Below are 72,089 nucleotides of genomic sequence, written 5' to 3'. Positions count from 1 at the left end.
TCCAGGGACTAAGCCACTACCTAAAGACTATACATGGACTGACCCTGGACTCTGACCCCATAGGTAGCAATGAATATCCTAGTAATAGCACCAGTGGAAGGGGAAGCCCTGGGTCCTGCTAAGACTGAACCCCCAGTGAACTAGTCTATGGGGGGAGGGCGGCAATGGGGGGAGGGTTGGGAGGGGAACACCCATAAGGAAGGGGAGGGGGGAGAGGGATGTTTGCCCGGAAACCGGGAAAGGGAATAACACTCGAAATGTATATAAGAAATACTCAAGTTAATAAAAAAAAATCACAAAAAAAAAAGAAAACCTGTCTAGATACTCCCATTAACTTTAAGTATTCAACCACATTTTCCTCCTTCCCTCTCCTTTTCTAACCATTGTCTAATAAAAAAAAAATGTACCTGGTGATACTCTATTAATGTTGCCCCTGTGAAGTATATTGTCCCTCTTTTCCTAGAATTCTTGAATAAATCACCTTGGTTTACTCATCCTTCCTTTAGCAAATTACATAAGAACTCTGTGTTTCCTGACCATTGGATGTTGGTGCTTCTGGGTTTGGATCTGTGAGAGTTAGAGACTTTCACTAGAGCCCCCGTTCTTTAGTCTTCAGGACGCTAAACTTGTTTTATATCTCCAGCATCTCTTCTTCTCCAACTTCTAAACGGAAAACTCTAGAACTTTCCTTCTATAATATCATTAACCATTTCAAATACTTTATGTAGAGTTCATGTGTATGGGAATGTTTATAGAACATTTGATGCATGTATATAATCCTTCCCCATTTGAAATCTTTGAGTTTCTAAATCTGAGTCAGGGTATCAATGTTGTGTTTTATAAAAATAAAGAGACCAGAGGTATGTTTGGTGAAGGCATACTATAGTGTGGGGAAGGGAGTGCCTCAGCCTGCTCCTGATGAAGCATTTCTTCCCCATGATAGATCAGCCACACAAGGGTATAATTCAGAACAGAGTTTGTTCGGGGCTTTGGGAGGGGAGTTGAAAGAAAGACTGGTGTCATTGAAAGGCAGAGAGAGAAGAGGCAGGAGGGCCAGCCATGAGCACATGGAGAGAGAGGGTGAGGGGAGTGTGGAGGGGGCAGGAGCAAGAGGACAGAACAGGAACAAAAGAGTAAGAGCAAGACAGCAAGAGAGTAAGAAGGGGACAAACAGCCCCTTTTATAGTGAGTCACTCATACCTGGCTGTTGGCAGGTAACTGTGGATCAGAACCTAGACTAAATGCCAAAAATAGTGAAACTTTTTATAATTGCTTTTTAAATTTTTCATATGATAAAATTACATTATTTTCTACCCTTTCCTCCCTCCAAAATTCAAGGACTCCTTTCACCCTCTCTAGTTGTGAGAAATAAAACTTTGTGGTTTGTCGTCATGTCTTGTACACTTTGTATAATGTGTTGATGTACTACTGTAGTTGAAATAAGTAAAGACAATCCCAAGCCACCATGATGTCTTATCATTATTCCACGGAAGAGTAAATATTAAAGGACATGGAAGGACAGAAGGCAGATAATGGACACGGGCCATGGGAACAAGAAGGTGCAGAGCTTTTCCTAGTTTTAACTCTCTCATGGACTTTTCTTTCAGTTTTGCATGTAGATAACCACATAAGACATATAAGATAGTGAACCACAGCACACAATGCGAAGGTCCATAGCATCAGAATGGCTTTTCTAATTGTATAGAAGTTGAGTGATTCATACAGACTTTGGGATAATTTCACTTTGTGATATTTTCTTACTTATCAGTTCTTTATAATAAAGTTTTAGTGAATTAAAAGCTGAGGGCTAGTAAGATATTTCTTCCATAAATAGAGATGCTTTCCTGAAGGTTTGATGACCTGTGGCCAGCCCTCAAATCCCATAAGGTAGAAGTAAATAAATGACCCCCAAGAGCTGTTCTCAGACTCCAAACACATATAATAAGCACATATACATATGCAAGCATACACACATGCATATACATGAATGTATAAACACAAATGCATACATAAAAGTATAAAAGTCTTACAAAATTAAAATTCTATCATGTATATTTGTTTTAAGATAATGAATCTATGTCTGATCAAGCCACTTGTTTCCTCTTGATAATTAATGAATATGAAAAGAGAAGAACATGGGAATTTGCCAAAGAACCATCTAATAGCAAGTCCTAGTAACTTCATAGGCCAAACTTAAAGTTTGATTACCAGAGAAGACAGTCCAACCAGAAGAACACAGCCAAATAACGGCAACAGCTTTTATTATAGCTTTGGCTCCAGTTGTTTGGGACACACATGATGACCAAGGTGCACATCTGTTATATATGTTCAGGACCCTAGTTCCAGTCCATGAATGTCCATTGGTTGGTGGTTCAGTCTCTGAGAACACCAAGGGTCCAGGTTAGTTTACTCTTGATGGTTGGTCTTCTTGTGGAGTTTCTATCCCACTCTGGGTCACAACCCTTCCCCCAACTCTTCCACAAGAGTCCTCAGCACCACCCACTGTTTGCTTTGGGTCTCTGTATCTGTCTGATGATGGAGCACCTCTAAGGACAGCTATGCTAAATTCTTGTCTATAAACATAATAGAATAATAGTAATATTGTTTGCTCTCTATTTCTTTATCATAGAATAAAATTGGGGTCATACATATTGAGGGTGGGTGGCATCCATATCACTCCATTGGGGATCCTGCCTTGCTATAGGATGTGGTCTCTTCAGGTTCCATATCACCAATTTTGTGAGTCATAGCCAAGGTTACCCCCATTGATCCTTGGGCACACCCCCCTATTCCAGGCTTCAAACACATCCTTAAGATGCAACCAGATACACCTTTGCCAGTTACCGATTTCATTCCATATTCATCACAACCTCACCAGGACTTTGGTATTTTCAATATTCTAAATTCTCCCATCAGGAAGAAATAATGACTTCACTTGAATTTCTCCTGACTGATAATGTTCAACAGATTTTTTTTCTATGCCAGTTGGTCATTGTGCCTCTTCTATGAGAAAAGTCTATTCTAGACATTTACTCCTTTGCAAAAATCAAATTATTTATTTTATTTTCTAGGGTTGTTTATACTAGGTATATTTTGGGAACTAACTGCATCTAAAATAAGCTCTCTGTTCACTGACTATAGACTTGTACAACACCCTCAAGACTAAAAGCCCAGTCACAAAATCAGCTACATGAAACAGACAAGTCACAAGGAAGTCAGCTCTCTTATCTCAGGAAATCAAGTTACAACTTTACATGCCCACTTGCAGTGCAAGTGAAGGACTCCAAAAAACAACCTTCCATGTTACTATTCAGTAAGAAACCATGTGTTCTGGGCCAAAGCATTGAAGGACCTGACACTTATAAGGAGGACTACAAAAGAGCAACCCTGCTTCAGCCAGCTACACACATCTCAAAATGTTCCAGCCCAGCACATTTTGAAGTTACGTTTGAGAATTTCAAGGAAGCAAGATGAAGACAGCTGTGGTTGTAGCTCAGTGGTTGATTGCCTGGTTTTCATGAAGTGCTAGAGTCAATTTGCAATATCACAATGAATAAATGTATAAGTATGTACATATACATACATACATAAATACATACATACTTGATGTGGGGGACAGAAGTGGGCCAAATTAACATGGATAGTTGTTATGAATTAAATCCTCTTACATATGTCCAATTTTTCCTGATTTATATGTGAAATATTTCCACATTAGTTTGGTATACCACTTGAACTGAAACAATGCCTGTGAAACATGATCAGACTATTACCAAATTACATTTCAATAAACCTGAAGCATCTATTTCTGCAAGAATGCTGATCAGGCTTGCCTATGGCAGTGACTTAATTCAAGATCCCAGGAATCTATGTAAGTAGTTGCCAGAAAGGTCAAAGTAGCTTCTTAAGATGGTTCCACTATGCAGCTATTAGGCCTGACTCCAGATCACCTCTACCAGAGTTTTGAAAATGCCCTATGATACTTATCCAGGGGTATCAGGAGATTTATCAACAACAGAACACAGGCACTCATTGGCAAAAACAATGTTGAGAACAATTCTTTTTCTGGAAATAACATCTATGCGAGCCACAAGGAATGTTTATGGGTTGCCAAAGTAGTAGAAATTATGCAAGCACCATCTGTTATAGTCATGTGTGGGTTTCTTAGTATTTTTCACAAATATTGATGCTCCTGTATGGAGTCAGAGATTAGGAAGGATTCAAACTCCACATCAATTTTATATCCAGAAAAGACTAATGAGCCTAGTAAACAGCTTAAGACTCCTGATCCAGGCAACTGACCTTATCCCCAGGGATAGCCAGGTACCCACAATGTGAATATCCTAAATCAAAAAATTAAAATCTAACCATGTATATCTTTCCAACATCACCTTTTCATTCCTATATCTGAGTTGATTCTGAACACAGTTAAAGATGTAGCTTCTAGAAGGCCCCTGTGCATCTTTCTCAGTGGTTTTTAGTCATGGAGTCATGAATATAGTGGTATTGGTAATTGACACTTACAATTCAAATCTGTTAAGTGACATTGGTATTGCTACCATAATATTGTTGGTTAATTTGCTATGAGGCTGACAAGTTCTTTTTGTGATCATTGTTGCTTGTATAATTCACAAAATATCCTTTAGCATTTTTGTTTCAATACACCAGCCCACCAAGTTTTTTGTTCTTTGTTTATTTGTTTCTAACTTTATCATAATTTATATGAGCTGCTTAAATTAGAAAGGTCCCTTTGAGGTGCCTCCTGTGAAGTCACTGACAGATCCTCCTGGTAATCCAAATGTCACTATCTGTTATATAACTGTAGTATAAGTAAGATTTGTTGTTGACCACTGTCAGAATGAGAGAATCTCTGTGAGCTGTGTCAGAATGAAGTCTGGGATAGTAGTTCCTGGTTAGGATGTCAACAGGAGCCACAGGTAAGACTGTGGAGGGTGCAGTGCCTTCATTCTTATTGCCACGTGCTTGTAAACAGCATGGCATCTTAGTGACCTATCTAAAGTCGTAGATATTGTCCATCTATTGATAAAATTCACAGTGGGTTGTTTTAGTTACCTCACCATTTTGCCCCAGTCATGACAACTCTATCTGTGAGTACTTATTGTCCTTTTATCTTTGTGAGTTCAGTCATATGCTGCAGAGCAAGGCCATTCTAATAACAATGACCACCAAAAAAGAAGCATGAGATATCCCTAGTATCATTAGAAGAACCTCATTGTTGTGGTACTCACTGGTCTCATTCCTTCCTTCTGTTGGATTAAAAGTAGGGGAAAATTAGAATCAGCATCAGCATATTTATCATAAGCAATTGCAGATTAGAAGTCTAAAATAGAACCATAAAGCATATAAAAATATTTTAGAGAAACTGAGATGGGTTTATAAGGACACCATATTTAGCTCTCTCTCTCTCTCTCTCTCTCTCTCTCTCTCTCTCTCTCTCTTTATATTTTCTTTGTTTACATTTCAAATAATGTTATTCCCTTTCGAGGTTTCCCCTCTGGAAAACCCCCCTCTCATATCCCCAACCTTTCCTCCATGAGGGTGTTCCCCCACCAACCTACCCACTCCCTTTAGACTCCCTGCCCTGGCATTCCCCTACACTGGGGTATCAAGCCTTTACAGGACCAAGGGCCACTCCTCCCAACAATGCCCATCCTCTGCTACAGGCGCAGCTGAGGCCATGGGTCCCTTCATGTATATTCTTCGGTTGGTGGTTTAGTCCCTGGGAACTCTTGGGGGTCTGGTTGGTTGTTATTGTTCTTCCTATGGGGTTGCAAACCCCCCCTCAGTTACCTCAGACCTTTTTCTAGCTCCTCCATTGGGGACCCCATTCTCAGTCCAATGGTTAACAGGTTCTGACAGAGCCTCTCAGTATACAGCTATATCAGGCTCCTGTCCGCATGTACCTCTTGGCATCCCCAACACTGACAGGATTTGGTAACTGCATGTGGGATGGAACCTCTTGTAAGGTAGTCTCTGGATGGCTTTTTTTTTTCAGTCTCTGCTCCACACTTTGTCTCTGAATTTCCTCCTGTGAATATTTTGTTCCCCCTTCGAAGAAGGACTGAAGCATCCACCTTTTGGTCTTCCTTCTTCTTGCTTCATATGGTCTATAAATTGTATCTTGAGTATTCTGAGCTTTTGTGCTAATAATATTGACTTATCAGTGAGTACGTATCATGTATGTTCTTTGGTGATTGAGTTATATCACTCAAGATGATATTTTCTAATTACATCCACTTGCCTATGAATTTCATGAAGTCATTGTTTTTGATAGCTGAGTAGTACTCCATTGTGTAAATGTACCACATTTTCTGTATCGATTCTTCTGTTGAAGGACATCTGGGTTCTTTCCAGCTTCTGCCTTTTATAAAAAAGGCTACTATGTACATAGTGGAGCATGTGTCCTTGTTATATGTTGAAGCGTCTTTGGAGTATATACCCAGGAGAAGTATAGCTGGGTCCTCCGGTAGTACTAAGTCCAATTTTTTGAGGAACCATCAGACTGATTTCCAGAATGGTTGCACCGTCTTGCAACCCCACCAACAATGAAGGAGTGTTCCTCTTTCTCCACATCCTCGCCAGCATCTGTTGTCCCCTGAGTTTTTGATCTTAGCCATTCTGAATGGTGTGAGGGGGAATCTCAGGGTTGTTTTGATTTGCATTTCCCTGATGACTAAGGATGTTGAATATTTCTTTAGTTTCTTCTCAGCCATTTTATATTCCTCAGTTGAGAATTCTTTCTTTAGCTCTGTACCACATTTTTAATAGGGTTGTTTACTCTCTGGAGTCTAACCTCTTGAGTTCTTTGTATATTTTGGATATTAGCCCTCTATCAAATATAGGATTGGTAAAGATCTTTTCCTAATCTGTTGGTTGCCATTTTGTCCTATTGACAGTGCCCTTTGCCTTTCAAAAGCTTTGCAGTTTTATAAGGTCCCATTTGTTGATGCTTGATCTTAGAGCATAAGCCATTGGTGTTCTTTTCAGGAAATTTTCCCCTGTGCCCATGCGTTAGAGGCTCTTCCCTACTTTCTCTTCTATTAGTTTAAGTGTATCTGGTTTTATGTGGAGGTCCTTGAGCCACTTGGACTTGATCTTTGTACAGGGTGATAAGCATGGGTTGATTTGCATTCTTCTACATGCTGACCTCCAGCTGAACCAGCACCATTTGTTGAAAATGCTCTCTTCTTTAGGTGGCTCTCTAGTCCACTTATACAATCAAAAATTCAGAGGTCCTATGCCATTCCAAATTTCCCTTGTATGTGAGTTGTGTTAAAAGACAGAAATGGGTGCCATACCAATTCTGGCTTGTTACTCTATCCTCATTTTCTGTGTATGTCAGCTGTCCCAATCTTGTACAAGTGACTGCTTACGGTGTTGCATGCTCTTGCCACTGCTGACAGACAGCTACGATAACTCGTTTGAGAAATTCACAAGGTAAAGTTCATTAACATACCTGTAGAGTGCCAGAAATGTTCAGGGTTTATTATTAACACATTGACAGTACATTGCTGGGGACAACATACGATGACAGGGACTGCTGGCAATAGGCCAGGATGGAGAAACCTCAGAAACCCTGTGGCAGCTCCCTGTAAAGTAGGGTGGCATCTGGGACTCTGAGAAGCAGGAGACACATCCCTCCAGGGGAACCACCATTTGAAATAAGAGGCTGCCTGCAGGCTGGGATGGAGACATCTCAGTAGCCTGCAGCAGCTCTTTGTAAAAACTGGTTGTTCCCATTTCTCCTAACCTTAGCTCTGGACAACGGCTGCATAGATTTCATTTGTGCGTGACTGCCTTTCAGTTGGCCTTAGTGTACATAATTATTCTATTATATCTGACTTTCCTACTTCTTTCTCCTTCTGCTCTGGTGAATTCTGTGAAACTAGATGTTCCTTGACATTATGATTCTTACACAATTGGAAATTGAGGCATAGCGGCACAGCACAGCACAGCCCGCATGCTGTGTGTTCTCATTTTGGAAACAATGTACTAACTGCACAATAGTAGTTCCAGATTAATGCTTGACTTGCAAGGAAAGTTTAAAGAAATTATTAGAAAATTAATTAGAGCCAATCCTGGGACCCAAGAAAGGAAAAAATTATTGAAGTTAGGAATTAAGTTTTATATACATTTGAAAGTGGTTCCTGGATAAGGAAGTATAGAATATATAAAATTATATACTAGTGAACTAAGTCAAAATACTGGGACTCTTACGAGAGTCATTGTGTGCAAGGAACAGAAAGCTAGAGGAACCACTGAGTTAAGGGTTAACTTGATTCTTTCTGGCCACTGCCTGGCAGCTTTGCCTATGTCATTTATCATTAGAGCTTCACAGGAAACTGCAAGTAGCTGACTTCGGAGCTTTGAGCTCTGAAAGTTAAAGTTTAAATAATAATACGTTTACAATTATTATTATTTTGGCCACAAGCCTGGGAATAGGGGAAGCTTGAAACTTTGGGGAACAATTGTAATTTTTAGTTCTTTGTGGGATTTGGTTATTCTTTTGAATTTGATTTGGCAATGATTATACAATGTCTTTTTTCTACCTACTTTTGAATTATCAGTAAAAGACTGGGGCAAGAGAAAGGCTAGAGAGCATGAGAAGAGCATGTGAAGAGTGAGTGAAGAGAAAATGTGAGTGTGTGTGAAGATTGTGTGTGTGAGTTAAAGGAGAGTGCATGTGGTATGTGTGAGATATATGTGTGAGGTGTGTCTGAAGATTTTGTGTGTGAGAATGAAAGGGTAATGAACAGAGGTGTGCATGAGTGAGAAAAAAAAACCACAATTAAAAAGCAGAGTGCACAAAAGAATGCAGAATGTGTGCAGCCTGAAGCTGCGAGAGAGAGAGAGAGAGAGAGAGAGAGAGAGAGAGAGAGAGAGAGACTGACTTTAAGCCTTGAAATTGCCTGTTAATTTGTACCCAAAGAGTAGTCTGTGTATATTTATTATGCGCCTTCCAGATATCCCTGCTTCCAGTTGAGAACCCTGATCTTGTGTTGAGGCTGGACCCCCGGCAGTAAGTGGCACCCAGGTCCTGGGACTCAGAACTGGAAGATTTGGGTAAGCCCCCATCCCCTTCCCTGTTGTTTTTGATCTGGAAAGGACCCTACCTGGGGAGCCGCGGTCTCCTCGGCCAGAGAAGAGTGCCTAGAAAGCCTAGGTAGGAAGTGGTAGTGTGATAGTTTTATAGTTTTATTATGGGTCAAACTGAATCCACTGAGAGATCTATGTATAAAAAGATTCTTCGTAAGTTATTGCTTAAAAAGGGAATTCACTTTGAAAAACAGCAGCTCTCTGATTTTCTCCTTTGTTCGTTCTGTGAGCCCTTGGTTACCTGATAAAGGGACCTTGGATGAGGCAGCATGGAAAAGGGTAGGAAAGGATATAAAAACCTGTATTCTGGAACATAAGGATGAGGAGGATGAAGGACAGGTTCCAGAGAATGAGGTTATGTTCCGGTTTGTGGTAAAACAGGCACTTTCCCAGGCTGAAATAACAGACCCGCCCAGTTCATCAGCAGGTTGTTTGTAGTACACACAATGCCTTGGAGTAAGGTCTTCCTCTACTGTCCAAACAAACTGCTAAGAAACAAACTGGTAAGAAATCAAAAACACCTCCTTCCCAGTATATTGTAGATTTAGTAGAGACTTCCTCCGCCTCTGATGAGGAGGAGGAGGGAGAGCCTTTAGATCCTGGAGATGAAACTGAATTAGAGCATGAAGCAGCTAAATATCATAATCCTGACTGGACCCCTCTTAAGCCTAAGAAAAGGAATAAGAAAAGAAGACCCCTCCCTCAGTCCCATATTCTGCAAGCAGTACAGAAGGCTAGGGAACAAGGGGCAATTTTGATGCTGTTTCCAATGGTAAGCATGGATGATGGAGAATGGGAACCCATTCCCTTCAAACTTGTTAAGGAATTAAACGAAGTACTTCTAAATATGGCCCTACTTCACCTCATGTCCTTTCCCTTGTGGAAAACCTGGCAGGCACTTGGCTCACTCCTGCAGACTGGTTTATCCTGGCCAGGTCCTGTCTCACAGGGGGACAATTTCTCTTGTTTAAAGCTAATTATGAGGATGAGGTTAGACTTCTTTTAGGTAGAAAATGTATCTCTGTGGTCACTGAATTAACTGCTGATAAGATAATCTGGACCACTGATCAAAGCGTTTAGGTCGACCAGTGGCCCCTTTGTCAAGAAAAGATCCAGGCAGCTACTCAGCTTGTACAAGAACAACTGGATAAGGGTCATATTGAACCATCCACTAGTCCTTGGAATACACCTATCTTTGTAATTAAGAAAAAATCTGGCAAATGGAGACTGTTACAAGATTTAAAGAAGGTGAATACAACCATGGAGGCTATGGGGGCTCTGCAACCAGGACTGCCCTCTCCCACAATGACTCCCAAAGGATATTCTGTTTTTGCTATAGATTTGAAAGATTGTTTCTTTACTATCCCTTTGCATCTAGATGACAAGAAGCGCTTTGATTTTAGTTACCCTCAATAAATTTACAAAGACCATGCCAGCATTTTCAATGGAAAGTGCTCCCACAGGGAATAAAAATAGTCCTATTTTGTGTCAAAAATTTGTGGATATGGCTTTGTCTCCCATTCGTCAACCGTTTCCTGAATTGTTGCCTTTTCATTATATGGATAATATTTTGATTGCTCATTCTTCCCTGACTTTTTTGAATCAAGCTTTGGATAATCTTATACAAAGTTTACATAAGTATGAGTTAATAGTGGCTCCTGAAAAAAATCAAAAGGATCTCCCAAATAATTATTTGGGGAGAACTATTCATTCTGATGCTATTTCACATGCAATCTTAAGATTTAGGATGGATAAATTGAAAACCTTAAGTAATTTCCAAAAACTGCTGAGAGAAATCAACTGGATGAGACCTTATTTAAAGCTTACCACCGGCCAATTATAGCCACTTTTTGGTATTTTAAAGGGAGATTGTAGTCCCAAATCTTCCTGAGTGTTAACTCCAGAGGGACAAAAGGCTCTGCAGTTGGTTGAGGAGGCCATGCAGGCACAACTCATTCCAAGAATTGATTTATATAAGACCTGTGAATTTGTTATCCTACATACTTCCCTAACACCCACTGGGATTATCTGGCAAGAACAAGGACCTTTAGAATGGGTCCATTTGCCCAAAAGTTTTGATTCCTTATTATTTAGTAGCTCAGCTAATTATGAAGGGTAGAAAAAGGATTAGGGAGATACTGGGTAAAGATTTTGAAGTAGTTAGAATACCCTAGACAACAATCAATTTGAGTGGTTTTTAAATTTTTCTGATTCCTTTGCATTATTAGCCTTTGTCTCCTTTATGGGGCACGTGTTATATCATCTTCCAAAAGATCCTCTGTTACATTTTCTGAATTTACAACAAGTCATATTTCCTTCTGCCTTCTCTATGGAGCCTTTAGATCAAGGAAGAATATTCTTTACTGAAGTCTCTTCAAATGGAAAGGCCGTTATAGTTTCTGAAACTGACACTAGGACCTTTAAGACCTCCTTTACCTCATCTCAAAAGACAGAGTGTATGCAGTTATTCAAGTTTTGTTCTCACTATTCCTTGATTCCTTTTAACCTCTATACTGACTCTTAATATGTGTATAGACTCTACCCTGTTATTGAGACAGCTGTGATCAACACAGACAAAACAATTAATACCTTATTACAAAAATTACAATTGTTGCATCAATGCTCAATTCCTTATTTTGTGGGACATATTCGGGCTCATGCTAGTCTTCCTGGACCTTTAGTCACAGGAAACTCATATGCAGATTTATTGACCCATGTTACTCTTTTAGATGATGCTAGTAGAGCAATTGCCTCCCATGTTATTCACCATCAAAATGCTCAGGCACTGAGATATCAATTTTCTTTGACAAGAGAGGCAGTTCCTCAGATTGTAAAAAATTGTTCTGTTTGTCCTACAACACTTCCAGCTTCTCTGCCTGGAGTTAACCCTCAAGGACTCAAGCCTTGAAGTCCTATGGAAATGGATGTAACTCATATTTCATCTTTTGGAAAATTATCCTTTGTTCATGTTACTGTTGACACCTTTTCTGGAGTTACTTTTGCCACAGCCAGGATGGGAGAAGCATTCAAGGATGTAGAGCAGCATTTGTTTGCTTCTTTTACATTTCTTGGCATGCACTACATCTGAAAACTGATAATAGTCCTGCTTATCAATCTAAAGCCTTTGCAAACTTTTGTATGAAATTTAATATTAGACATACTACAGGCATTCCATATAATCCTCAAGGACAGGCTTGATCTAACCAATTGTTAAAGACACAATTGGCTAAGTTACAGGGAGGAGAATTAAAATATGCCTCCCCAACTCATTTATTGAATCATGCTCTTTTTGTACTTAATTATTTAAATAAAGATTCTCAAGGTAGATCTGCAATACAGTGCCATTGGGATCTTATGGAACATCACCATCCATTAGTTCTGTGGAAAGCTGTTCTTTCATCTACATGGAAGGAACCAGATGTTCTTCTCTCCTCCAGAAGGGGAGTGTATGCTTTAAGTCCCTCCACTGTCCTGGTATGTAAATAGTGATTATCAGGGATAGAGACTTTTCTTAGATGGTGTTGCTTCCCATCTCTCTTGCCTATACTTCAGTAAGTAACTAAAATTAAGCTCACTAGATCATAAATTAAACTTGGATGAAATAGACATGGATTTGATCTATTGTAGCTGTCCTATCTGAATAGATAGAACCTTGTTAAAAACTCTGCAGACATGATGGACACCTAGAAGGTACTGTCTCTGGAAGGGCTTTCCTTTAGTTTCTGTTCCACTCTTTGTTCCTGCATTTCTTTTTGACAGGGGGAATTCTGGGTTAATATTTTGGGGTGGGTTGGTGGTCCTATTTCTTAAACAGGATATGTTCTCCTCAGGTTCTATCTCCCCTTTGTTGGGAATATTGGCTAATGTCCTCCCTGTTGAGTCCTGGAACCTGTTGGATCCCTAGCATCTGGACTTTCTAGTGGTTACTCTGAGTGCCCCCTTACCGACTGCTAGACACCTACTTTCAATTTTCTGACCTACTGTTCTCCTCCCCCATTGCCTCCCATATCTGAATTGGCTAATTTTTCCCTTCCCCTCCTCTCTAGCTCTGAGATTCCTCCATCTTCAGACACCAAACCCAGACACTATTTGCTGATTCCAAGAAGTACTTGCTGATAAGGGCCCAGCATAATTGCCCCTTGAGAGGCTCTGCCAAAGTTTGACCATTACAGATGCATATGTACACAGCCAAGCATCAGACTGAGCAGGGGACCACAATTGAGGACTTAGAGCAAGGAATGTAGAAGCTGTAGGCGTTTTCAACCCCATAGGAAGAACAATATATACCAACCAGATCCCCCAAAGCTTCCAGGGTCTTAACTACCAAACAAAAAGTACACAGGGGGAGACCCATGAATCCAGCTGAATATGTAGCAGAGGTTTGCCTTATCTCTGGGAGGAGAGTCCCTTGGTCATGTGGAGGCTTGATGACCCAGGATAGAGCACTAAGACAGGAGTGGGTGGTTGGGTAGGTAGGGGATTACCCTCCTAGAGGCAGGGAGAGGGGATAGGGGACTTGTGGAGGGAAAACTCAGAAGGGAAATAACATTGGAAATTAAATAGATAAAATAACCAATAAAAATGGAAAAAAGTCTCTACAGACTTAGTTAGAAAGTCATCAAAAGATTCCTATGATAAATCCTAGGCATAGATAAAGTACTTCAGCAGAACCATGAGGACCCAGGTTTAGATATCTAGCAATCACATAAAACTCCAGATGTATTGCATGTTTGTAATCATAGCTCTTATGAGACAGAGACAAGCTTATACATATGGCTTCCTGGATAGTCAGTGAAGACTAAATGGTCAAATGCAGGATTAATGAGAGACCTTCTCTCAAAAAATACCAGAGAGAACATAGAGAACATTTCAGGAAGTTCGGTGCCTGCCTCTATATTCAAATGCAAGGATAAGTACATCTACACTTTCACAACATATGACATGTATACACACACACACACACACACACACACACACACACACACACACACACACATACACAACACCATGACCACCATCACCACAACTACCACTACAACCACTACTCATACACATGAACACACATCTCAGGAAACACTGGAGACATGCTCTTGGCATCTTGGCAAATGAGGGGGCGTGTTGTTTGAGAGACTGAGGGTTAAATTTTGCCCAGTGTTTGAGTAGGTATCTGTGTAGCAGCTTTGCAGGAATCTTTGAACAAGTTTGTCCTATTTTCGAGAAAGGCAGAAGAGAGAGGAATGTTGGGTCTTGTTTGCTTTATCCCCCCACTCTCCATAGGTTATTTAGGGGCATCTTCAACTTGTCAGTTACTGACAGCAGGAGCAGTCTATTCTGTATGATGAGAGGCCAGAAAAAGTAGTGGAATTTTCTCATCGGCCATTGGTTTCAATCCTCTTCCATTTTCCAGTTCCTTTTTTGGTTTTTCTTAGGTCATTTCACCTTCATACCACTCCCTTCGGGATCCTTTTTTTACCATATCCCTTTTTTACCATAGCTCCATTTGCATTCAAGATATTTGATGCTGCTAACACTAGATTAGTCATCTGATTTGTCGATATAGGCATTGTAGATCCCAAAGGGAAGAGGTGTAAAGCCATACCTGGTAAGGCCAAGGGTACCTAATTAGGAGGAAACATTGCTATAGCCTAGGGAACCATGAAGATAGAAGGGTCCCTAGCACAACTGGTAGATATTTATGAGAACATTCTTTTCCATGAAGATAACAGTATCTTCAAACCTCCAGAGATCCCTTAGTCAGTAAAGAAAAGATTAGGGTCAGGCTAAGGGAGGCAGTGTCTAAAGTAGAAAATTAGAATCCAGTTTAGAGCATGTAATAAAACTAGATGCTATAGTTGCCTCTTAGATATTGGAAATATGAACCAAGGAGAAGAAAAAACAAAAACAAAACTCATAGCTCTCAGAACATGCAATCTGACTCTAGAACCCCAGTATTTGACCCCTTTTTTCTACTACCTATGCCGGAGTGGGTGGTTTAAACTACACCTAATGTGTTCCTTTGGATATCCAGAGGCTTCCCTGAAACTGCTTTCTTCATTGATAACATCTGTTAGAAAATGCTAAATTTGGGGGAAACACAGAGTCCTGCAATAGGCTCATAATCTTCATAGAGCTACATCTCAATTTATGCCGGACTATGCTCCCAGCTGTGGAAATCTTAGCTATGGTTTATTTTTCAGAGCTTGTGATAGAATCCAAGGCCTCCTATATATCAAGCAAGCGCTTTCCCTCTGAATCCCAACCCTGCCATACAGGTAGTGTTTATGGTACATTATTCTGGACTCATTATTCTCAGAACTCAGGGACTTTTAAGTTCAGCAGAGAACATTCCAGACACTACAGGGACATGAGAAAGCCTAAAGTAAAGAATTAGAATGGTAGAAAAATGTCCATTGTTAAGGTGAGAGTCTGTTATTAGAGAGTCAGCACAGAAGATGCTGCTCCTCTCCCAGCTCAAATACCACATACCTCAAGCAGTACATAGCAAGTAGAGGTACAGGGCAAGTGAGGACTTTGTTGGTAGAGATTTAAGGCAGGACACATACATCTCTTAATAAGACCTCTTAGGGAGAATGATGGCAGGCTTGTGGTGGTCATGTAAGTTCCACCTAAACAATTAAAGCCATCCCTGCCCCAAGCTATCAGGACCCAGTGAACTTTTCTGCATACAGAACTTATGCTCTGTCTCACTCAAAGCCCTTTGCCTTTGAAATTCAGGCCCTCCTCACATTAAACTCAAGCAAGTTTGGAGTGACTTTCATGTCTTCCAGAAACTTCAGCTTCGTTTCAATGGAATGGCTCAAGACAGAGAGAGGAAGTCTAGAAACTCTTCATTTATACACCAGGCCTACCATGGGATACCTATGCTTAGCTAAACACACTGCAAAGGTTGAAGAGCTAAGCACAAGATTAGTGATCAAACACAGAGAGGACCTTCCCCACGGGCCTTTCCCATGCGTACTGAACAAGGAATCTACCCTCTCCTATCTTTTCTTCCTGGATAATAATTGGTTCTTTGGGGTCCAGTTTGCAGGGCTGCTTGACTGAAAGTGACTGTAAAACCCCATTCTTGTTCTTTAAGAGAGATCTTAACTTTTGGATCAAAGTCCATCATGCCATCAGCTCCGTTCTTCGATTCTCTTTACTCCTACTATAAAGTATATGACTATGGTACTAATGCTTGTGTGAGTGAGGTCCTTTGGGAGTACCAGACTACTCTAGCCACTTCTGATTCCTTCTTAGCAATTTTCAGTTTGTTATACCAATCCAGAGTAAAATTACTCTCGAATGCTGACTAAAATTCTAATATTGTAACAAGTATGCATATGGCTTCTATGGAATTGCCAAAACCTATTTCATGGAGAGAACAAAGAATTGAACATCCAGCAATGACATAACACCAAGCCATGGAGAAAGAGAAGTAAAAGGTTTACTTCAAATTTTCTTCTTATTTTGTTTCTAAGTGGAGAGTCTACCAATGAGGGTCTGTGTTGGTGGTTATGGGACTCTAGGTCCTCACTTTCCTCTATTGGTTATGTTTAAATACCTTCTTCTGGCCCAAGTATCTTCCTCAAATATCTTCTGGAACAAAAAACTGTCAAATGAGGGAACCTGCATTCACCTTCCATGTCTTCCTTCTAGCCCTCCCCCCAACTTGTGATTAATGCTTAATGAGAACAATCAATTTTCATCAAGTCTGATTTCATATCTTGAACAATATTGTTTCTCTCCCACAAATAAATCAATCAAAGTGATTTTACTTACAATGTTACAAATTCACAGAGAACAGCAAAGAAAACTCCTAGTCAACCTCTCCTAATGTTCTTGCCAAAGTTTAGTCTGAACGCCAAGATGAAGGATCCTATGGTGAACACTAAGACATTAATGAAGTAATCATACTCAAAATGAAAAAAGGTTCTCGGCTGCAGAAAAATATTAATGAAAATATGTTAAGAGATGAGGATTAGATTACCAACTAAATTCACAAGACACAATTTCCCTTTCAATAGTTTATTCAGCATTAAGAAAAAACACGGAACATGTCAAACAACCAGACAGAAGCAGCATAATCCCCAGGACATCAGGAAACTAATTATTACTTTTAATGCTTCTGAGTGAAAATTACAGCTATTTATGAGTCGATTTGTGCTTACAGGAGTATGTGTTCTATCATCACAGGGAAACATGTCTGGAAATAACCAACTCTCATAAACTCTGAATATACAGTCTCTGTGTGCACAATGCTTCTTTACAAAAATTCAAAAGGATACTATAAAGAATTCTGCCTATACTTTATAGTTGGATGGGTACCATCATGCATTAAGAGATGTTGTCCCACAATAAATACAATCCAAAAACGTTTCCATCAAGTCTGATCTTACAAAAGTGTAAATAAGGCACAAATGTTCAAACTTTAGGAAAAGTACATGATCAAGAAAACTCCCTCAAATATGCAAACTGTTATTATGAAAAGCAGAATATAAATTTTATTGGGAATGAGTAAAAAGAAGAACTAATTAATTCACCTTGAACAGATTATAGTAATGTAGAGCGAGCACATGATTGGAAAAACTATAGCAGAAGTGCAGTCCAATGCTTAGTCCATAGAAACGTCATTAAACTTCTAGCTATCACACTTTCTCCTCATTCATGGTTTCTGTTCTTTACTCTTCTTTTTTATTCTTCTTTTTAAAATAATGTGCCATTCAACAGCAGTAGCTGTCCTAGAACTAGATACATACATCAACCTGGTCTTGAACTCACAGAGATCTGTCTTCCTGACTGACTCTCTGCCACTGGTCCCCTGCACAGTAATGTGACAACCCATTCACTCCTCATGACTCCATTCCATTTTTATTGGAAATTATTTTTCATGAAATATATCCCAAATTTGGTTTATCACTGCCATGAATCTCAAAACTGTTGGCATCCGAACACACATTCTCCTGCCATTCTGCCATTTTTGAATACTCAAAGTACATTCTTTACAACAAATTGTAATTAAAGCAGATAATGAAATGTTGCCTCATTTTAGCAATATTTCTAAGATGGAATAATGAAGTAACTTTCACAAACATATACAGTAACTTTTACTCAAATTGAAATGTAGCTTTATCCACTAGCCAATTAATATTGTGCCCATTCATCATACAACAGTTCAAAGTTTATCAGTCAGATTTCTTTATTGATTACCCAGCTACATGCTTCACTTATAGATTTTCTTCTAACCAATTAATATACTTATCTCTTAATTTTAATCCTAAATTTAAAAACACTGGAGCGCTGGTGAATGATAGGGCTCCATGTACTCCTTTCTCTACATGCTCATGAGTAACTTGAACCCCAACATTTCTAAGCCGTGAGATGTAAATGAGACCGTCATCTCTAAAGATATCATGTTCACAGGTGACAATGTATGTCAATGGCAAACTCTGTAACTGTGAGTCATTGACTAGCAAAGGCGACAACCTGCTGTCCACAAGTACTGGATAGGAAGCATTCAATTTTCCAAGAACTGGTTCAGTGTAAACATGGTTCTTTTTATACTTCTCAGGAAGGAATTCACTCCAGTTAACAAACTTGAATAGGTGTCTCGATTCTTCAGGCATGTGCTCGTTCCTCAGTGCAGCCTGAGGTAGAACTTGGTCTTCAGTCACATATAGGCAAAGCAACTTAATTATCATCTCCCTGGTCAGAACTGGACCATGTTGATACTCTTGATGGGATGGTAGAAAAGTATCAAGTGACTGTAGGCCTGGATACATCAAGGCTTGTGCTTTAATTCTACCTTTGAAATTTGGATCATTCTGTAGCTAGAAAGATAATGAAGTCTAATGAATTAATAGGTTTACAACAGAAGGACCAACAATTTCATTTTAGTAGCTAGAAGTAAGTAAAATCATCTGAATATCTAGTGAATTTTCCTATGCAATTAGTCACTACTTTAGAGACAAGAGAGTGCCATTGCACTCCCATCCATACAGAAACAAAAACACAGTCTGTTGCACACACATTTATTCATACATGGAAATCAAACAGGAAGATGATCGGTAGCATCTTAATGAGGATGACAAGATTTTTACTTATGATGTTGGAATTTTTCACGTTTGTTTTTTAGAAATTCAGCTATTGTGGCTTTCTTTAATAAAGTCATGTTGAACATCTCAGGATTGTTCTGGAACACATGTCCACTTGTTTTTGTCTCCCAATTACTAATAACAACCATGTATTAGATATGGTGCCTCTGTTTCTTATCAGATACAAGAGGTATCATGATTATGCAGCTATGTTCTTCTCTTCTTGTATACTCTACAACAGTGAAGCTAAAATTTACCTGTAAGCATGAGTACTTAAATAGTACCCACTTCTATAGCATTTATGCAACAGTGACAGCATCTGTTGCCAATCTTTGGGAAATTTCAAGCTATGAACAGCGCTCACATGGCCATGATCTCACAAAACACTTACAAAATATAACAGAATTCCAGGAATTCTAATTAGCTCATTACAAGGCTAACTATCTGACCAAATCCATTTTGGAGCTCAATAGAAGGGAGATATTACAAGTTCAGGATGGAAAAAATCCCTAAGAGTTTTTTAGGCAAAAACATATTATAGCTCCTTCATATGTAGTAGAAGTGCTGTCCCCAATTGTTCGCACACAATTGTATTGGGAAACAAGAAGGTTAAACCTTAATTTAACCTTTTAATTTTATATTGAAAATTATATTTTATATTTATATTTATATATTGAAATTTATATTTTATACAGAAGAAAAATGAGAAACTAATAAGAGCAAGGATTGAAATGATAGCTTAGTCAGTAAAGGATTTGTTGACTTGAGTACAGAGGGCCAGACCAAAAAAAAAAAAAAAACTTGGACATGTAGCATATACCTGTTACCTCATCACTGGGTGGGTAAGGTTGACACCAGGGGATCCTTGAAATTAACTAGGCAGTCAATCTAGATTACTCAGTGTTCTCCAGGCTCTATGAGAGACCCCAATTTCAAAACTGAGGTAGAGAAAGATGTTGACACCCAGTGTTACCTTCTGGCTTCTACATTCATGAGCACATACTTGAAAATGCACATTCTTGTACAAGCACTCATGGAAACATGTGAACCCCAAAATGCAAACATTAAATGAAGATTGTGACAATCAAAGTAGTAAGAACAATAATTCTCAGTAGTAGTTAAAAACTTTGTTAACTTTATGCTTTTAGCACTAAGTAATCATTCTTAAACTTTATTATTAAAGCTTTTCGAATAAAGACAGCACAAATATCATTAATATCTATATGTTTATTATAAACTCCAAAATAGTAGCTCTCGGTGCACTAACGAAATTAGACTATGACTGTTTTTAAGGGATGGGTGTGTACAGGATTTTGTGCTGTCTAGATGGGCAAAATATATTTTATCAGTTGGACCAGCAAAAAAAAAATCGTATGCCAAATCACCTATAGAGATAATGGTGACAATTAAAGGTCCATTTTCACTGAAGAAGACAATTGCTGATGAATTGTCAGTGTCCACATTTATCCAGGACACTGAACTCCTGATGAAAGACAGCAATACATGTTTTAACCATGGCAAGTCAGATGGGTCACAGGGTCTAACCTGACCCAAAACATCTCATCCTTGAAGCACAGAAAGGATACTTGGTGGCCTCATTTCAATTCTTATAATCTTTACAAGTGACAGCTTCCAGTGACACCACCCTGGACTTTGTGGGAATTGTGTCACCCTTCCTACAGAAAAGAATATGGTTTTACACTTTGTGCATATGTCAGAGCTTATGTCCTGATACCACAACAGTGAATGGAAAAACAGTATACATGTAAAGCTGACTCCTGTCTACTCAACTAGAAAAATTATGACCTTATAAAGAGATTGACAAAAATAAAATGAGTTAAATTTCTTGGCTTAGTTCTAGACTTTTGGATATAACACTTCTTAGACAAAGAGGAGAAGCAAGAAGAATTTTATCTCTTATCCTCTTTTTTCCATTCACAATCACTATTCCTTAATGTCTCTGAACATCAATGGACTCACTTCCCCAACAAAAAGACATAGAATAACAGACTGGATACATAAAGAGGACCCAGCATTTTGCTGCATACAGGAAATACACCTCAGTGACAAAGACAGATGCTACCTCAGAGTAAAAGGTTGGAAAACAATTTTCCAAGCAAATGGTCCCAAGAAATAAGCTGGAGTAGACATTCTAATACCCAATAAAGTTGGCTTTCAACCAAAAGTTATCAAAAAAGATAAGGAAAGACACTTCATATTCATCAAAGAAGAATCTACCAAAATTAGCTCTCAATCCTGAATATCTGTGCTCCAAATGCAAGGGCACCAACATTCATAAAAGAAACCACACTAAAGGTCAAGGCACACATTGCACCTCACAAAATAATAGTAGGAGATTTCAACACCCCACTCTCATCAATGGACAGATCATGAAAACAAAAACTAAACGTAGACATAGAGAAACTACCAGAAGTTTCTTTTAGTAACTGCTTCTATTTAACAGATTTTTATAGATCATTTCATCCTAAAACAAAAGAATATACCTTCTTCTCAGCACCAAATGGTACCTTTTCCAAAATTGACCATATAATTAGTCACAGAACGCCACTCAACAGATACAAGAAGCTAAAAAAAAATCATATGAATCTTATCAGATCACCACAGACTAAAGCTGGTTTTCAATAACAACAAAAACAACAGAATGCCCATATAAACATGGAAATTGCACAATGCTCAACTCAATGATAACTTGATAAAGGAAGAAATAAAGAATGACATTAAAGACTTTTTAGAATTTAATGAAAATGAAGACACAACATACTCAAACTTATGAAACACAAGGAAAGCAGTGCTAAAAGGAAAACACAGCTCCGAGTGCCTCCAAAAAGAAACTGGAGAGAGCATACATTAGCATCTTGACAGCACACCTAAAAAATCTAGAAGAAAAATAAGCAAATGCACCCAAGAGGAGTAGAATACAGGAAATAATCAAATTCAGGACTGAAATCAACCAAGTAGAAACAAAAAGAACTATACAAAGAAACAACAAAATCCGGAGCTGGTTCTTTGAGAAAATCAACAAGATAGATAAAGCCTTAGCCAGTCTAACCAGAGGCACAGTATATCCAAATAAATGAAATAAGAAATGAAAAGTGAAACATAACAAAAGAATCTGAGGAAATTAAAAAAAATCAGATCCTACTACAAAGACTATATTCAACAAAACTGAAAAATCTGGATGAAATGGACAATTTCTGAGACAGATACTACATACCAAAATTAAATCAGAATCAGATAAACCTCTAGCCAGTCCCATAACTCCTAAAGAAATAGAAGCAGTTACTAAAAGTTTCCCAAACAAAAACATCCCAAGACCAGATGGGTTTAGTGCAGAATTCTATCAGACCTTCACAGAAGACCTTATATTAATGTTGTCCAAATTATTCTACAAAATAGAAATAGAAGGAACACTACCCAATTCCTTTTATGATCCACAATTAGACTTATACCTAACCATACAAAGACCCAACAAAGAAAAAGAACTTCAGATCAATTTTCCTTATGCATATCAATGCAAAAATACTCAACAAAATTCTTGCAAACCTAATACAAGAACACATCAAAATGATCATCCATCAGGATCAAGTAGGCTTCATCCCAGGCATACAGGGTTGGTTTAATACACAGAAATCCATTAATGCAATCTACTATGTAAACAAACTCAAAGAAAAAAAGACACATGATCATCTCATTAGATGTTGAGAAAGCATTTGACAAAATTCAATACCCCTTCATGTTAAAAGTCCTGAAAGTATCAGGAATTCAAGGTTCATACCTAAACAGAGTAAAAGGAATATACAGCAAACCTAATAGCCAATATCAAACTAAATGGAGAGAAAATTGAAGCAATCCCACTAAAATCAGGGACTAGACAAAGCTGCCCACTCTCTCCCTACTTATTCAATATAGTACTCAAAGTCCTAGCCAGAGCAATAAGGCAACAAAAGGTAGTCAAAGGAGTACAAATTGGAAAGGAAGAAGTCAAAATATCACTATTTGCAGATGATATGATAGTATATTTAAGTGACTCCAAAAGTTCCACCAGAGAACTATTTAACCTGATAAACAACTTCAGCAAAGTGGCTGGGAATAAAACAAACTCAAAAAAATCAGTAGTCTTCCTCTATTCAAAGGATAAACAGGCTGAGAAAAAAATTAGGAAAATGATACCCTTAACAATAGTCACAAGCAAGTGAAAGTTCTGTATGACAAGAACTTCAAGTCTCTGAAGAAAAAATTTGCAAAGGATCTCAGAAGATTGAAGGACCTCCCATGCTCAGGAATTGGCAGGATTACCATAGTAAAAATGGCCATCCTTCCAAAATCAGACTACAGATGCAATACAATCCCCATCAAAATTCCAACTCATTCCTTTATAGATTTAGGAAAAGCAATTTGCAAATTCATTTGGAATAACAAAAAACCCAGGATAGCAAAAACTATCCTCAACAATAAAAGAACTTCTGGGGGAATCACTATCCTTGACCTCAAGCACTATTACAGAGCAATAGTGATTAAAAAAAACTGTACTGTATTTATACAGAGACAAACAGGCAGATCAATGGAATAGAATTTAAGACCCAGAATGAAACCACACACCTACAGTCACTTGATCTTGGACAAAAGAGCTAAAACCATCCAGTGCAGAAAAGAACATTTTCAACAAATGGTGCTAGTTCAACTGGAAGTCAGCATGTAGAGGAATGCAAACTTACCCATTCTTATTGACCTGTACAAAGCTTAAGTCCAAGTGGATCAAGGACCTCTTTATCAAACCAAATACACTCAAACTAATAGAAGAAAAAGTTGAGAAGAGCAGAGAAAGAGAGAGAAAGAGAGAGAAAGAGAGAGAGAGAGAGAGAGAGAGAGAGAGAGAGAGAGAGAGAGAGAATATATATATTTCTAGCTGTCTAGGATTTTGCTTTGTATTTCAAGATTATCTTGAACTCAAGGTTTTCCTGCCTCTGACTCCTGAGTGCTGAGATGTGAATCATCACCACCCAGCTAAATACTGTGTATATTATACCTAAAAGCTTATTCCATTAAGTACATGGTGGTCTCTTTTATTCAAAACTCTATTTTTTTCTTACTCTTTTTTATCTCTGACACTTTCAGATTCCTCAAAATATATAACTACCCTTCTGTCTAATTTAACTAACCCATTCAGCTTACTTTCATCTCTCTAAATGACTTATTGTACTTGCTGTAACCTTGCAAATTTAGGGGTACACAGTGATGCTCCCTATTAAAGTGTCCCATTTTTAATATATAACTCATTATATTAGTTTTCAATGACCCAGTTTAGAATATTGCCATTCAGTCTTTGTAGTACATTAGAGAATAATTTATAAGTAAAACAGTCAAGGTTTTGTTGCAAGCTTCCAGATGGACCTCAGACTTGGTTACAAGTGCAGCCACTGTAATCTTAGTAATTTCTATATAGTCTATGATGAATATTAAACAATGTTTCTCCATAATTTAACATCATTGTTTTCCACTGGTGAAAATTTTTCTTTACACAGTAAGACTAAATATGAAAGGAATTGGATTCCTAGCAAACTCTTTGCGCTTAATAAATAAAATAGTTTTGTTATGTTTATTTACACAAAACATATATCTTATGTATTCTAGTACATCAAATTTCTATTAGAGGGCCAAGACCTACTTCAGAGCCTTTTTGTACACAGATGATCAGAGCAATCAAAACATTAAAATTATTAAAGAACATTTTTGAGTATTTTTAGATTATACATGATGAGATTTCATGGGACTTTTATAATGGTTTGATAAAGAGATAGTTTTATTAAAATAAGTTAATTGGTCTTGAAGAAGGAAACGTATGACTGGTTGGATAGTAAGATTAAAGAAAAGTTAAAATATTCAATAAAATCAATTAACACAAACATTGAGACTACATCTACTTTATAAAAAGAAGTCAGTCTACATAATAAAAAGGGAACAGACTATTCATTTCATTCTACAAAAGTATTTGTGGGATTTTGAATCATCTATTGAATTGATATTGCCTTTCAAAATATCACCAATTGATAATGATTATTTAGCTATATTCAGCAAGAATCTATTATGTGGTGACTTAATTTTGTTACAGTAGGAATTCTTCTAAGCATGATATGTCATCTGATGTTATCTATAAAAATCTACATGTGTCAGTTTACACATTGTCATCGTTACTCATAAATATCCACTGGCCTAGATTTAGAATCATGTAGGAGATAGAGATTGAAGCCCATCTCTGGGAGTGTCTATGATGGTATTTCACAGGGAATTAAGGGATAAATTTCATCTTGAATTTGGAGGTGCCTCCATATTGGTTGAGGCTGAATACAAGAAATCATGTCACCAGACTTCTTGACTTGGGAGATAATGGCAAGCAGCCTCACACTCCCACTGCCACAGCTATAATCAACTACCACTGCCATGCCTTTGCTGCTATGATGCACTTAACGTTCCAGGAGCCAGTATAAGTTTGTCCCTGTATTTGCTTCTTGCTGAATGTTTAGTTTCAGAGGAGAAAAAGTACTAATATGCTCTTCAGCTATAGTTACAAAAAACATTGAGAAACTATAGTTTTTCTACTTAAATTCAGTAAGTATGAACAACCTCAACAACAACAACAAATTCTGCATTGAAATTGATAGAGCAATTCAAAGCAATTGGTGAACTTTTAACTAGCATTGTTAGCGTAAGCCTGAGTTATCATTACAGCTTTCTAATATTTGGTTCTTGAGTTCCTGGGGTGGGAAGCTCACAAGTTCAAGACTTGCACAAAATGCAGACCAGTTCATGGAATCTAATCAAAAGATTGTTTTGAAACAATAAGTTTAAAGAGAGATTGATAGTTCTTGGTAGAGTATTTGCCTGGCAAACACACAGCCCTGGCTTCAATGTCTTGAAACTTCCTTTAAACACCTAAAAACAGGATTTTAAAAGCTGTCCTTAGCATTAGGCATTAAAGCCAATTCTAAAGTAGTAATTTACAAAATGGATAATCACGCTGGTTTAATTTAAATTTCAAAGATAACGTTATAAAAATAATTCAAACACAGCTTCTTTTGCATTAAGATTAAAACATATATACACATACAACATACCAGTTGAGTCACTGTGGCTGCCAAGGTACCCCCAGAGCTGTCTCCCATAATGCAGATGCGTGAGGGATCCACTCTGTATTTTGCAAGAACTTTCTCCTGGAGAAAGAACTTGGTCACATAAACACAGTCTTCAAGGGCAGCTGGGAAAGGATACTTGGGAGCAAGTCTGTAGCTTTAAAGGTAAATCAAGCAAAACCACAACAAAACCCTTGTTAAAGTTATGCAAGGAAATATCTCACTCTTACCACCAGATACACTGATATGTTGACCCTACTTTGAAGCCTGTTTCACCAATTAACTAGAGCTGACTAGTAATGCCTGTCTTAGATTCTTGTTAAGGGTTTCAAGTAGTGGTTGTAAGTTTATTTCTGCACTAGGGAATAGTAATATACACAGCAATTTTTTTTCATTCCTATTAATGAGAATTTCAGTAGCAGAGTGGACAGAAATAAAGTTCTGAGGTAATAAGTATTTGCTCATAGTTTTTATATATTATTGTAAATGTTGGCAAAACTTTGTTGAGAATATTAAGAATTTTCATTTGAATAATGTCTTGAAATGTTCAAGTTATTGAAACATTTTTACCTACTAGAATTATAACCAAGAATAACTCCAACTCCAGTCTTTAGAAACAGGTCAAAGAAAATCTAGTTTTTCAAGAATATAATGAGTATATCTTTCTGTGTATACGTGAGAATTTTTAATTTTACTTGCAGATAAAATGAGATGCTTATGAATCCTGGAGTTCATATTCTAAGAGATGTTATAACTGTGATAATAAATGTGTTTATTCCTCTGGCTTCACTCTTGTATCTAAAATGGCAGAAATCAAAATAAATATGGATGCCTTTGAGGATGCCTTGACATTAAAATTATGGAAAAAACAATATAAACAAAAACCCATAGTATACGTGTATTTATTGATTGGGTCACAGCTCTGAATAGACCAAGTTATGTTGTGAGTGCACGGACTGTGGCTAGAAGAATCGGTTTTATCTTACTCTATTGCCACAACAACAGCTTCAAGCTTGTTTGCTGTCAGTCTGTTCAGATCATCATAGGCTGACATCTCTGAAATGAAAAAAATAAACACAAAATGGTTCACTGTAAGTAGCAAATAATGGAAACGCAGAAGCAGTCATGTATGTGCTTAAAATGTGAAATTTGATTGTTTGGTTGACTGATTGATTGATTGACAGTAAGTTATCCCTTTTATGGTCACAGGAAACATTCTTTCAGAGTTCATGAAGAAGATTGTCTGCAATTCATTACTGATATACTCCTTAAAAATCTTGGGAGAAGTATTAGAAAATATGAAATTGAGTTGAAGATAACACTGTAGGCAGCATTATAATTTGCATAAATTTAGAGATTCCCCACAGTTATTATTTACTGAAGGAAGTTTTCAATGATGGGACATCAACTGAAGTATAAGACCAGGTGTACTATTTGGTGCAATTAGAACTAATAAGTTTTTCTTTTGCTAGAGGCTTACATATTTATTTGTTCATGCAACTTAATAAATTTACAATTACACTTTAGGTTATCTCTCTATATGTAAGTTAGAATTTTAATTCTCACTAAAATGAAATAAGAATGTGTTCTTGTGATTGTTGGGGGGAGGGCAGTAATGGGGGGAGGATGGGGAGGGGAACACCCACAGAGAGGGGAGGGGGAGGAGTTAGGGAGATGTTGGCCCTGAAACTGGAAAAGGGAATGACAATCGAAATGTAAATAAGAAATACCCAAGTTAATAAAGATGAAAAAAAAAAAAGAATGTGTTCTTACATTTCTAATTCCTAACAAAACTTAACTGTACATAAATAGTTAATAAACTTAAAGGAGATAGAAAAAGAAAATACTTTTCTAAAAGTTTTAACAGAACTTAACGTCAATTATTATTTTAATTAGCAATTTATACTCATTCACCTACAAAGCATAAATTGTCATCCATCATGTTAAACATAAAAATAATAATAGGCAGAAAATGAACAAGAAAAAATGAAGTGTGATTTTATTAAAATTTACACCAATTTCCTGAGAATTCGCAGAGCTTGGGAAAACATATAGATAAATGTGATAAAGGGAGCAGAAAGCAGGGAGCAGATGAGGTAACCGGAAGAGAATACACCTGACTACACTCCAAAGTTTGTCAGAAGATTCATAAACAAATGGATGCTATTTCTGGGATGTTTATTGATGAGCAGTGTGACCATATTTTCACATCACAATAGGCTGAAATAGAAGGTCACAGAAATAACAAAATGGTGATGAGCCACCAGAGAGGTAAGAATTGGAATAAAACTAAATGATAATTTACACAGTGTGTGTAGAAACAAGAGGATGCTCAGAGTTTGTGCCCAGAGTATGTTATAAAGTATACGAGACTGAAAGACTGTAAAAAAAAGAGCATGATGGTCGCTATGCTTTTCTTGTGTTCTTGGGTGTTTTATTTATTTTTTCTGTTTACTCCTTGAGAAAGTAATATGGTGGTATCTGCTAAGGAATTCATATGATACACTAAGGATGAAGTAATGCAGACCAATCTGCAGCTGAGTTGACTGAACTTAAGTCCAGCAACAAAGTTAGAGATAGGAAAGAGCCGATATCAATAGGATGGGCATGGGGGCTAGAGTGGAAAGAAATAAGGAATAAAGTATAGAAAAAAGTGGAACCAACAACCAAAGAATAAAATACTGGAATGTGAGAAATATTAATATTGGTTAAGTACAATTAACTTATTTCAGCATGGTTTTAGCTTTTCTCTTGTTTTAATGTTGCAGTTGCAAATGAAAGATGAAATAAAGGAGGAAAAAGGAAGGATATAGAAATTCCTTTCATACAAGCTCACTGTGTAGCAAAGACCAGTGGTTTCTCTCAGATTACACTGTATTAAGGAAGAATCAAAAGGCAAGAAGGAGACAAACATGCAAACAAGTCTCAGAAAATGAAAAATGATAAGATAAGAATTAGAAGGAACAGCCAGGGACTGACAGAGATAGAGGCAGTAAAACAGTGCATACTTGAGAATCAACCAAGGGGGTACAATTGCAGGTAGAAGAAATATAAATCAGGTGATGATTTGGAAAAAATATAATTCCTAGGAAAGTAGAGACTCATCTTGAACAAAATAAAAACATGTCTTATCCCAGGATGTAAGTAGAGTAATGAAGACAGGATCAACAAGATGCCAGTAAGCTTCAGACATTGTAGACAGGTAAGGAGAGAGGTAGACTGGGAGAAACCAAACATACGCACTTATGACCCAGAAGGAGCAGATGAGGTTGGAAACAGGATGGCAAATTAGAAATGTCACTGAAGCAAAACTGAGGGCAGCAACACTGAGAACATGCATGGGCTGCTCGGTAGGAGCCTTAATCCTCTGGGTTCTGCTCCAAGGTCCTGTCCTTCCTCTCTTTTCTATACTGGACCTTAGCCAAAAGCCTGGGAAGTGATCTCCCTTTTCTAAATGTAGGTCTTTGAAAACATTTCTTATTCTATTTGCTTCCTCACCACTAAAACATGATGGTAATACCTACCTGAAACTTGCTCACTCAGTTGTGTGCCCAGCTTTCCACAGTAGCCTTTTTGCTTATCTTAAAATGTTCACAAATTATGTAGACAAAATACTGGATATGAGAATTAAGTACAGATTCATTGAGGACAGGAGTGCTACCACCTGTTTGTTACATCTGTGAAGTGCAATATCCCAAACTTTTCTGTGTAGTGACTCCATAAGTCATCAAACGTCTAAAATGGTATGTGTTTAAGATTCCATCAGTCTGTCTGTCTTAGCTACTCCACTCACTTTCAGGCAAGAACTGACCCCTCAGCTCCATATCACTTCTATAATTGTAGTACAAAGTTATGCTCTGTTTTCTAATCCTCGATATTGTTGTATCACACGGCACCCCTGGAACAAAGTTAAGCTATGGCATGGAAGCATGTATTATTTCATATCTAACAATCAAATACCTGGTTCATGTCATACTAAATATTTATTTAATTGATGCAACTGGGTGATTTGACTCTAAATTCCAAGTTTATTATATACTTTCAAGTTTAAGATATCATTATGTTAATTTAAGACTCTATTTCCCAACACAACCATCTTGTTTCTACTTGGTTGGTTTACTAACAAATTACATATAAAGGAGAATGTGAACTATGACCCCCATACCTTCCAGTATAACTCTGTTAAGATGCACACGTCAACATTGTATGAAGAAATGTCTGTCAACTCATTGGTAGCCAGCAATTATTTCAGTATGAATATATGAATAACACAAAATATACTTACTGTAACTTCCCAAGACAAAGGCACCACCATGAATGAAAATCACAGCTGGTCTCTGTCTTTCAGACTTCCTCTTTGGCAAGTAAAAACGAACAGGGATGTTACTGAAGTCTGTGTCAATCACTGTAACGTTTTCATCTGAAACTGGTTTTGTAAAGTGAACTAACGATAAAGTTGTTATTACATCTTCATGTTTCATAAGACCCATATTTTCACATAATGTGCCCTATAAATACAAAACAAACATTTAAACATTATACATTTTATTTTAATTACAACAATGTAAATGGTGGTGATGATAATAAAATAAACAATGTGATAAAACTCTAGATTTTTATATCCTAACTTCATTTTAGTACCATGAAAATCTCAATGTAGATGTTTGTATGAGGCCTTCATAAGGTTTAGTCTATCAACCGTTCATCATGGATAAGGAATGTGTCAATAAATCTTGCATCCCTTTCTGAGAAAATATTGATAGCCATTTGTTAATTAGGATGGAGTAGTCATTTTTCCCCATAGCTGTTAATGTGTTACCTTTGGTATAGTAAATAATCTCCTTCCAATGCTTAAGCAAGAAACTAATTAAAATCATTGGATTGCACAATAGAATGAAGGTGTGGAAATGTTGAGAATATGGATTGTAGAAGGCAGAGGAAGATGTGGGGAAAGTGTATTTATCAGGTAAATGCATAAAACTGTCAAACAAAAAATTACAAACTTTAAGTATTAATCTGTTACATACCTGGAAACTTCATCCCTTCTTGCTAACTTTCATAGAGCTAGAAGTAACTATGCTGTCTACCAGAGGAGGACAGTAATCACCAATTTTACCCGACATGAACCCTGAGAATGACAATAGTCACTGGACTGGCAAGGCTTACCCATTGTTACAACAGTGCTTTCAATAAATGAGCACATTCTTATTGGATTTAAGTCCAATTTCACAAGACAAAGTCATGCGTGGCACCTCTGTTAGTTCATGGATATTTGACTAGCGGGTCCTATGCCATAAAGGAAGAAGCTACTACTGCTACACTAGTATACACTATTCAATATGTTCTTATTGACTTATTATGATAGCCACAGATTAATGCATCTCTCAATCCTCCCTCACCAGAGATACTTCTGCTTGTAGTGGATTGTGGTTAACACAGAGATGCGAAATGGACCAACATGAGAATGAGAGAATACTGAATACTCAACTCTAAATGGAATATCTATACTGCCTTCTCTTCTGCTAAACCTCAGAGATCATTCCAGAAGAGATCAAAAGACTATATAAGCCAGAGATATTGAAGGAATACAAAGAAAGAGTGTCCTTCCGACATAGCATGACATATAAATCTCAGTGATTGTGACAGCATGCACAAGAACTGTACAAGGCCAAACCAAGTCAATGCTTCTCACAGAGAAGGAAGATGGTCCCAAAAATGCCACCCCTAACCAAGGATCTGCTGACAATCAATAGCCAGTGGGGGAGGAGGGTCAGTGTTCTTTAATGATGTATCCTCTGGTACATCCAGTGGATGGTCACAACCTGAAGAGTTGTGTGTATCTCATCCCCAGCTCTGCAAGAGAACATCTTCCCTTTTACTCCAATCATGAACACCTGCAAAATACACCTGGTGGAATAGAAGAACTGACCCTTATATAATATACTGAGACCTCTACATATGCCTTGGCCTGAACCTTCCCTCCAGCACACACATACACACACACATACACACACACACACACACACACACACACACACACAAACATACACACACAAACACAAACACATACACATAAACTAATTAATTGGTTAATTGATTAATTTTAAAATATAATAAGAGTTCTTGAGTATTTTTAATTTAAATATAAACAAATATATGACCTGTTAATAATAGTGCTTAAACTACCAATGTATTCAGATAATTTTTCATTCAATAAATTTGCTATTGAAAATAAGAAAGCTATTAGCTATTAGCAAATAGCTTTCTTTTATGACAATATTTTCTGGTTATAAATTGATACTCAAGCATTTTAACACTGTAACAAAAACTACCAATGTAAAGATTATCACATGTTCTTATAGTATACCTCATCTTTAATATATCAAACAATCCAGACATATATTTAAAATTAGTATCCTAACCTATAGGTTAATTGATACAATGCACAGTCAAGGAAGTTTCTCGAGATTATGTGTGGATATTTTATAAAGCTTTTTCTAAACAACATCTGTAATAACATAATATAGTAATAACATAGTAATGCACACACTTCTTTTAGGGCTATATAAAATAGAACATGAATATTCACTTTTATATGTGAAAAGTCAAAGTTTTATTTCTTTGCAATGTAAATTGTAGGTTTCAGTGCTAAAATTATCAAGGATTTCCAAATTTTCCAGGATAAACTTTAATTACAAATTTATTTTATCCATTACAATTTTAAAAGTACAAGATAATAACTCATAGTGCCAAATACATAAAATGTGTATTTTAATGATATATAGATGATGGTTGGGAACATGTGAAACTAAGAAAGTAAGAGTATCATGTTAGAATGGGATTTTTTTTGTTTTGTTTTTTTATTAACTTAAGTATTTCTTATTTACATTTCGAGTGTTATTCCCTTTCCCGGTTTCCGGGCCAACATCCCCCTAAACCCTCCCCCTCCCCTTCTTTATGGGTGTTTCCCTCCCCATCCTCCTCCCATTGCCTCCCTCCCCCCAACAATCACGTTCACTGGGGGTTCAGTCTTAGCAGGACCAAGGGCTTCCCCTTCCACTGGTGATCTTAGTAGGATATTCATTGCTACCTATGAGGTCAGAGTCCAGGGTCAGTCCATGTATAGTCTTTAGGTAGTGGCTTAGTCCCTGGATGCTCTGCTTGCTTGGCATTGTTGTACATATGGGGTCTCGAGCCCCTTCAAGCTCTTCCAGTTCTTTCTCTGATTCCTTCAACGGGGGTCCTATTCTCAGTTCAGTGGTTTGCTGCTGGCATTCGCCTCTGTATTTGCTGTATTCTGGCTGTGTCTCTCAGGAGAGATCTACATCTGGCTCATGTCAGCCTGCACTTCTTTGCTTCATCCATCTTGTCTAATTGGGTGGCTGTATATGTATGGGCCACATGTGGGGCAGGCTCTCAATGGGTGTTCCTTCTGTCTCTGTTTTAATCTTTGCCTCTCTATTCCCTGCCAAGGGTATTCTTGTTCCCCTTTTAAAGAAGGAGTGAAGCATTCACATTTTGATCATCCATCTTGAGTTTCATGTGTTCTATGCATCTAGGGTAATTCAAGCATTTGTGCTAATAGCCACTTATCAATGAGTGCATACCATGTGTGTTTTTCTGTGATTGAGTTACCTCACTCGGTATGATATTTTCTAGTTCCGACCATTTGCCTATGAATTTCATAAAGTCATTGTTTTTGATAGCTGAGTAATATTCCATTGTGTAGATGTACCACATTTTCCGTATCCATTCCTCTGTTGAAGGGCATCTGGGTTCTTTCCAGCTTCTGGCTATTATAAATAAGGATGCTGGATGTTTTAATAGATAGGGTTGTGATTTTGATGAAAGTATGGATATTTTTCATCCCGGGGTTTAAATACATGTGAAATAATCAAAAGACAACTGACATGGGCTGGCTCCTTCTTCAATCAAGGAATCAACATTTGACAAAGAGAACTGTGGGAGAAAGACAGAGAGACTCAGGGATCATCAGTTGGAGAATGCTGCATCACAGAACTGTGCCTTTCTGTTACACCTCGAACTGTTGTCAGTTCTGGTCAGCTACTGAGTCTGCTGCCTCAGATTTTGACCCTCCATCTGTTAGAGCGGCTGAAGGGCATTTCTGCAAGGTGCCCACTTGGCATATACAAGAGCAGAGTTGAATCATGCAGCTTGGGGCTCAAATTTCAGCTTTTAGTCTCTCTTTACACCCTCCTCAGATATTTTTCTCTCATATATATTATACAGTTAGAAGACAGTGGAGAAGGAAAGGAGACCTACATGCATGCAAAGAAACCATATATACTACAACATCAAAAGTGCCAGTTACAGACTATACAGGAACAACTATAGCAATTCTATCTATTCTGCATGTTCTAAATAACCCCAGAATTCCAGCAGTTTAGAATTGGAGGCCGACAACAGAAACTATGGAGATAATAAATAAAGTCCTGATTTAATATCAAACAAGTACTGTTAATAATAATTCATATCTCTATACTTAATTATGGAACCAGTTTTTTTTCCTTAGAACACAAGTGAAAATCAAGTTAACAATATTCTTTTTAAAGTAATGCTTCTTTCAGATATGTGATATCAATATTATTTTCAAAATGCTCAAAAGTATTCTCTTAATCATTGAAAAATTAAGTTATTCTTACCACAAGGTTACAAGTTTTAGCAACTGCATCCAGGGCCATTACTTTCCAGGTTTCTTCAATGTTGTCAGGCATGGGTGTATAAATATAAGATAAAAAGCTAACATGATGCAGCCCCACACAGAGAGCTTGGAATCCATGGTATCCTGGCCTCTTCCCAGTGCACATGTTAAAATATTTCCATGATACTGAATAGAAAGCCACAGAATGAGTACACACTGGGAACCCTCACAGATAAACACAACCATTCTCACGATGTGTAACTGATTCTTTTCTTTTTTTCTTTTTGTCACATGGAGAAGGTTTATTGGGATAGCAGAGACAAGGAGGTGTGGCAGGGGGAGGAGAGAGAGAGAGAGAGAAAAAAAAAGAGAAGAGTCGTGAAGCTGATTCTTAATTCAAACATTACTGTGCCAGTTCTAACTTGTTCAGTCACAGACTCTGAAGTAGATGTTGAAATTCATCAGGTCATGTAGTTATTATTAACATGTAATTAAATTTCCCTGCAGTTTCTTTACTCCATGGTATTAACATCATCATGAAAGTGTCTTGGGAAATCAGGGCCCAAAGGCAATCACTGGAGAATTCTTGAAGTTATCTTTAGTTGTTGCAATATTTTTTAAGATTTTTAGAGAGTCACTTGCTATCCAGTCAAAATATATGCCAATATCATCAATAAGTATTATGACCTATATTTTCAAACCCTGCTTGGTGAGGACCAAGTTTGAGAATGAATGAAAAGGTGTGCAGACTTGTTCAATTTCTATCATGCACCAAACTAAAACTTTAAACCTGGACCAGAATCACCAGAAAGTTCAGAATAAGTATTTTAGCAAACATTTTGGCTTTCAGAAGGTAACATAATATCATGAATCAAATTCATGAGTCAACATGGCTCAAATTAGCTGCTTGGTGTTAATAAAATGTTGTTCCTGGGTGTGCCTGTAAGTGTGCTTTCAGAAGAGAATGATGTTTGTGTTGGGACCAAGGCTCACAGATGAGATTGGATATCATCAGATGCACTGAAAGTATGAGTAGAAGCAAATGAAAGGAAAGCATCATTTCACACTTTTTCCTCTCTTCTTGAGAAAATCTTGTTAAAATTCTAATCCTATTAAGTTTAGTCTACTTTCACCTTCTGTCCTTGAACTGGGCTTGTCATCTTTAATCCATGTATTTGAAAATGTGTCCACTCTGTTCTTGTTTTTAAGTCCCCTCACTTTAAAGTCCTCAACCTCTTTATGCAGTTGATTTTAAGCCTGATGAACGTCCCTAAAATTCCTCAGACCCTATGATTAATCATTTATTCCCTTGGGATTAAGCAGTCTCACCCTATCTCTGGAAAGTGCACAGATATACCCCTAAACTTCAACAGTGGATTCTTTCTATGTGTCCCTCCTTCCCTTTTCTTTGCTACCCATTGGCTAAATGAGACTGTGTGCCTGATAAATACTGTTTCTATTACCCCTGTGAAATATATTCTTCCTCTTTTCCTAGGGACCAAGAGTAAATAACCTTGGTTTACTTTTCCTTCATTTAGCATATCACATAAGAACTCTATCTTCCCTGTCTTTGGATGTCAGAGCTTCTGGTTTTTGGTCTGTAAGAGTAACACCAGACATCCTATTCCTCAGGTTCTCAGGAGTTTAAACTTGTATTGAGTTATATCAGTGACATCTCTTGTTCTTTTTATAAATACAAGCCTATGGAACTATCTTGTACAATAGCATCAACTAGTTCAGATATTTTGAATAAATTTCACACGTATGGAAATGTTTATATTACTTTTTATATATCTAGATGGTCTTTCCCCATTCAAGTCAGATTGAACGTACTTCAGAGATGCAATAGACTGTGGTTTTTCCTTCTGATGTGTGAGAACTAACTGAATAATACATAATAAAACTAATTTTTAGTAATAGTATTCACTCCACTCAGAACATCCACTAGCTCTAATTGTGTGGTTCATTTATGAGAAGGTGACAGCTTCTCTTCTGTAGTATTTCTGCCCTCCACATCAGATAGCAATTTAAGCCTCCAAGAGAACTACTTTTTGATACACATGCATGTTTAAACCCTCTTCTCTAGCTGCAATGGTGGGCAGCCAAATTTTTCATTTAGTTGTTTATTTTTATTTATATATTCACTCACTTTACATCCTGATCACAGTCTGCCCCTTACTTCCAGTTGTCCCTCTCAGAGTCTTTATGAAAATGGAGGAGACACTACTGCCTCTGCAGGGTACAATCCACTCTAGCACAACAAGTCTTTGGCAAGGCTGTGAAACACATTCTAACAGTTCAGGACACAGAGTGTTTAGCTTTGTTTTCTCTTACGATTTATCAGTGTTGTGTTAGTTGGTTGACACCTTTGACATCTTGAAGGCCTCCCCTTCCATTTCATTTCTAACTAGAGGACTTTCAAACATATTCTGGTAAATAAAGCTTTCTCGGTTTTCTCTATGATAAAACCATGTTTCCCAGAAGAATAGTGTGTGCTTCCAACCATCTACAAAATGCACCTCCCCCTAACCTCCTTTTTTGTATAATTTAATTTAGCCTCAACTGCTAGAAGTGACCCAGCTGAAACAATACACATGCCTTCCGAGATTGCTAGGCTGTCCTTAGGATGAGTCCCTTCAAGTTTTCTCTAGTCACACATGTGTAATGTACAGCTCAGTCTCTCTGTTGTATATCCAGTGAGCCTTCCAATGATGTTTACTGGTTACCTCTTTACTCTGCTGAAGTGCTGATATATACCGCTGTCCCAATAACAAGAAGCTGAATTTGTACCTTGTTCTCTGAAAAGGTGAATACAGAAAGACAATCTTCTGTGGTTTGTGTCTTTGTTCCAAAGACTTCTTGTATTTGAGGCTTGGTCATTGAGTTGATGAGATATAGTGGATCTTCTTAAATTATTTTTAATTTTTTGATAGAATATGATCATACCATTTTCTCCTTCCCTTTCCTCCCTCAAATATTCATAGATTCCTTTATCATTAATTTTTCTTACATGCGTACATGTATATACACATATATTTTACATACGATCTGTTTAATCTGTAAAATGTTCCTTGTATATATATTTTCTAGGGTGATCATGCATATTTGATAACCAACTGCTGTGTTCTTCCCTGGGGAATACTTCTCCAACTCTCAGTATTCCTTAGTGCCTATTGTTCCAAGGCCTCATGGAAACACTGTAGCAAAGCAGAGAGAAAATATATTATGAGTCTAAGGTTCAGGTAGTATGGCGTAGAGGAGGTGAAACCTGGAATAAGGTATTGGTCCACTGGGAACATCACTATTGTAAGATTTATGCAGTTTTCATAGGACTCATGTTAAGACTTGCATAACAGTGAATCCTTATCCAAAAGTAGAAATGACCTCTTCCTGACCTCTCACTCTGTGTATTTTCATGAATTCTTGCCCTGGCACTCTCTAATCATGAAGGCATGTGTCATGATTTGACAAAGCCAATGTGATGATTAATAGTGTCTAAACCAATGGGGCAACCGTCTTTAAAATTTTCAACATTTGAAACTGTTTTCTCAGTAAACTATCCTTTCTTTATAAAGTACTCACCCTGAATCCTTAATTATATAGAGGAAGACATTTTATAGGCTCATGCATACAAATATTTCTACTAAACCTTCCTATATAGTGAATGTTTATATCCTCAAAAATTCACATGTTGAAATCCTGTGTGTGCTGTCTGCATGAGAGGTAGGGATTTTAAGAGATGATTAGGTCCTGGATATGGATTAGTTATTAGTTTATTTCCTTATAATGGAGACCCCAGGAGCTAATAAGGGAACTCAATAAAAATAAATGCTTGCTGTATGTGGTAGTTTGAATAGGTTTGCCCCTTATAGACTCATGTGTTTGAATGCTTGACCCATGGTGAGTGGCATTATTAGATGTGGCTTTGTGGAGTAGGTAGGGCCTTGTTGGAGGAAGTGAGTCACTGTGGGGGTGAGTTTTGAGTACTCTATGCTCAAGCCCTCCATCAAGAGTGGAATTTGGATCTCTTTATTGCTGCCTGTAGGTCAAGATGTGGAACTTTCGGGTCCTCCAGGACCATGTCTGCCTACATGATGCCATGCTTCCTACCATGATGATAATGGACAAAACTCTAAACCAGTCCCAACTGAATGTTTAATTTGTAAGAATTGATGTGTCTATGGTGTCTCTTCACAACACAAAGAGGAAGAAGACCTGAATTTGTCTTCTAGCACCAGTATAAAAAGCTGGGCAGGAGGGAAACAGCTGTAATCCTACACAGGAAGATTGGATCGGTAGGAGCTCACTGGCCAGCCAACCAGCAAATTGTAGGCTACTTTATTGATTGTGTCTCCAAAATAAGGTAGACAATGTTGACATTTTGTCTAGGTTGTGCCCCATAGTTACCTGGCAATAACCAGGTGTGCCTTACTCACTTTCTTGCTTTCTTGCTTTCTTGCTCTTGCTCTCTCCTCCTGCTCCTGTAATCTCTCTCAATTTCTCTCTCTCTCTCTCTCTCTCTCTCTCTCTCTCTCTCTCTCTCTCTCTCTCTCTCTCCCTCCCTCCCTCCCTCCCTCCTTCCTTAAATTCCCCTCCCCCTCTCTTTCCACATGCTCATGGCCAGCCTTTACTCCTCTCCTCTCTCTCTCTGCCTTTCTCTGTCTCTACTCCCTCAACTCCCTTCTGATGCCCTGAATAAACTCTATTCTAGGGGGAAGGGATGCTTCAGCATGGGGCCTGCAGGAGCACCCCCTTCCCTCACACCTGATTGTATCTACACCAAGCATATTCCTTCTATCTTTTTATAAAACACAATATTTGGTGCTGAGACTCAGATTTAGAAACTTGAAGGTTTACATCTCTTGCTGCCACATGGATAGCTATTGCTCACTAGAACTTTCCACTCACACTTCTGAGAACTGGTAAGCTCCTTCCCCCTACCAGTCAGTCTAAACCTCCCCCTGGTTCCAGGGAATCATTCTTGAACTCCTCAGAGCCACCCCTGTGCTACCCTTGAGGACAGGGACATTCAGTCTTTATGACTGGTCTTTTCACCAATCCTTGTTCTAGGACCTCTAACCCTTGGGTGATTACCCTCACCCTCAACCCCCACCACCATCTATTGAAAGCAATTTTCATCACTCCTCCCTCGGACTCTTGCAGCCATAAAACAAACTCCTAAGTTTAGGTAGGCTGCATTTTTCTGTGAGTCCAGGACTCAGCAAACCTGCATAATGACCTGGTACATCTAAACTGTCTGCACATTTACATTAATTATTGAATTTTGTTTTTGGAACACCTGTAGGAACATTTTTAATAGCTTCCACACCCAATGTGTTGGTCTTTGATGCCTTGTCCCTATTTATAGGGTGTATCCAGTTCTAATTTATAGAACCCAGCAAGCAATATCTCTACATGGCTACTTAGCTGGCACTTTTAGAACAACTCTCTCACTATCAATCTATAGGCTTTCCCTTACCCTGTTCATTCTCTTGCCATTTGCTGTGCTCCCAGTTTGCCTTAGGAAAAAGCAGGTCTCACCCCACCCTCTTGTGCTTTCATGCCCTGCCTGGAGCACTATTTGCTGAGATGATACCTATCCTGTGGCCATGCACTCACAACACCTGGGACACCGCAACCCAAGCTCCTGTGCTCTGCCCATTTTCCAAAGGTCATCACTGCCACTGCCTCTGCCCAGAATTCCAGCATTGTCCAACCCAGCACCGCCATGGTGCCCTGGGAAAGGGCCGGCAGGGCGCCCATTTCACCCATGACTTTCAACAGAAACGTGCCACAGAGCTGCCCTGCCCCCTTGATTCTGTCTCTGCCATATAGCCATCCTCTGGACAATGCACGCAGCCAGTGGCAGACCAGGGGAGGGAAGGGCAGAAGCCAGCAAGCCAGTCCCTAGGGTACGAGGGTCATCTAGCCTTTTGTGGCTCCTCAAAGTCTGCTTGCTTGAGGCTGTGCCTGCATCTCCAACCTAGGCAGAGGCAAGCACCTGGTACCTCAGTCATGCACATATCTCCCACTCCCACTACCAATCCTGTGCGTGTCCCTTGCTGCTAGCTACCACCAGGTTGCCTAAGGAGGGGTGAACCGGCCCAGGTCAAAAAGAAGCATTCTCAGTTCTTTCCTGGGGATCAGTGCTACTTGCCCATAGTCCACAGCCTAAGGCAGAGCTGGGCTACTCGGTGCTCCCACACCTTCAGTACATTTCCACAGATGGGTTCCAAGGACACTGTCAGCTTCCCTACAGCCTAAGCCACTCTGTGACATAGGCTATAAAATGGGCCTACGCCTCTGCCAGCAAAGTCATTGGCACAGGCCTAAAGTCGCCCAAACACATTTGCTTTCTGTCCCGGTGCCACAGTCTCATGCCACCACTGTCAACTTTCTGATTCTTCCCATCCTGATCCATATCACCTTTAAGCCAAGTGAACACTAGACAATTTGTCTCTTTCTATGTGTGTCTCTTTACGTGTTTTTCCCTGCTAAAGCAATCAGTCAACGTCACAACAATTAAGATAGGTTTTCATTCTATTCTGCTTTGGTAAATAATGATTTTTAAGCAATATAAGGTTAAAGATCACTGCCTTTTATAAATATATGTTTAGCCTTACTTTTTGCTACTGCCATTAAGTTTTAATGCATTCTATTTGTTAGTACTTCCTTGAACAAGTAGTTAAACAAACACAGGTTTTCTAACTCAGGTATGCTCAATAGATACTGCTCTCAATCTTGCCAGAAGTCCACTAATGACAGAGATTTAAACTTAAGACAGAGATTCCCAAAGCATAACAGCTACCCCCCACCAATGTCTCTGAGAAGATATGGGCACAGCAACAAGGGTCTAGCTAGTCTACCTAGATTGTGGTATGATAACCAAGGAGAAACACTGCCATTGCCTTGCCTACTGCCAGGGCTTGGTCCACACTGTGGACAAAACAGCATACCCCAAGAGTCAAATGTCTCATATTGCCTAAGGCAAGGTGGGTCATTTCTCATTTTACACATATCTACTCCACAGGAAAAAAAATTTTTTGTCTTCTGATCTTGACAGCCAAACTAACTCCACACAAGTTGACATGGAGACCACAGGGACCTGGGACCTGTTTAGGAAGTGGACCATAGATTAACCTCTGTCATTTTAATTAATATGTAACTCCTAGATTATAGTTTATCCTTCCCCAGATTTCTGACTACATTGACAGCTAATATAACTGTAGCTTGACAGCTAGGAAACAGATCTAGTTACTTACCGCTAAGGTTATCCATCACTATATTTGCTCATTAATAAATTTGTTCACTCGCTAAGACCACCAGATTTCTTATCAAAGACAGGTTTTCCTTCCTCACAGGCTTCATGATAAATGATAAACACGTTCAGATGTAAGCTTCTACATATGTAACCTGTTTACTTCCTCACCTCAACTCAGTTTATAGGGACGAAATGCTTCATATTTTCTCACTTTGCTGTGTCATTGTCCTAAAATAGTTAGTTATAAATTAGCCCAACTCTAATAAAACATTCTACTATAGACAGGATCCACCTGTACAATCACAAGCTCAAATATAAGTTTCCTTTGATTGCCTTTAAGATAAACTTAAAGTGTTTCTTGTGCTGAATCGACAATATTAGTTATCATGTATAAGTTTCCTTTGGTTGTCTTTATATAAAGAGTTAAGGTGTTTCTCTTGCTAAACTATATGATCAACTACAATATTCACAAGGTCAAGGTTTAGAATTCCCTTCGTCACTCAAATATAACCTTAAAATTTTTTCTCATTATGTTAAATTTATGTATTTTCAGTCTCCTAGACAAAAGGGAAAAACAATTCCTGTTTCTTCTACTCCACAAAAGATTTGTCTTCCCTAAGCCCATCTTACTACATATGTGTGTGAGTGTGTGTGTGTGTGTGTTTGTGTGTGTGAGTGTGTATGTGTATGTGTTTCTGTGTCTGTGTGTGTGAGTATGTGTGTGTGAGAGTGTGTTATGTGTGTGTGAGTGTGTCTGTGTGTGTGTGAGTGTGTATGTGCATGTGTTTCTGTGTCTGTGTGTGTGAGTATGTGTGTGTGAGAGTGTGTGTGTGTGTATGTGTGTGTGAGTGTGTCTCTCTCTCTGTGCGTGTCTGTGTGTGATGTGTTTCAGCATATTGCCAAATCCAGACATTTACTACATCCAGGGCAGCTCCAGAGACACAACCCCAGATGCTCCAATCTACTCACAGAAACATATGCTCCTACTGGCTCTGCTCCTTGTTATCTATCCACAGATGGTTCTACAGATGCTGGACAGAAAGGAAACAGCCAATTCTCATGAGACAGGACCAACCTCCCCATACATACTTTCCTAGGTTTCCCAGAGACACATTGCCCCAAAGTTAGCAACAAGTAGCTAAGGATCATGATGACCCTATTTCTCTCCACCATCAAGCCTTTCTAATTTTTTCCTTTTTTAATTAAACCAAAACAGTGGAATGTTGGCATTTTGTCTAGGATGCACCCCAGTTACCTGGCAACAGCCAGGTGTATCTGACTCAGTATAAAAGGGGCAGCTTGCCTCCTTCTCTCTCTCTTACTCTCTTGCTCTTGCTTTGTCCACTTGCTCCTGCTCTCTCTCTCTCTCTCTCTCTCTCTCTCTCTCTCTCTCTCTCCCTCCCTTCTTTATCTCCATGTGCTCATGGCCAGCCTCTAATCTTCTACTCATTCTCAGACTCTGTCTCTGTCTCTGTCTCTCTGTCTCTGTCTGTCTCTGTCTCTGTCTCTCTCTCTCTCTCTCTCTTCTTTGTCTTTCTCTTTCTCTATTCACTGAACTCCCCTCCCCAAGCCCTGAATAAACTCTATTCTATATTATAACATTGTATAGCTCAACACTCAAGGGGAAGGGATGCCTCAGCATGGGGCATGCATTGGCACACCATTGCCCCACATCTGACTGCACATCCATAAAACATATTCCTTCTCTCTATCTTTTTATAAAACGTAACAGACAATACCCAAGGAAAGACATACAAATTTGATACATGGTCCTGCAAGGATGTGTATACATGTGCATATAGATTCACATGCAAATGAACACATGTACAGATGCCTGTACACACACACACACACACACACACACACAGAGAGAGAGAGAGAGAGAGAGAGAGAGAGAGAGAGAGAGAGAGTTTTCATCGTCATTTGTGCAATGTGAAAAAGAAACTGGAAAAAATATGGAAAAGAACATGTGGAAATGAAAGCAGACTTATATTTAGGGTTGAATGTGTAATGTGCACCACAGACTACTGTTCAAACACTAGGTCCTCAGAAGACAATGCTGTTCTTGGAAGTTGTCATTTTTGGGGAAGTGGTATCTAGCTTGTAGGTAAATGTAGGACTATAGAGCTAGAACTAGAAAGTGATAGTCTGACCTTGGTTTGCTTCCCACTGCTGATATGAACTAACCAACTAACTGCCTCCATGTTCCACTGACAGGTTCAATCTATTCCCTCTGTTACGCCTCCCCTACCATGATAGGAAAGTGGCTTTTAATCTATGGGACCAAATATCAATCCTTCCTTCCTTAAGGAATTTCTACTAGAAGTTCTGTATCAGCAATAAGAAAAGGAATGAACGCCCTGCCCGCAGCAGCGCTCTGCTCCCAAACCCCGTGGGAGAGAGACCTCACCACCTTGTCCGGTGGGCACTCCTGAGGCTGCAGAGCAGAAGAGACCACCAACACTGCCCACCCCTGCCCACATCCCTGGCCCAAGAGGAAACTGTATACGGTCTATGGGTTCCCGTAGAGGAGGGCCCAGGAGCAGCAGGACCACTGCATCTGAGACAAAACCAGAACCTGAAGGGATAGACCGGATAAACAGTTCTCTGCACCAAAATCCCGTGGGAGGGAGAGCTAAACCTACAGAGAGGCAGACATGCCTGGGAAACCAGAAGAGACTGCACCATGCACACATCTCTGACGCCAGAGGAAAACACCAAACGCCATCTGGAATCCTGGTGCACGGAAGCTCCCGGAAAGGGCAGCACAGATCTTCCTGGTTGCTGCCGCCGTGGAGAGCTCATAAGCAACACCCCAGGAGCAAACTTGAGCCTCGGAACCACAGGTAAGACAATCTTTTCTGCTGCAAGTGACCTGCCTGGTAAACTCCAGACACAGGCCCACAGGAACAGCTGAAGACCTATAGAGAGGAAAAACTACATGCCCGAAAGCAGAACACTCTGTCCCCATAACTGGCTGAAAGAAAACAGGAAAACAGGTGTACAGCACTCCTGGCACACAGGCTTATAGGACAGTATAGCCACTGTCAGAAATAGCAGAACAAAGCAACACTAGAGATAATCTGATGGCGAGAGGCAAGCACAGGAACCCAAGCAACAGAAACCAAGACTACATGGCATCATCAGAGCCTAATTCTCCCACCAAAGCAAACACGGAATATCCAAACACACCAGAAAAGCAAGATCTAGTTACAAAATCATATTTGATCATGATGCTGGAGGACTTCAAGAAAGACATGAAGAACTCCCTTAGAGAAACACAGGAAAACATTAATAAACAAGTAGAAGCCTACAGAGAGGAATCGCAAACATCCCTGAAAGAATTCCAGGAAAACATAAATAAACAAGTAGAAGCCCATAGAGAGGAGTCACAAAAATCCCTGAAAGAATTCCAGGAAAACACAATCGAACAGTTGAAGGAATTAAAAGTGGAAATAGAAGCAATCAAGAAAGCACAAAGGAAAACAACCCTGGATATAGAAAACCAAAAGAAGAGACAAGGAGCTGTAGATACAAGCTTCACCAACAGAATACAAGGGATGGAAGAATTTCAGGAGCAGAAGACTCCATAGAAATCATTGACTCAACAGTCAAAGATAATGTAAAGTGGAAAAAGCTACTGGTCCAAAACATACAGGAAATCCAGGATTCAATGAGAAGATCAAACTTAAGGATAATAGGTGTAGAAGAGAGTGAAGACTCCCAGCTCAACGGACAAGTGAATATCTTCAACAAAATCATAGAAAAAAACTTCCCTAACCTAAAAAAAGAGATACCCATAGGCATACAAGAAGCCTACAGAACTCCAAAAAGATTGGACCAGAAAAGAAACACCTCCCGTCACATAATAGTCAAAACACCAAATGCACAAAATAAAGAAAGAATATTAAAAGCAGTAAGGGGAAAAGTCAAGTAACATATAATGGCAGACCTATCAAAATCACACCAGACTTTTTGCCAGAAACTATGAAAGCCAGAACATCCTGCACAGATGTCATACAGACCCTAAGAGAACACAAATGCCAGCCCAGGTTACTGTATCCTGCAAAACTCTCAATTAACATAGATGGAGAAACCAAGATATTCCATGACAAAACCAAATTTACACAATATCTTTCTACAAATCCAGCACTACAAAGGATAATAAATGGTAAAGCCCAACATAAGGAGGCAAGCTATACCCTAGAAGAAGCAAGAAACTAATCGTCTTGGCAACAAAACAAAGAGAGTGAAAGCACACAAACATAACCTCACATCCAAATATGAATATAACAGGAAGCAATAATCACTATTCCTTAATATCTCTCAACATCAATGGCCTCAACTCCCCAATAAAAAGAAATAGATTAACAAACTGGATACGCAACGAGGACACTGCATTCTGCTGCCTACAGGAAACACACCTCAGAGACAAAGACAGACACTACCTCAGAGTGAAAGGCTGGAAAACAACTTTCCAAGCAAATGGTCAGAAGAAGCAAGCTGGAGTAGACATTCTAATATCAAATAAAATCAATTTCCAACTAAATGTCATCAAAAAAGATAAGGAAGGACACTTCATATTCATCAAAGGAAAAATCCACCAAGATGAACTCTCAATCCTAAATATCTATGCCCCAAATACAAGGGCACCTACATACGTAAAAGAAACCTTACTAAAGCTTAAAACACACATTGCACCTCACACAATAATAGTAGGAGATTTCAACACCCCACTCTCATCAATGGACAGATCATGGAAACAGAAATTAAACAGTGATGTTGACAGACTAAGAGAAGTCATGAGCCAAATGGACTTAACGGATATTTACAGAACATTCTATCCTAAACCAAAAGGATATACCTTCTTCTCACCTCCTCATGGTACTTTCTCTAAAATTGACCATATAATTGGTCAAAAAACGGGCCTCAACAGGGACAGAAAGATAGAAATAATCCCATGCGTGCTATCAGACCACCACGGCCTAAAACTGGTCTTCAATAACAATAAGGGAAGAATGCCCACATATAAGTGGAAATTGAACAGTGCTCTACTCAATGATAACCTGGTCAAGGAAGAAATAAAGAAAGAAATTAAAAACTTTTTAGAATTTAAGGAAAATGAAGGTACAACATACCCAAACTTATGGGACACAATGAAAGCTGTGCTAAGAGGAAAACTCATAGCGCTGAGTGCCTGCAGAAAGAAACAGGAAAGAGCATATGTCAGCAGCTTGACAGAACACCTAAAAGCTCTAGAACAAAAAGTAGCAAATACACCCAGGATGAGTAGAAGGCAGGAAATAATCAAACTCAGAGCTGAAATCAACCAAGTAGAAACAAAAAGGACCATAGAAAGAATCAACAGAACTAAAAGTTGGTTCTTTGAGAAAATCAACATGATAGATAAACCCTTAGCCAGACTAACGAGAGGACACAGAGCATGCGTCCGAATTAACAAAATCAGAAATGAAAAGGGAGACATAACTACAGATTTAGAGGAAATTCAAAAAATCATCAGATCTTACTATAACAACCTATATTCAACAAAACTTGAAAATCTGCAGGAAATGGACAATTTCCTAGACAGATACCAGGTATCGAAGTTAAATCAGGAACAGATAAACCAGTTAAACAACCCCATAACTCCTAAGGAAATAGAAGCAGTCATTAAAGGTCTCCCAACCAAAAAGAGCCCAGGTCCAGATAGGTTTAGTGCAGAATTCTATCAAACCTTCATAGAAGACCTCATACCAATATTATCCAAACTATTCCACAAAATTGAAACAGATGGATCACTACTGAATACCTTCTACGAAGCCACAATTACTCTTATACCTAAACCACACAAAGACACAACAAAGAAAGAGAACTTCAGACCAATTTCCCTTATGAATATCGACGCAAAAATACTCAACAAAATTCTGGCAAACCGAATCCAAGAGCACTTCAAAACAATCATCCACCATGATCAAGTAGGCTTCATCCCAGGCATGCAGGGATGGTTTAATATACGGAAAACCATCAACGTGATCCATTATATAAACAAACTGAAAGAACAGAACCACATGATCATTTCATTAGATGCTGAGAAAGCATTTGACAAAATTCAACACCCCTTCATGATAAAAGTCCTGGAAAGAATAGGAATTCAAGGCCCATACCTAAACATAGTAAAAGCCATATACAGCAAACCAGTTGCTAACATTAAACTAAATGGAGAGAAACTTGAAGCAATCCCACTAAAATCAAGGACTAGACAAGGCTGCCCACTCTCTCCCTACTTATTCAATATAGTTCTTAAAGTTCTAGCCAGAGCAATCAGACAACAAAAGGAGATCAAGGGGATACAGATCGGAAAAGAAGAAGTCAAAATATCACTATTTGCAGATGATATGATAGTATATTTAAGTGATCTCAAAAGTTCCACCAGAGAACTACTAAAGCTGATAAACAACTTCAGCAAAGTGGCTGGGTATAAAATTAACTCAAATAAATCAGTTGCCTTCCTCTATACAAAAGAGAAACAAACCGAGAAAGAAATTAGGGAAACGACACCCTTCATAATAGACCCAAATAATATAAAGTACCTCGGTGTGACTTTAACCAAGCAAGTAAAAGATCTGTACAATAAGAACTTCAAGACACTGAGGAAAGAAATTGAAGACCTCAGAAGATGGAAAGATCTCCCATGCTCATGGATTGGCAGGATTCATATAGTAAAAATGGCCATTTTACCAAAAGCAATCTACAGATTCAATGCAATCCCCATCAAAATACCAATCCAATTCTTCAAAGAGTTAGACAGAACAATTTGCAAATTCATCTGGAATAACAAAAAACCCAGGATAGCTAAAGCTATCCTCAACAATAAAAGGACTTCAGGGGGAATCACTATCCCTGAACTCAAACACTATTACAGAGCAATAGTGATAAAAACTGCATGGTATTGGTACAGAGACAGACAGATAGACCAATGGAACAGAATTGAAGACCCAGAAATGAACCCACACACCTATGGTCACTTGATTTTTGACAAAGGAGCCAAAACCATCCAATGGAAAAAAGATAGCATTTTCAGCAAATGGTGCTGGTTCAACTGGAGGTCAACATTTAGAAGAATGCAGATCGATCCATGCTTATCACCCTGTACAAAGCTTAAGTCCAAGTGGATCAAGGATTTCCACATCAAACCAGATACACTCAAACTAATAGAAGAAAAACTAGGGAAGCATCTGGAACACATGGGCACTGGAAAAAATTTCCTGAACAAAACACCAATGGCTTATGCTCCAAGATCAAGAATCGACAAATGGAATCTCATAAAACTGCAAAGCTTCTGTAAGGCAAAGGACACTGTGGTTAGGACAAAACAGCAACCAACAGATTGGGAAAAGATCTTTACCAATCCTACAACAGATACCGGCCCTATATCCAAAATATACAAAGAACTCAAGAAGTTAGACCACAGGGAAACAAATAACCCTATTAAAAAAATGGGGTTTAGAGCTAAACAAAGAATTCACAGCTGAGGAATGCCGAATGGCTGAGAAAAACCTAAAGAAACGTTCAACATCTTTAGTCATAAGGGAAATGCAAATCAAAACAACCCTGAGATTTCACCTCACACCAGTGAGAATGGCTAAGATCAAAAACTCAGGTGACAGCAGATGCTGGCGAGGATGCGGCGAAAGAGGAACACTCCTCCATTGTTGTTGGGATTGCAGACTGGTACAACTATTCTGGAAATCACTCTGGAGGTTCCTCAGAAAATTGGGCATTGAACTGCCTGAAGATCCAGCTATACCTCTCTTGGGCATATACCCAAAAGATGCCCCAACATATAAAAAAGACACGTGCTCCACTATGTTCATCGCAGCCTTATTTACAATAGCCAGAAGCTGGAAAGAACCCAGATGCCCTTCAACAGAGGAATGGATACAGAAAATGTGGTACATCTACACAATGGAATATTACTCAGCTATCAAAAACAATGACTTTATGAAATTAGTAGGCAAATGGTTGGAACTGGAAAATATCATCCTGAGTGAGGTAACCCAATCACAGAAAAACACACATGGCATGCATTCATTGATAATTGGCTATTAGCCCAAATGCTTGAATTACCCTAGATGCCTAGAACAAATGAAATTCAAGACGGATGCTCAAAATGTGATTGCTTCACTCCTTCTTTAAAAGGGGAATAAGAATACCCTTGACAGGGAATAGAGAGGCAAAGATTAAAACAGACACAGAAGGAACACCCATTCAGCGCCTGCCCCACATGTGGCCCATACATATACAGCCATCCAACTAGACAAGATGGATGAAGCAAAAAGTGCAGGCCGATAGGAGCCGGATATAGATGTGTCTCTCTCCTGAGAGACACAGCCAGAATACAGCAAACACAGAGGAGAATGTCAGCAGCAAACCACTGAATTGAGAATAGGACCCCCGTTGAAGGAATCAGAGAAAGAACTGGAAGAGCTTGAAGGGGCTTGAGACCCCATATGTACAACAATGCCAAGCAACCAGAGCTTCCAGGGACTAAGCCACTACCTAAAGACTATACATGAACTGACCCTGGACTCTGACCTCATAGGTAGCAATGAATATCCTACTAAGAGCACCAGTGGAAGGGGAAGCCCTGGGTCCTGCTAAGACTGAACCCCCAGTGAACTAGACTATGGGGGGGAGGGCGGCAATGGGGGGAGGGTTGGGAGGGGAACACCCATAAGGAAGGGGAGGGGGGAGGGGGATGTTTGCCCGGAAACCGGGAAAGGGAATAACACTCGAAATGTATATAAGAAATACTCAAGTTAATAAAAAAAAACAAAAAACAAAAAAAAAGAAAAAGAAAAAGAAAAGGAATGAACATAAGGCTTCCTTATCAGACAGTAAGTTGTTGTTTTTTTTGTTTTTTGTTTTTAGGTGTTTTTTTTTAGTTATTTTTATGTTTGTTTTGTTTTTGTTTTTATTTTTTACTTTTGTTTTGATTTTTTTGTTTTTTTGTTTTTTGGGTTTTGTTTTGTTTTGTTTTGTTTTTTTACTTTTCTCCCTCTAGGACTGTGAGAATCAAATCTTTGTTGTTTGTTGTTCATGTCATACATATTGTTCATAGCATTTTGCTATCCTTTTGTAGTCTGAAAAAGGTGAAACGTAGAAGTTTTAAGGTTGCTCACCTAGTCGAAAGTTTAGAGCAGAAGAAAGAAACTGGTCAGGCCTTGGCACTACAATTACATCAGCCGGTTCAGCAACTCTCTCCCAGGAACTAACTGACCATAAAGTTAGATTAAAATCTTAAAGAACAATCTTGAAAAACAGGAAGCTTCTCCTTGTGATTTTTCACTGGTATTCTCAACATTTTCCAATGACGCCCTCCCTACCCCCTTGGGTTGTGGTTTCCTCCTTTAAATACCTCTTCTCCCAACTACTCGTGGTCAAACTCCTCTGCCCCTGTGTGGGATACAAGTGTCGACCCCAGTGCACTGGCTCCTATCAATAAACCTCGTGTAAATTACAGCAAGGACGGTCTTACATGAGTTCTTGGGGGTTCACGTCATCCCAAGACTTGAGTGAGGGTCTTCCGGCTCTGGGGGTCTTTCATTTGGGGGCTCATACGGGATCGGCGACCACCCTCATCTCCGAAGACCCACTTGGAGGTGAGATAGTGTCTGTGTCTTTGTGATGTCTTTGTGTATCCGTGCTGGCTAAACTCTGGGTCTGCATTTGCTCGAGAGTTCTGGTTTTGCAGTCGCTTTCATCTCGGGAAGAGTAAGAGAGAGGGCAGGTGTGAGTGGTAGATGTGCCAGGGAATCACCAACTGTGTTGCCCTGGGAGACATCCCAGGAGGTCTGGGGGAACACCAGGGATGCCTGGGAGATTCCCATCTGGGTACCAGTTTGGATACAGTAGTTCTGTAGTTCTGCTGGATTGGAGAAATCTGCACACCCTCCCGACCATCTGTATTTCCAGAATGGTCTTTGTCTGTGTGTCTTAGATCTTTGTTTTGTGTTACTTGTGAATTTGATGACGAGACAGACTGTGACGACTCCTCTGAGTTTGACTTCAGACCACTGGACTGAAGTTAGGGCTAGAGCACACAACTTGTCAGTTGAGATTAAGAAGGGACCGTGGCAGACAATTTTGCTCCTCAGAGTGACCTACATTTGATGTCGGCTGGCCTCCAGAAGGCACCTTTGACTTAACCATTATTTTTTATCTGCTCTCCTTCATCTGTTTTTGGTGTCCCCTTGGGAAGGAGGAGTGAAATGGAATCCACTCCTCTTCATCTGTCTCTGGTTGGGAAGGAAGAGTGATGTGGAATCTGCTCCCCTTCATCTGTCCTTGGTGAGATCACAGAAGCTCCTGTCTAAATCAGTTCAGTTTTGTGGTGATCTCGTGGTAGCCACTTATTTTTTGTTTTTGTGCGCACTTCTGTTTTTTGTCTGTTAATCTTTTGATTGTCTTTCTTTGTGACTGAATGTTATTTGTCCTCTTCAGCGGACTTCTATTTTCTGGACCCTCGTCTTGTTTTCTCACCGTCCCACTTCAAATGCTTGTTAGTAGCTGTTACAGTTCCTCTTTACTACTGAGGAAATACAGAATCCTACTAGAGGCCAGAAAGAATGTTCCAGACACAGATGGAAGGCCTTCACTTCTGCCTGCTGACTTCAATATGCCTGAAGGTAGGGCATGCTACAAGTCTTTCACCAGGCTCCAATGGTGGGTCTCTGAGGGGCTGGAAAACACCCCACAAATTTGGCTAAGGCAAGAAAAAGATTTAAAGAAACTTGATAGGTTGAGCTAAGTTGCTAAGAGAGTTAGTATAAGTTGCAGAGAAAGTAAAGTTGATGTGTGGTTCAGGGTCTGTGCATAACAGAGAAACTGAGGAAGAGGAAGAGGTAAAAAGACAGAAAGAAGAGGAAGCTAGAGAGCTAAAGAGAAATAAAAGGCAGGAGAGAAACTTATACTGGCCACAGTAGTTAGAGAGACTAAGAAGACAGTACTGGCAAGAGAAGAGAATTCTTGGCTAAAGATCAGTGTGCCTAATGTAAAGAAAAGGACACTGGGCCAGGGAATGCCCCAGCATAGAGGGGAAGCCCGGCCAGTGTTTTGTGGATACAGGGACCCAACACTCTGTGCTCCTATGCCCCAGTGGAGCAGTGTCCATCAAAAGACTTTGGGTACAGGGGGCTACTGGCAACAAACAATATTTATGGACTAATCAAAGAACAGTGGACCTTGGTGTGGGCCAGGTAACCCACTAGTACATGGTCATCCCTGACTGCCCCTATCCCTTGCTCATGAGAAATTTGCTCTCCAAAATGGCTTGCATGGGCTGAAATGGCTGGGTAAGGCCATGTGTATGCATATCTGCAGACTGTGTATGTGGAGCTTAAGACCTGTCTCAGTGCACCAGTACCTGATGCTGGGAGATGTATGGCTTAATGCCATTCTGCCTGAAACACATCACTCCTGCCAGCCGGGCACTAACAATTATCACCCAATCCAAGACTTAAACTATGGTAGAGTGGCTGATATTTTGCCTTGAAATGAAATGTCCCAGAGGATGGGACCACTGGTCAGTTGACATGGACTAGATTCTCTACCAGTTGGGGGCAATCTGGTCACTTTGCTGCCCAATCCTGACCTGGAGCCACCATAGCACGAGTATCAAGAACTGACAGAAGCCAATGTGTGGAGGGAAGACCTCTGTGACTGACCGATCGACCCCTGCTGAAAACTGAGGCTACCTTGTCTACAGACAGGAGCAGTTCTCTTCATGAAGGTCAGAAATGAGTGGGTGCTACCATGGTGGACAACACAAATGTCATCTGGGATGGACAAATCTCTACCCCCCAGCATATCAGCACAGATGCCTTTGCCATCTCTTGGATGCCCTGATGAAGCCAGCAACTGTGAGTATTATTCATTGCCCAGGACATCAGGAGGGGAAAGATTCATTGACAAAGCAGATCAAGTGGCTCGAGAAATGGCTATGCAGGAGCCTATCCTGGTTTCAGGACTGCAAGAGACAGCCATTGGGAACTGGGATTGGAATAAGGGATGGACTCACTTAGAATGTACAACAGAAGAAAAGGCCCAAATTGCTTAAAAGAGAAAGAACAATGGCATACTTGAGGGGAAAGCTATACTCCCCAGAGAACAAACAAAAGTCTCACTTTACCAAATGTACAAATGGACTCATTTAGGGGATAAGAAGCTTATCCAAATAGTTAAGATATGTATAATAGAGGCAGTAAAAAAGTATAAGGTATGTCAACAAGTAAATGCTTAACAAGCAAACAGGGCAAAAAGACCTAAAATGTTTAGTGAGAAGTCGAAATAAATGTCACTGAGGAAATATGGTTACAAGTATCTCCTAGTGCTTGTAGGTACCTTTTCAGAAATAGATAGAAGCTTTCCTCACCAAGCAAGAGACAGCCTTGGTAGTCATCAAGAAGATACTGGAAGAAATCTGCTGGTTTGGAGTGCCCAAGGTAATCAGGTCAGATAACGACCCTGCTTTCATTGACAAGGTAAGCCAGGGTGTGGCCAGGTTTTTAAAGGTCAATTAAAAATTACATTATATCTACAGACCTCAAAGTTCAGGACAGGTAGAGTAAATAAATAGAACTCTAAAAGAGACCCTGACCAAATTGACCATGGAGACTGGCACAGACTGGGTGGCACTCTTTCTCTTTTGCTCTCTTCAGAACAAGAAATATCCCTTCCAGATTCAGCCTTACCCCCTTTGATGTCTTATATGGGGCCTCAGCTCCTCTGACTTTATTAGATGATGTTATTAATCCAACATGTCATAGTAATATTGATTTGTATGCCAGGCTAAAAAACCTATAGGTGATACAGAAACAAGTCTGGTCACAGCTGACAGCAGCCTATGCTCCTTTTGAGACATCTCACCAGTTCCAGGTCAGAGACTCAGCTACATATGACAATACCGATCCCAGACACTCAAACCTCACTGGAAAGGACTGTACCTGGTACTACTGACCACCATGACAGCCGTCAAATCTCAGCCCTCACCAGCCACATACTGGCTGTTGGGACTGAGAGCTGGGACCTAGAGGCTGACACTCAGATCTTCAAAAAGCTCCCTGGACCTGCATGTCAAATAAGTGGACACATCAGAAATGTGACTGGTGGGGTTACTGTAATGCTCATTTGAGGAGTGTGCTTTAGAAACAAGAATTTCATGTTTGCCCTGGGTTTCATCGACATAGATCCCCCAATTGTAGGTGTGGGGGTAGGCTTGATTTCTATTGCAAATGATGTAACATCCCCTTACTATGAAGGCATTGCATACATTAGTACTCTTAACACTTCTTGGGACTGTGCCTCAGGGATCACAACCTGTATAAGTTTAAAAGTTCTAAAAGGCAGTCATGACCTTTTGTGTGTAGGTTCAGAGAGTGTCCAGATTGGAATCCTGATGCTAAAGACTTAGTAAGACACAAAAGAGAGTTGAGAATTACTCTGACAAATATCTGAGGGCTAAGTCTAGGTGCTGCAAGGGCAACTACAAGGACATCTGCTATTGCCCTACAACACAAGACTTATGGAGAAATCAGAACTGCCATTGACTTAGATATAAAAAGAATCCAAGAATCCCTAACCTCCCTCTCAGAGGTAGACCTTCAGAATAAGCGAAGATTAGATCTGATATTCCTTAAAGAAGGAGGTCTGTGTGCAACACTAAAGGAAAAATGTTGTTTTTATGGAGACCATTCAGGAGTAATTAAAGACTCCGTGAGTAACTTAGAAAAAGGATAGACAAAAGAAAAAGAGACAGAGAAGAAAAACAAGGATGGTTTGAGGGATGGTTTAAAAGATCTCCATGGCTAACTACTTTAATCTCCTCATTAATAGGGCTCCTTTTAATTATACTTTTGCTTCTTATGTTCAGGCCATGCATCCTTAGTAAGTTAGTAGCATTTATTAGAGAAAGAGTAAGTGCTATTCAGATTTGATTTTACACCACCAATATAGCACTTTACAAGGTCAAAAAACCCAAATATTATGAAAATACTGAAATTTAGTTCTATGATTAGAACTAGCCAATAGAAGAAATGGGAAATGAAAGGTAGAAGTTTTAAGGTTGCCCCTCTAGACAAAAGTTTAGAGCAGAAGAAAGAAACTGGTTGGGCCCTGGAACTGTAATTACACCAGCTGGTTCAGCAATTCTCTCCCAGGAACTAACTGACCATAAAGTTAGATTAAAATCTTAAAGAACAATCTTGAAAAACAGGAAGCTTCTCCTTGTGATTTTTCACTGGTATTCTCGACATTTTCCAATGACGCCCTCCCTACCCCCTTGGGTTGTGGTTTCCTCCTTTAAATACTTCTTCTCCCAACCACTCGTGGTCGAACTCCTCTGCCCCTGCGTGGGATATGAGTCTTGACCCCATTGCACTGGTTCCTATCAATAAACCTCATGTAAATTACAGCAAGGACAGTCTTACATGAGTTCTTGGGGGGTCGTGTCATCCTGAGACTTGTGTGAGGGTCTCCCTGCTCCGGGGGTCTTTCAAAGGTAAAATAATCCTAAATGATAAAGATGTTGTCAAATTATTCCATATAATTATAAATATTGGCTGATAATGAAGGTCTGAATATAGAAAATGGGCATGAGCCATGGAAGGGAACGGCAGCAATGTGAATCAGTTTTGTACTTTTAACTCTGAAATAGACCTTTTTTTCAGTTTTGGGTGGTAGATTAATGCATAAAAATGTGTTTGAGAGTGAAGCATAAAATCCAGTATGAAGGTCCATAGCTTCAGAATGGCAGTTCTAACCAAGCAGAAGTTGATTGATTTGTACAGATTTGAAGTCCATTTAATTTCACTTTGGGTCATATCCTTACCTGTTCCTTACAATAAAGTTTTAATAACAACAACAACAAAAAATGAACATTGGTAAGGTTCCTTCCATGGCCAGAGGTACTTTCTTGGAGTCCTAATGACCGGTGGCCAATCTCCAGATCCCACAAGGGTGCAGTAGAGAAGTGACTCCCAAGAACTCTTTTGTGACTTCCACACACATATGTATAACATACACACATACATAAACACACAGAGAGAGAGAGAGAGAGAGAGAGAGACAGACAGACAGACAGACATACCATGCAGAGAGATACAAACATACCACACGCACACACACAAACACACATCACACACATACATACACCACACAAAAGACATAGATAAAATTATAAAATATTATGAATTAAAGTTCTACCACCTATATTTATGATGAAGTAATGAATCTGCGTCTGACCCAGTTTTTAGGTTCTCCTTGGAGATCCATGAAAACACAAAGAGAAGAATGCCAAAGAATATGTAATAGAAAACTCTAGACACTTTTGGAAATCACACAGGTCAAGTTTGTTCACTGACCAGTTAGAAAATTTAATGTACTTCTTGCTTAAGACACTTAAAACATAGTGTCTTTTAACTGTGTAAGAATAAACTAGTCATTTTGGGTATGCATAATAGATATAATATTATATAGACATGTGTAAAGATATAGCTATCAAATCCAGTGTGACAACTGTATGTGGGATATGGGCAACTGTGACATGACTATGTCCTCAGAGAGCAAGTGATTGACTGCCTGTGCTTCATTCTCAGCTAGTATTGTGGCTCCAAGCCTATTTATAGGATGAGAACTTATTACTTATGCATTTCTGTGATGCATTTTTGTGATGCATTCTTTTTTGAATTTATAACTTAAAGGTTCTTAATCTATCTAATTACTCTTGGCCAGAGGGGTGAAAAAAATGAAGAAAAAGAGCAATGCTTTAGGACAGTGGACTTAATAAGGTTTCACCAATAGGAGACCAAAAGCATAGGCAGCAACAGGAAGCAGGTGACATTACATCACAATGTAGAGCTTGCATTCAGCCCAGGGAATTAAAGCATAAAAAGGCAATGCTTAAGAAAATAATATACCTGGCAAGCAAGTAGGCATGGCTTAACAGTCTCATACAGGCTCAAAGTACTCAAGGAACTTCTTGAAAGAGGATGAGGAAATAATGTATGAGCTGGAGAATGGAGAGCAGAGTTGTGAAATGTTGTCTTCTGGACATGGCATGCTACTGCATGGCTGGCCTCACAGCACCATAACACCAATCCCAAAATCGCAACCATTATCTTTAGCAGAATTTCTGCTGTGCCTTCTCCTCACTATCCCTACCCATTCCTGGGGGACTGAGGAAGTAGACTATGGTGAAAAACTCTGCTTTTCTTTTGTGAAACCCCTCAACTGCCCCTAGCCCATTTCCATTCCTAAGCCTAAGGATGAAATACATAGAGACATATTTTGGCAGGAACTTTTGGTGCCCAAACCTGTTGTAAGATTCAAACTGAAGGACAAAGGCTGCCTTAAGCAAACACCAGGTGGAATTTAGGAAAACACCCTGTTCCAGGAAATTAGCTAACCGCCTTAGCAGGGGTCCTTCACCACTCCTTCTGCATGCCAAAGGTATTTCCCCACCAATGGCCTCCAATGAATTCAAAGGACAATAGGCAGCCACCAATGAATTAAAAAAGTAATAGGCCCCACCAAAGAGAAGTAACCAATTCATGCTGTAACCTAAAGCCTATGCCCTGAAACAGTATAAAGGGTGTGGGCCTTTGTTGATTATAGGTTCACCCCAGTGTACTGGATTATTAAACCTCTTACATATTGCATCGATCTCCATCTCCATGTTTTAATGAGTGAGACCTCCTGGACGTAGGGCTGATCAGGTCCTACACTATCACGATCCCAAAGTTTTTCTACTAAGGCACAAAGACTATTTCTACTAAGGCACTATTCTAAGAACAAGAGAAGAACTGCAAACTAATGAGCAAAATGCCTGTATATAAAGACAAGGCAAGTATCAGCATTTAGATTTCTAATCCTCCTAATCCCAGATGCCTAATAAAAGCATAAAAATGTAATCAAAACTTCCAGAACAATATGTCTCCATTAGAGCTGACCTTACCAACAGAGTCTCTAAATATTCTGACACAGCTGTAACATGCACATGCACATGCACACAAACTGGAAGTGATCACACTCTCTTAGATTTGTATAGATTAGCTTTGATTAGATTAGTTTATAGATTAAATTAAATTAATCACATTTCACACGTTTAAAGTAAAATAAAATCAAATTCAGGATTAAGATCAATAAAAGAGAGGCAAAGAGAACAATACAATAAACAAAATCAGGAGGCAGTTCTCGGGGTTGGGGATTTAGCTCAGTGGTAGAGCACTTGCCTAGCAAGCACAAGGCCCTGGGTTCGGTCCCCAGCTCTGGAAAAAAAGAAAAGAGAAAAAAAAAGAGGTAGTTCTCTCAGAAAATGGAGACACAGGCACGTGCGTGCGTGTGTGTGCGTGTGCGCGCGCGCGCACACACACACACACACACACACACAGCGGCTTCTATGTTGGGTTTTTTATTTCATTTTTTCATGGAATTCATTAGTGTGCAAATAATTGGGCCTCTAATAATTGTGCCTTCCCTTGGGCATTTTTCTCTTTGGTGGTGCACAACTTCGATGTGATAGCTTTTGTTCCATCTTAGATGCTGAAAAAGCCTATAGCACAAAGAAACCAAAATAATACAATGGAAAAAAGAAAGCATCTTCAACAAGTTATGCTGGTCTAGCTGTATGTGTGCATGTAGAAGAATGCAAATAGATCTATATTTATCACCCTGCACAAAACTCAAGTCCAAGTAAATCAAAGACCTCAACATAAGACCGGACACAGAAAATCTAATAGAAGAGAAAGTGAGGAATAGCCTCAAACACGTTGGTAGACAACTTCCTGAACAGAAACCCTTATCTCGGACACTAAGCTGAACAATTAATAAATGGCACCCCATGAAATTCAAAAGCTTCTTTAAGGCAAAGGACTGAGTCAATAGGTCAAAACAGTAGCCCACAGATTGGGAAAACATCTTCAACAACCCTATCTCTGACTGCAGGTTAATATCCAAAATATATAAACAACTCAAAAAGTTAAATACCAAAAACCTAAATAATCCAATTTAAAAATGGGATACAGATATAAGGAGAGAATTATCAACAGAGGAATCTCTAATGGCAAAGAAACACTTAAAGAAATGAACGACATTGACATTCTTAATCATCATGGAAATGCAAATCCAAAAAACTCTGGTATTTCACTTTATACCCATCAGAATGGCTAAGATAAAAAACCACAAAACAAACAAAGAAAAAAACAAACCTCAAGTATAGCACACATGCAGGCAAGGAGGATGTGGATCAGAGTGAACACTGCCCCCTTGCTGGTGGGAGTACAACATTGTATAACCACCCTGAAAATCGATCTGTTAGTATCTCGGAAAATTGGACTAGTTCTACTCCAAGACCCAGCTATACCACTCCTGGGCATTTATCCAAAAGATGTTCCACCATACCACAAGGACACATGTTCCACTATGTTCATAGCAGCTTTATCTCTAATATCTGGAAACTGGAAACAACCCAGATGTTCTTCAACTGTAGAATGGATACAGAAAATGTGATTCTTTTACACAGTGGAATAGTACCCATCTATTAAAATCTAAAGGACATCATGAATTTTGCATGCATATATAGATGAAATTATAAAATATCATCCTGACTGAGGTAACACAGATCCAAAAAGACATGCATTGTATGTCCTCATAAGTGCACATTAGTTAAAAAGTACAGGGTACCCATGCTCTAATCCATAGACCCAGTGAAGCTAAATAACAAGGAGGTCCCACATAAGTTTACTTGAATCTCACTCAGGGAAATAAAATAGTAATCAGAGCAAAATGGAGGGAAGAAACTGAGTAGGAGAGGGGATGGACAAATGGGTGGGAAGAGAGGTTCATGAGAAAGAATGGAAATTAGTGGCTTGTGGAAGAGATGGGACTAGGCTGTGTGCCTTGTGGAAGAGTAGGGGACAGGATTAAATTACCCTGAGGGGACAGGAACTCCATTGGAAGATAAACAGAATCAATTAACCTGGATCTTTGTGGGTTCCAAGAGACTGAATGACCAACCATAAAACATACATAGTCTGGTCCTAGGGTGACCCACACATATGTAGCAGGTGTGCACCTTGGTCTTCAAGCAGGTCCGCCAACAACTGGAGCAAGGGTTGTACTTAAATCTGTAGCTTGCCTGTGGCTCCTGTTCCCCTAACTGGGCTGCCTTATCTGGCCGAGTGCTACAGTGCTTGAGATGCCAGGTGGGTTGTACCCAGCAGGAGCCTCCCCTTTCTCGAAGTAGAGTCAGGAGGAGGAAGGCAGCTGGGGTGTGCGACAGGGGTCTACGAGGAGAGGAGTGACTGAGATCCAGGTGTAAAGTGAATAAATAAATTAATGGGGAAATCTTTAAAATTGAAAAAATTCAAAAAGAAAGTTTATGTGTTTTATGCCTATTTTACTCTGTGCGTAATTTGAAAGAATTCCTGTTGAGTACTTAATTTTAATATTATTTGGTCAAATATATTAACTGTTATTTCCCAAAATGGATTTAAAATGTACCTTTATGGAAGCTATCTAAACTATTATAATTCAGTCATGGCAATGGCAAAATGTATATCTATTGAAATCCAGTGAGAGTTTCTCAATCATTATGATGACCATTTTAAGAACTCATACTTTTCCTATATATACATAGTAGGAAAGGGCATATATGCATATATATATTTACATGTGTCATTCTATTTTGAAACCTGAGCAAATAAAAGTCAACAATTTTGTGTTTTCAGAATACATTCCTATTGATGGAGATGGGCTCGTCATTATGTAAGTTAGATTCATGAGGCATTCTAAAAAGATGTAGCAGTTTCTCTACTGAAAGGCATTGGCTCATCCACCTCTTCTTCTACTGTCCAGTACACAGTGTAAAACATGATTTAGTAGAGGAAAACACAGTCCAGAATGACCCAACAAACCCTGGACTCTGAAAACAAGATGCGTTAAATGTCTAGATAGGAACCCTGGCAGCTCTCCTGCGACAGGGCTTAGGTACCATTGTTTATACTTGCCACACTCCTTGAATCTCTGTCATTTATCGCTACAGCTTCCAGACAAAAGGATATTTTGGTTAAAAATATCCTGGTGTGTTCTCTGTTCAGATCTAGTGTAGACTTGTGTTCAAATTATATCACATCTATTAAAAAAAACAAAGTCTGAATTGCAGCAACGTAGAACCAAGAAAAGTCAGAGTCGATCTCACAAGGAGGCTTTTGAGCCAGTGACTTTGAGACTTATCAGGAAGTGTCAAACTGTGCACTTCGACTTAAAAATCCATCTGTTCTGCTCATGAGTATAGAATTGTTCAGAAGGGATATCACAACAGACTAAACAGACTATTTCAAACCCAGAAGGGAGAGTCAACTGTCTTCCACAAATAAATGTAGTAAAGACATCTGAGAAAACTAGATAAATATACTAACACTTCTGCATGATATTAAAACATATTTCATCTAATTGTCAATATATTCATTGTATTAACTTGTAATGAGAACATCATCATCACAGGGAAAACTGATCACATAGTTATATGGACAAATGCACCCAAACGAAAATTTATTTGGAGGCCTCAGTAATACAAAGAACATACAAGCTTTCTGTGAGGTACTTTAAAAAATAACTAAGATAATAATTGATTAAAATTCACCAAAATTTCAAATTAATGAACATAATGTGTGAACTTCCTAAGAATTTATGAGTCTAAGTATTGTCAAAAGCATCACATCCAGACTTCTCAACAATTCCAAAATAATCCTTTTAGACAATTTTATTTCCTTTATACTGATACTGATATATCACAACATTTAGTCTTTTAGCAAACACTGTGTGTCCCTTTGCTGTAGACAGTCAACATGTTAGTAATTAAATGAAAACCAAGATTATCTGGCTAACATATCATAAAAAAAATTTAAATCTCTTTCAAACATATTGAAATAAAAGTAGCTTAAAATATAGCATTGCATCCCATTCCCCAGTAAAAAATATATTACCAGAAATGAAGTAATTTTTATAATAGCACTGATGGTTCTCACTTTCCATGGTTCTTCAATATTTTCTGGTACAGGTGAATAAATACAATAAGCAAATAAAATACAGAAGAATCCAAGGCACAGAGTCTTGTATCCCATGATAAATCTCCCGCAGACTCGAGTGTGTTAATAATGAATGGCATACCATATATATGCTACGGAACAGTAAGACAAAGGTAGGTAAACTGTGTGAGGTACAATGATGGCTTTAGCAATAGTGACTTGCAATTGAGTTCTGAGATCAAGTTACTGTTAAAACTGGTTATGAAACTGTGAGGTGTTGTGGAATAGAATTTACTACAAAATGTCTGATAAAATATGCAGAAGTGGCAATAAGAAAAACTCCTGATGAGAGCAGTGAGTTCCTATTTCATCACATAATATCAGAAGAGCAGAAGCATTTAGGAAACTAATTAGAGAACATTGAAAAAGAGGACCAAGAAATCCCTTTGTTCTATTGCCTTTTGTGAAGAGTAGTGGCAACAGCAAGAAAGCAAGATAACATGTGAGGTAACATTTGATCATCCTTAAGACTAACGCCCACAGCACAGATCACTTAGAGACTTTCAGTGAAATAAAATTGCCACTCTTTTCCAAATTACAAATAATCCAATTCATCTAATGTGTAAATTTGTTTGCAGCTCACCAGATATTAAGCATAAAGCTTGTAGATCCACATAGTTAACTTATACAATCAGACAAACTACACATTGATTAAATAAATACTTGTTGCATCCTGTTGCTCCGTATATTCAAATTAGATGAAAATTTTTAAAACTTGAGTGAGACTTGTCATCATCTGTTCCCCTGTGAAAATTCTTCTCTCTTTTAATCACATTCTACCAGCTCTTACATAGAATACCTGCCTCAGGTGAGAGGTCTCCCACCTTCCTTGTTAACCTGTGAAGCAGAAGTCTTTCCTGGCACTCTTACTCCTCTCCTGTTGTAATCTTAACACAACCCCGCTTTGATGCCTATCTGAACATCAGGGTCAAAAGTCTCATGGATGGACAAACTCTAAAGAGGCTGCAAACAAGATGAACATAACAATCCCACATGTACATCCTGGAAGCATCAACCCACTATTTATTTTGCAAGTTCTTCCTACCCTCTCTCCTCTGAAATGCACAGAACTCACCAGGAATTCAGTGGACCTTATCCTCCCTCCCTTTCAGTCAGGTTACCCTCAAAATTTCAAAATCAGATTTATAATAAGTAAGATTTTTTTAAAAAGATTTTAAACTGTCTAGCTTCTTAAATCATATTTTTCCTTTATAGGAAATAATATCAAGAAACTATAAAATTGATTCATTTGGTGGCTTTAGTAAAAACACAAACAGGAAGTCATGAAGGGCATGTTAATAAAATGTATCTCAACAGAATCAGAGAAAAATTATAAATGTAAAAGTAACAAAACCTAAGAAATATTTTCATGGATTGATCTAATGTGTGTCTGGTTGACTCTCACAAACACAAGAGAGAAATAGTTGGGCGGGGGGGCGGGTGTGCTTTGCTGGAAGAGATTGAGGGTGGGTTAGGTCCCAACTGACAAGAGACACCAACACACACTCTAACATCAGTGAACTGCAAGCCGTGTAAACACAGAGGCATCCCCAACAAACTCACTACTGCTAACCAAAGTTAAAATCCTTGTAGTATAAAATATTCCAAGTAGCAGTGTGTAAGAACATCAAGGTTCTCAGCCATTGGGAGATACAAGTTATCTGACACATTGTTAATCAATCAATAAACTTAGTACTCCGCGAAGAAATTTTGTAAATGGAATGACGTTTTCAAACAATGGGCCTTCTAATGAAATGGCTAGATTAGTTAGCCTAACCAATCATGTGATTCCTTAAACCAAGGAGTTTTTTTCATTTAGACATAAAAGACAAATCTAAGAGAGTAAAAGGGGAGACTGTCTTGAGAATCTCTCAATTGCCTCTTGGATTAGATGGGATCACATGGCAGCCTTTAAAAGAGGGAGTTGTTTTCAATCAAACAGGAATGAAGAGAGGAAGGGAGGAAGGAAGGAAGGAAGGAAGGAAGGAAGGAAGGAAGGAAGGAAGGAAGGAAGGAAGGAAGACTACCCTAGGTATGGAGGAGCACAGCTGAAGTCCAAGCAAGAGTTCATTGGAAAGCTTCATGAGTTCAAAGTAAACCTTAGCAGTATACCAAGTTCCAAGTCTGTCTTACTATGGGGCAAGACCTTTCCCCAAAACATAGAAGAGTCAGGGAGGGGAGGAAGGAGGTGAGGGAGGAGGATCAGGAGAGAGAGGGAGTATAAGAAGGAAAATGAGAGGAAAAGAGATTAGGTAAAGAAAAAAGGAAGGGTGAGGGGAAGAGGTTGTAGGAGGAGAGGGAAATATATGTCACCTTAGTTCTCCAGCCATAGAAAACTACAGAGACCCAGTAAATCATCCAAAGATCTTCACCTAGTAGCCCATTTTTGCCATCTAGCCAGTGACACACTTACCAGTTGTCGTTTACTTCCCACCAGTTCCTGGCTTCAATTGCTCCTTGAAACACCACAGTAGTGTTCTTGTGGACATGAGCATTTTAAAGCCAAGACAAAGCTTAAGGATTCTGATTTTTAAATGGGGGTTGGATTTTATTGAATCTATGCAGTGTTTGAAAAGTGACCATTTTCTCAATATTAATTATTGATATCTATAACCATGATAGAGCATTAGGCTCATGTGTAGAATCATGTTATCTGCAAATAAAGTCTGACTTCTCGTTGCTATTTACATCTCTTTCATTTGCTTATTTTGTCTTGATTCCCTGGTGAAGTCTTTGAGCACTATGACAAGTAAACTGGATGACTTACACACACTTGTCATTTCTACTCAAATGATGTTAACTACAATTTTTGCACATATACCCATTTTAATATTGAAATACGCCCCTTCCCATCTGAATATTGCTGCGTATTGTTGCTTGACAAAACTTGCTCCTCACCTATCAAACAATCATATAATTTCTCTTCCTGAATTTATTTATGTTACTTACAGCATTTATTGGTTTATGTATACTGAATCATTCCTGTGCATCTACAATGGAGCCAACTTACAATAAGTGAACTTTTTGATGATGCAGTCTTGAATTTGTTTACAAATATTTTTGTAAATATCTAATCATGGATATCAGTTTGTCACTTTCTTTTTTCACAAACTCATTATAACTGGTTTGGATATCATATATGACAATACTACTTTGCTACATAGTTTGTTAACTTGACACAAACAAGTTTCACCTTGGAGGAGGAGACTTAATTGAGAAAATGTCTTCATAACGTTGGCCTGAGGCCATGTGTATGAGATTATCTTGATTAATGATTATGGGACAGGTGGCAGGGGCAGACTACCGAAGGCTATGCTATCACTGGGCAAGAGATCTTGGGATGTATGAGAAAAGAAAATGAGCAAATCGTGGAAAGCAAGCCAGTAAGCAGCATTCCTCTACAGTCTCCAAATTATGGTCTTGATTTTGGTTCTGATTTCTCTTGGTGATAAGTGTAACTTGTACATTAAAATAACTACCACCTGACATATACACCCATTTCCTTTGTTCAGTTTTTTTTTCAGAGCAACAGACAGCAAACTAGAATAGAAATTTCTACTTTTTCGTAGGATATTGCTATAACGTTATTTAGAGGGGGCAGTTTTAGAGCTCTTGGCTAAAAACATGCCAGGATTGAGCACTTATTATGGCAGTTTGGTAGATAGGAGTGTTAATGGAGGTCCAGTTGAAACATGCTTGACTCATGAATTTCGGAGAAATGCAAATACTATGTCAGTGTCATTTAGGTAATATTTTCATTGAAAATCTATGTAGGTGAAAGCTTTCCTCTATTTAGATAATTGGTGCTAGGTGCCATGGGTATAAAGTAATCAACTGGCATAAATATGAGACCAACATCACCAGGATAAAGTCTGTGGAATAACTCACAAGGTCCATAGTTGTTTATGAGTGATAACTGCTTTTCTTCTCAGTAGTATATATGGAAATCATAAAACATAGTCAGCAGGGCTGAAGCTTACCAGGTCAACATTAGCTTGATTTCTCCATGTCCTATGACTCAAATATCTTCAGCAATCAAATCTTGCCATCAAATTCTGGACAGTATACAAGAACAATTGCAATACCTTGTAAGGTTTAAAGGTCAACTATAAGACCCAATAACCAACAAATTGGAAAAAGGAAACCTTGATCTGGCACTGAAACTTTTCTTTGACAAACAATGGTTTCTGAGAAAGTCATGATTCTCCTGATACATGACAACTGTATTTAAATTCTATTTTAGGAAGCATCTAAAATAGTAGATTTCTATAAAGCTTTTTTTTTCTTTTTTTTTTTTATTAACTTGAGTATTTCTTATATACATTTCGAGTGTTATTCCCTTTCCCGGTTTCCGGGCAAACATCCCCCTCCCCCCTCCCCTTCCTTATGGGTGTTCCCCTCCCAACCCTCCCCCCATTGCCGCCCTCCCCCCATAGACTAGTTCACTGGGGGTTCAGTCTTAGCAGGACCCAGGGCTTCCCCTTCCACTGGTGCTCTTACTAGGATATTCATTGCTACCTATGGGGTCAGAGTCCAGGGTCAGTCCATGTATAGTCTTTAGGTAGTGGCTTAGTCCCTGGAAGCTCTGGTTGCTTGGCATTGTTGTACTTTTGGGGTCTCGAGCCCCTTCAAGCTCTTCCAGTTCTTTCTCTGATTCCTTCAATAGGGGACCTATTCTCAGTTCAGTGGTTTGCTGCTGGCATTCGCCTCTATATTTGCTGTATTCTGGCTGTGTCTCTCAGGAGCGATCTACATCCGGCTCCTGTCGGTCTGCACTTCTTTGCTTCATCCATCTTGTCTAATTGGGTGGCTATATATGTATGGGCCACATGTGGGGCAGGCTCTGAATGGGTGTTCCTTCAGTCTCTGTTTGAATCTTTGCCTCTCCCTTCCCTGCCAAGGGTATTCTTTTTCCTCATTTAAAGAAGGAGTGAAGCATTCACATTTTGATCATCCGTTTGTTCTAGGGATCTAGGGTAATTCAAGCATTTGGGCTAATAGCCACTTATCAATGAGTGCATACCATGAATGCCTTTCTGTGATTGGGTTAGCTCACTCAGGATGATATTTTCCAGTTCCAACCATTTGCCTACGAATTTCATAAACTCGTTGTTTTTGATAGCTGAGTAATATTCCATTGTGTAGATGTACCACATTTTCTGTATCCATTCCTCTGTTGAAGGGCATCTGGGTTCTTTCCAGTTTCTGGCTATTATAAATAAGGCTGCGATGAACATAGTGGAGCACGTGTCTTTTTTATATGTTGGGGCATCTTTTGGGTATATGCCCAAGAGAGGTATAGCTGGATCCTCAGGCAGTTCAATGTCCAATTTTCTGAGGAACCTCCAGACTGATTTCCAGAATGGTTTTACCAGTCTGCAATCCCACCAACAATGGAGGAGTGTTCCTCTTTCTCCACATCCTCGCCAGCATCTGCTGTCACCTGAGTTTTTGATCTTAGCCAATCGCACTGGTGTGAGGTGAAATCTCAGGGTTGTTTTGATTTGCATTTCCCTTATGACTAAAGTTGTTGAACATTTCTTTAGGTGTTTCTCAGCCATTCGGCATTCCTCAGCTGTGAATTCTTTGTTTAGCTCTGAACCCCATTTTTTAATAGGGTTATTTGTTTCCCTGCGGTCTAACTTCTTGAGTTCTTTGTATATTTTGGATATAAGGCCTCTATCTGTTGTAGGATTGGTAAAGATCTTTTCCCAATCTGTTGGTTGCCGTTTTGTCCTAACCACAGTGTCCTTTGCCTTACAGAAGCTTTGCAGTTTTATGAGATCCCATTTGTCGATTCTTGATCTTAGAGCATAAGCCATTGGTGTTTTGTTCAGGAAATTTTTTCCAGTGCCCATGTGTTCCAGATGCTTCCCTAGTTTTTCTTCTATTAGTTTGAGTGTGTCTGGTTTGATGTGGAGGTCCTTAATCCACTTGGACTTAAGCTTTGTACAGGGTGATAAGCATGGATCGATCTGCGTTCTTCTACATGTTGCCCTCCAGTTGAACCAGCACCATTTGCTGAAAATGCTATCTTTTTTCCATTGGATGGAAAGGGTTTTGTTAGTTATTCCTTTTCATACTCCCCTGACCTTTCATGCTTCACCCCATAAACTCTTCATATTCCATTACTCTCCCTTTACTCTTCATATCATCTGTATTTTTAAATTCTTCCACAGTCTTACTACTTTTCTGACTTCTATGTGTAAATCAACTAAAACACATTTATCCAGAGTTAACATGCACAATTAAGAGAAAACATGCAGCAGTTGTGTTTCTGGGTCTGAGTTACCTCACTCAGACCCATTGTTTCTGGATCTGTCCATTTACTTTTGAATTTCATTATACCATATTTTTTTTACTATGAATATTCCATTGTGTACCTGTACCACATTTCATCATGCATTTATCAGCTATCACACATCTTGGCTGTTTCCATTTCCTGGTTATAATGAATAGGGGCAATGAAAATAGAAGCCTTAAGTAACTATTGGGTAGATATTTTGTATGCATTTCCTCTGAGGCTGAAACAATACATCCTGTATGGAAACAGGAAGTTATAACTCAAAATAGTTTCAGTGAGTCCCTGAGGTTTTCCAGAGTATCTAGGCCTCCGTTTCCCAATATGTAAGCAAGCCCACTTGGCTGAGAGTCACTCTCAGAGAAGCCAAGCTTTCACTAAGACAGGCAAGCTTCCAGGAAGATTCTGAACTGTGGAAGAAGGAGAAACCAGCTCAGCTGCCTGGAAGATGTTTAGACAAACTGAGTCAACTGGAAAGGACATACTGCATCCTGTTGAGCTGCCTTCAGGCTGTGCCCTGTGTTCCAGAATTCCAGCTTCTGAGAGCTGTCAACCATGCTGGTGAGGACATTGCTGACATTGTCTTTGAGTAATTTCTGTTGCTGTCAGTAACCCCTCACCCATATTCACATGCATAATCCCAATAAAACTCATAGTTCACCAAGTCAAAATTTGGTAGTATCTATATGTTGGTCTGTCACAGATTCCCAGTTTGAGGTGAGAAGACATGTATATGTCTACTCCAAGGTCTTACCAGCAAAAGTCTCTAAATCCTACATAACAGTAGGATGCAGAGTCTTTTCGGGGTATATTCAGGAGCAATAAACTGGATCATATGGCAAATTTATTTCTACCTTATTGCAAAATATCGCACTTATTTCCCTAGTGTCTATCTGGGTTGTCTCCTACACCAAGAGTTAGTATGTGGTCACTCTTCTCTATTCCCATGCCTTTGATTTTGCTTGTTTGTTGTTCTTTTGGTTTGGTTTGTTTTTTTTTTCCTGATCTTAGCCATTATGGGTGAGGTAAGTTAAAATCTCAGAGTAGTTTTATTTTGAATTTCTCTCAGGGATAAGAATATTCAACTAAGAAGAAACATTTTTTCTTTTATTGAAAATCAATGTTTTTCATAGGATATATTCTTATGATTTTCCCTCCCAGTTCTTTGCCACCTTGCCTGACTTTCTGTCTCTCCTTATAATTACAAAAACAGGTGCCTAAGGAATAATAATAAAATATGATGAAATTAAACAGACAAAAGGAGGGGGGAAAGCACAAGAAAGGGGCAAGAACAGATGAATACCCACAAAGACACACTCATTTTCACATTCAGAAATCTCATAAAAAACACAAAACCAGAAGCCACAATGCATACACAAAAACAATCTCTGCCCTATCTTCTAGAGGGTTCCATGAGAAGATGGATTTTATGGAAACATCATGTCTAGAGCTGAGTGGTCCAGGATCAAGAGATCTGTCTATTGTCTGCACATGGATCTCTGTTCTGTTCTCCATCTTCTGAAGGAAGTAGCATCTTTGATGATGGCTGACCAAATGTTGTTCCTTGAGTATAGCAGAATGTCATCATATGTCATTTTGTTGCTATGCTCATTTTGTAGAAGCAGTATTTGGTTGTTCCCTATGTCCCTGAGCTATCTAACTTTATGTTCATCATCACTCTAACAGCATTGTGTATGTGTTCCATCTCAAGAAGTAGGCTTTAACTAAAATCAAATATTGCTTGGTTACTGTAAGTGTTACAGCTCCAAGGGGACAGCTTTCTTCAAAGCCAATGTTGCACCTCTGAAGGGAAAGGTATCCTATGTAGCAGTCAGGATCCAAGGAATGCCATAAAGGCACACTGCATAACAAACTTTACATAAGAGATATATTAGGAAAGACACAAGAGAGTAGCTTTCACTGCTCAGGTGAAAAGCAGGGATTGGTGCTATTTTGTGGCTTGATTTGGGGAGAAGCTAAGGAACTCTTGGGATTCTATGATCCGGTTTTAGGGCAAGCTGAGGGATTCGTGAGATTCTGTGGCCTAATCTTGAGATTTTGTTGTTGTTGTTGTTGTTTTGTTTGTTTGTTTTTCCCTGTAGAGCAACTTTGGCCTCCTGAGTCTTGAGATGCTGGGCTCCGAAGTCAGAGCAATCTGGGGGTGGGGGCTGGCCACTCCCACCTCAGGGTTTTTTGTTTTTTTTTTTTTCTTTTTTCTTTTTTTCGGAGCTGGGGACCGAACCCAGGGCCTTGTGCTTGCTAGGCAAGAGCTCTGCCGCTGAGCTAAATCCCCAACCCCCCACCTCAGGGTTTTTCAGTTACTTCTACAAGCTTAGTGTTACCATTACTTCTGTGTAACTTACAGA

General features: G+C 39.0%; 1 protein-coding gene across 1 annotated transcript; it reads right to left on the bottom strand.

The window, feature by feature from the left end:
- Positions 1-17,129: 17,129 nt before the first annotated feature.
- Aadacl2fm3l1 (AADACL2 family member 3 like 1) lies at positions 17,130-63,478 on the bottom strand. Its single transcript, XM_227185.7, has 5 exons — positions 63,321-63,478; positions 30,642-30,864; positions 27,343-27,412; positions 26,342-26,513; positions 17,130-18,944 (listed from the first exon to the last, which is right to left on the bottom strand). Exons 1-5 carry the CDS (start codon positions 63,456-63,458, stop codon positions 18,342-18,344), a joined length of 1,206 nt encoding a protein of 401 aa, XP_227185.3. The 5' UTR covers positions 63,459-63,478; the 3' UTR covers positions 17,130-18,341.
- Positions 63,479-72,089: the final 8,611 nt, after the last annotated feature.

The sequence above is a fragment of the Rattus norvegicus genome, chromosome 2 (genome assembly GCF_036323735.1).
Source record: "Rattus norvegicus strain BN/NHsdMcwi chromosome 2, GRCr8, whole genome shotgun sequence".
Taxonomy (NCBI): domain Eukaryota; kingdom Metazoa; phylum Chordata; class Mammalia; order Rodentia; family Muridae; genus Rattus; species Rattus norvegicus.
This window is presented reverse-complemented; position numbering and strand designations above follow the sequence as displayed.

What these genes read in the sequence shown, in the direction of transcription:
- Aadacl2fm3l1 (XM_227185.7), bottom strand. Translation starts at nt 63,458, where the DNA reads ATGGGATACAAGACTCTGTGCCTTGGATTCTTCTGTATTTTATTTGCT. An exon ending in TAAAAATTACTTCATTTCTG is followed by an intron (nt 30,865 to 63,320) that starts GTAATATATTTT and finishes TTGTATTTATAG; the next exon opens with GGCACATTATGTGAAAATAT. An exon ending in CTTTGTCTTGGGAAGTTACA is followed by an intron (nt 27,413 to 30,641) that starts GTAAGTATATTT and finishes TTTTCATTTCAG; the next exon opens with AGATGTCAGCCTATGATGAT.